The following is a 72089-nucleotide window of genomic DNA, read 5'->3' on the forward strand; positions in this document are numbered from 1 at the left end:
ACTTAAATTAAAACAATTTTATCTGTATATCAGTAAGATAGAGGTTACATGGATGACAGGAATAAATTAAAAAGGGAAATAATCAACAAATCAAGTGTAAAAGCATTTTCCATTTTCTCTCCATTTGAAATACCATTGACATTACATGAAATAGTTGCCTTTGTCCTGCCACAGAGGCAGAAGATATGAACTTTGGAGTGGGGACTTTACTTTTTGAAGCTGCCATCTCTCCTCCCATTCCTGCAGGACCTGCCTTAATATATAAAGCCATTAATAGCAGTAATACATCAGATCACATCTGCGTACGCAAGGGTCTGAAGGAAAGAGCTTAACTGAACCCATTATGGGGGACACTAAGCTCTGCCTTTTGCTGCTTCTAAGTGGAATAGTCTTGACAAGTAAGTTATACTAAAGATTTAATAGAAACATTTGTGACTGTTGTTGGTTTTATATTAAAATATATGGATGTATGTGTATATTTTTATATTTTTTAATTATTTTATTTTCATGTTTCAGTTCTAGTAGTAGGTCACTTGTTTTAAAAAGTTTAAAATATTTTATTTTTTATAAAATATCTTTATTGTATTACATATTACTGGTAAACATACATTAAAAATATAAAATGTAAAATTTGATCAAATTAAGTGAAATCGTCTGTTGTCAATGTTGTCATCATGTATTAATTAGTTATGTTTTGGTATTATATTTTAATTTCATCAATTGTTTTTTTAAGAATAACATTAAATTTTAATGTTTGATATTGTCTGTATAATACTCCTTGTTGTTTTTTCATCTTAGATGCTCAAGATGAGGAATTACCATGCCTTTGTAAGTGCTAAGTATAATTTTATAATTTCTATTATAATTCTATATATTTTTCAAGAAAATCCATATGGTATTTATTAAAAATAAATAATATAAAAATAAAAAATCCATATGGTATTTATTATATAATGATATTTATCAAGAAAAAGAAAACATATAAGAAAGCATCCTTCTTTAAGTTGTGTTACAGTAATAGTAAAATTTGTTAATTTTTATAATTTATCTCTTCAGAAAAGCAATCTAAAGCTGTAGAAAAGTCATGTATGAGTGTCCTTGATATTTAATGTGATTTTTGCACCCCTAGTGGCCAAAAGGTACAAGAGCTTCCACAAGTATGAATACACCTACGAAACAGAGTCCCTAAATGTCCTGAATGAAGCAACCAATGGACCCAAAGCAAGATGCAAGGTATAGATGTCGACTGCAAATATATTTTGATTTTTTTTCTTCCTAAAACTGGAAATATAATTCATATTCTTTTTTAAACAGGTTGAAATTGAGGTCCCACATACATGCAGCTACATCGTACGCACAACGGAGTGCGAATTGAGTGAGGTGACTGATGTTGACGCAGAAGGAAAGCCTATCTTTGGGCCATCTGCTGGTGCAGACGATTTCAAGGCTGCCATGGAGAAGTATGTTTCTCAAGGCATTCTACACCAAACAATACACATATATACACACAACAGAATGATATAGCAGAGTTATTTTGAGCAGATAAGAACAAAACCTATTAAACACCAACCCTGATTTTAATTCTCAGGAACCCACTGAAGTTCACCGCTGAGGGAGACGATGACATCAAGTTGTTTCCTGAGGATGATGAACCAGTCAATATTTTGAACATCAAGAGAGGTCTAATCTCTGCCCTTGCTGTGCCTGTGCTGGAGGAGGACAGAAACAGGAGAATGGTCAGTCATTATCTCTAAACCGTCACAAAAAGTTTACATTTGTTAAAAGGTTGATATGTATTGACTAATCCATCATGAATTCTTTTCCAAATCCAGCCCACTATCTACGGTATGTGTAAGACAGGCTACACCGTGAATGCCAGAGAGAACATTGCCACCGATGTCACCCTCAACAGAGACCTGTCTAAATGTGACAATTTCAGGCCGGTCAGGGACCACACCAGTCCCCTGGCCCTTATCACAGGCTTGGTAAGTCGACCTGTCTTTGAATAAGACAACAAATAACTGTCTGCTGGATGTCTGATGGCTTCAATAATGTGTGAACTTGCTTGTCTTTTCGTCACACAGCACTACCCACTTGCTCAGCTCATCACAAGCAACCAAACCTGCAACTACAAGTTTGATAATGCACAGAAACATATGACCTCTGCTTCCTGCACTGAAAACCACATGCTTGTGCCTTTTTCTTACAAGTGAGTTCATTGACAGCTACATGGGTTTTTACTTTAGACTGACCGTTTCATTAATTGATCTGCTTATTCATTTTGATTATAAACAGAGGACAGTATGGAGTTACTAATGTAGGAAAACAAGTCTTGACTCTGGTGGGAGTGTCTGTGCACAATGACAGAATCTTTGGGCATGGTAAGCAATCATTCAGACACTTAAATTAACATGCGTTTGCAGTAACTGCGTTTTAATTAATGTGGTTTTCTTGTTTACCCACCTCTAGCTGTAGCCAACATGAAGACCCTGCACCTTGATAGAAGCATTGACTCAGTCCATCCAATTAAGGATAAAGAGGTCATGCTGTCTGTTCTACGGGAACTGGCTGGCCTTTCTGAGACCAACAATGGACACAACAGAGCCCACCTAGCTCACAAGCTCATCGCTACAATCCGCAAAATGAATTCTGAAAGCCTGAGCGCTGCTCTACCGGAGGCCCTGGAGATTTCTCGCTCCCTGGTGTACCAGGCATTGTTCCAGTGTGGCACGCCAGAATGCACTAGCTCCATCTTGCAGGTTCTCAGGACCTTTGACCGTTCCTCTTTAGAGATTGATGCTGCAGTGTATGCCATGGGAATGGTTCCCAACCCATCCAGAGACCTTGTTGAGGAAATGCTGAAGATGGCCAAGTACAAGGACAGCAAACCCATCTACTATGCTCTCAGCAATGCTGTCAGGAGGTGAGAAAAGCAGCACAACTCAACTGTAATGGTGGTATTTGATCTATAGGTGAATTTGAATGTTTATTCACCTGTCTTATCCAAGGCTCTATGAAGCTGAAGGAAGTGTCACCCCTGAGATTCAGGCAGTCGCTGAGTACGCCCTTGAACAGATTGGTGACTGCACAGGCGACCAGGAACATGTGTACCTGTCCCTGAGGGTATGTTCAACCTATTCCATTACTCATGCTTCACCAAGTTAAAAATAACAGCTGATATGTGTATACTGAAATCTGTATATGAAATCTCTAAGGTCATTGGAAACATGGCTGCTGCCGTCGGAACCGCAAGCCCTGCTCTGAAATCAGCGATTATTCAATGTGTAAACCAACCTGCTGCATCCCCAGAGGTCCAGCAAGCTGCTATTCAAGCTTTTAGACTCACTTCTGTCCCTGATGAGGTAAACAAGATATATTACCTAATTGAAAGAATAAAATATTTACAATAATTGTATGTTTGGCTAACATAAACTTGCTATTTCTAACAGGGAAGAGAGGTGTTAATGAAGGTCATTTTTGACGGAGCCGCTCCCATACAGAAGCGCATTGCTGCGTATCTCATTGTGATGAAGGACCCTCAGCCCTCTGAACTGGCTCAGCTGGTTGCTGCTCTGCCTAAAACTGAAAACTGTCAGGCTATGAGCTTTATTAACTCGCATATCAGCAACATCCTGAGATCCACAGCATCTGAGACTAAGCAGTTAGTAGAAATCTTCATTCATACATTTTAACATCTTAAGTTAAAAACTGTATCTAATTTCTCTTCTGCTTCTCAGACTTAGAGAGAAGATTCTCAATGCCCTCCAAGGCAATGAGATCAGAACTTCCACAGATCCAACAAAGTACTCGCGCAATTACAAGATTGGCTCTCTAGAGGGAAATGTGATCTTCGAGTCTGAAGACCTTCTGCCCAATGAAGTCATCCTGGAGATGACCCTGAATGCTTTTGGATATGACGTAGACATGTTTGAGGTACAAGAGTAGTCTACATTTTTAAATCTTCTCCTTTTGATTTTCTTTAGTTTTATATTGATATTTCATTATTTTTTGTTCTTACAGATCGGGTTGAATGGCAAGGGACTGGAACCCACTGTTGATGCTTTAATCGGTATTGATGGATTCTTCCGTGACACCATGCAGAAGACAATTAACTACGCAGCTGATAAAGTGCCCAGGGGCAATGACTTTATGCAGAGCATGTTCCCAACCCTATGGGATAAAATAAAAATGCAACAGGTCTTTTACATTTTAAAATTTTGCAACATTTATAGCATTTTCTTTGGTTTGGTTTATCATCACTCACATACCTTTCTCTCTCTAGGCTCCTCAAAGCATTGTCAAGGAAATAATGGATAATGTTAACAAGCTCATCCAGAAACTGAAGGTTCAGGATAACCCAGAGGCTATGATCTACCTGAGACTTCTGGGTGCTGAAATGGGCTATCTCAAAACCAAGGATATGGAAGGCATGGCCAACTCTGCTGCTTTGCTGACTAATAGACTCTTAAATATGTTCCCTGTTGATGTAAGCGAACTGCTTTAAAATACATATTAGTGCTTAGCAAATCTGCTTAACAAATAAAACACCATAATAATGAAAAATGATCATGGTCGAAATAAATTTACAGTTTCCTCTTAAGTTGAAATGTACTGAGTGAATGATTTAAACAAATTAATGATTTGTTTTACAGTTCATAAGGAACCTTTACTCAAGTGTCAACAACAACCTTTTCCTTCACTACACCTTCATGGACAATGAGTTTTATCTACCCACTGGTACTGGAGTTCCATTAAGAGTTGCCCTGTCTGGTACTTTTGCTCCAGGAGTGAAAGGAGGACTGAAAATTGCCCCTGATATGGTATGGGTCCAGCCTTTTTCTCATTGTGATCAGTAACCATGGTTTTACTGAACTATACCAGATTATTTAAACTATTTCTTTGTCTTTTCACACAGAGCGAAATGGCTTTCATGCCATCTGTTGGAGTAGAGTTTGTGACTGAGTTTGGAGCTCTCTTACCGGACTATGTTGAGTCTGGCCTGGAGATGCATACTAACATCTACCATGAGAGCGGTCTTAAAGTAAAGGTTTCTGTAACCAAAAAGCAGCTCAAACTGACCTTTCCCACACCCCAAGCTCCAACAAAACTCATTAGTGTGACGTAAGATGCTACTGTTAACACAAAATGCAATAATGATGAACAAACAAAAAATGTAATACTGCTCTACAAATCCATTTTATTTTCTCTGCACAGTAACTCCTTGTTCTCAGTGACTGGTACTGAAACAAAGACTATCCCTCCGCTGATGGAACATGTCAAAGCACAGAAATGCACTCCTTTCTTCCCTGGTTTTAAGTACTGCAGTGCCCTGCAATATTCAAATGCCTTTTCCAGTGATGCCTCTCCCTACTTCCCCTTGACTGGTGACAGCAAGTAAGGAAAACACTGGTTTATTAATTTGTTTGTTTTCTTGCTTTTTTAAGTCTCAAAATTTGAACACAGAGCTGTGTCTTTAGATTTGCCATTGAGATCCACCCCACTGGTGAGGTTTCTGCATACACAGCTACTGTCGACCATGTTTATGAAGACAAAGTTGACACGGTGACTTTTGGTCTGAAGGCAGAAGGTAAAGCATTGCTTCACAAAAGAATCCCTTATGATCTCGACACATTTTCATCTATTAACTGGCAACTGAAATGTTGCTCTTTTTCCATATAATAGGAGCATCATTTGAGGGCACAGCAAAACTGATGTTCGACAGACAGAAATACAGTGTCTCAGCTGATCTCCAAATTCCTGATTATGACCTTGAAGCTGGAATTCGGGTTCATTCTGTTGAACGCAGCACTCAGAGCAGGGCCACACATTCCATTCAGCTTGACTTCATTAACAAGAATATACCTGAGGCATCTCTTGTTGCCCTTGCTAAGTATGCACATGTCTATATTAAATATGTTGTAACAATAGTAATGTCTTTTTAATAATTACACATTGTACAAATAAACTCATGGGTTTAGTATTCCCTTCCTTCTTTAGGACAGAGTCAATGAAGGATGCCATGCTGCAGGTTCAGCTGCTCATTCCTCATTTTCAGACTGATGCTAAAGTGACTGCGCAACTGAAACACGCTGAGGGTCTTACAGTAGAGCTTGAAAGTGACCTTAGGCTGCCGGAGACAACTTCCTCTATTCAGAAAGTCATTCTGAAATATGGTACATTTTAACTGTACTTCCTTAAATTCAACTTCAACGTCCTCTGCTATATTAATACATTTTCATGTTCTTTTTAGATGCTGAGAAGATTGAGGCTGAGGTCACTTCTGATGTCAGCACTGAGATTCACAACCTTATTCCTATGGATGCCATCAAAGCCACAGTCAGTGACCTGCTTGATCAGAAGATTGGTACATCTGATATGAAGATCCGTGATGTCTTGATCCAGTCAGTTGAGGTAAATTCAAAATAAACCATTGATTCCCAAATAAATTCATACAAGTAAGCTAAACATAAAAATACAGTTAATATATATATATATTATATATATAGAATATAACACATATTCAATAATCATCTAGACCTCAAATAACTACCTGGAACAATTAGCCGCTGACATCCCATATGTCCAGGGCTTTAGGATTCCTGCCCTCCCAGAATTCACTGTCCCTGAGAAGCTTTTCCTGAATGCGTGAGTGAATTAAAAATATAACAATACATTTTAAAATGCAGAAATAGATCTATAATGTTACACATACTAATGAATGTTAAGTACATTCATGCTGAATTTTATCTTTTTTTTTAACAGTGAGGGTTCTGCTAAATACGAGTTTGGCCAGAATTATTATACCATCTCTATTCCCATTCCTCTTGGTGGGAAATCTTCTGGAGATTTCAACTTCCCTGCTGCCCTGACCACACCAAAACTGGTAGTACCTCAGCTTGGCCTGGAAGTTGCTTCCATTAGCATTCCTCTTCCAGAGGTCTTTGTTCCTGAGAGTCTGTCTGTGTCAGTGCCTCACACGATAAAGGCAGAGATGTCCAGCAAGCTAAGCAGCAACTTCTACAACATGGAGGCAACAGCTTCTGCTGGCAGGGAACTTGGTGACAAACCAAGCTATTCTGCCAAGATTGAAGCCACTGGAACTAGCCCAGTGGATCTCCTCTCCTTCAAAGTGGAAGGTATTTGTATATTTGTTTGCAACTATATTCTTAACACATAACACATTTTTGTAATCTGTAATTAAATACTTATTACTTAAATGTTATTATGTTTATATTTAGGATCTGCTTTAGTGGAAGAAACACCTGGGGAATCTCTGAGGGCTGAGATGAAATCCTCTTTTGATCACAAGCTAATTGAAGCCAGTGTTAATCATGTTGAGGAAGTGACAACTGCTGAAAAAATCAAATTTAAGTCAAGCAGCAAGATTGAGGCGAACAGTCCCTTGGGTCTGAAGATTTCACTGGAACACACAGGCCAGGTTGGAGTCAATGAGTATGAGATCTCTGGAGATGGAAACCTGATGGGCTCCATCAAGGCTGGTCCTCTGAATGGTGAAGTTGCTCTCAGTCAGTCACTTATCGTACTCCCATTTAAGCCAGAAGCGAAAATCAATTCCGCTCTGAAAGTAGACTCAGACCTTTTCCAAGCAGAGAATACAATCGAAGTGGCGCTTGCCAATGGAGAGTTCTCTGTTATATCAAAAACAACTGCATTTAAGAACAATCTGATACATGATGCTGAAATTACCTATAAAGGGTCTCTACTTGCTCTGAAGTCAGATACAAGGGCAAAGGTTCTCAGTTTAAACATCCAAAATGTAGCTGAGGCAAGTGCCAGTCCTGATTTGGTCAACATTAAGATTGACACTAATGCTGACACTTCTGCTGGGGATGAAAATCGTGTCCTTTCCCAGTTTATAGCAACACTGGATGCCAATGGGCTGGATGTAAAAGGTGATGCCTCCGCAAATCTGATTGCACACACAGCTTCCCACAAGTGCAGCCTATCCCTGACCAAGGATGGCCTAGCCATGAGTGGCACAACCTCACTGGAAAGCCCTCTCATTCCTTTGACACTTGAGAACAAATTCAACGGAGACCTTGACACATCAAAGCTTTCCTTGTCAGCTGAGACGAAGGGTAAATTTATTGAAATGCTAATTAAAAATACAAATTCTCTGTCTGCATCCCTGTCCTCGGTAGCTTTCAACTCCATAACGGATCTTGATGGCGACGATGTAAATTATAATCATGACATCTCCATTCAGATTGAACCATATAGTATTTCAGTGGCAATCAAAAATAATCTGGATGTTCTGGATATCACTTTGGTTAATGATGCCAAGTTTAAGGCGCTTCCATACACAGCTGACCTGAGTGGCTTTTGGAAGCTTTCCTCTGGTGCAGATGAGCTGAAGCACACATATGATATCAGATACGAAGATCTGGCTGTCACTGCCAAGTGTGGTACTACTGGAAAACTCATGGGATCTCACATGAGCCACAACACAGAAATTGAGGTTGCTGGACTTTCAGTCACATTCGGCAGTGATGCACTTTTAAACTCACAATACCTACGCTTCAATGGTAACTTTCATGCCACTGCTGTTCCCTTCAGATTCAATGTTGACGCCATAGCCAATACAGACGGTGATTTGTATCTGTATGGAAAACAAAGCGCACAAGTTTACACTAAACTTCTTTTGAAGGCAGAACCACTTGCTTTTGCACACTCACACGAATGTAGAGTCTCAACAACTCACAATTTGGACAACGGTCAATCAATTGAAATCAACCTTGACAATAAGATTGATACTGTGCTGACACCATCTGAGCAGCAGGCCACAGTGAGAGTAAAATCTAAGGTTAACAACCATTTGTTCAACCAAGATGTGAGTGCTTACAACAACCCTGAAAGACTTGGAGTAGAACTGTCTGGATCCATCATCACAAACCTCTTCAATAGAGTCGACTCTGATAACCAAGACCACTTTTTCTCAGCCTTCCTAAAATACGATAAAAACACTAACAGCCATGTCTTTAGCCTGCCATTTATTCAGCATTTTCCTTTGGATCTGCAACACATCAAACTTACAATTTTAAGGATTGCTGAGGCCGTGCAGTATTATATCAACCGAGAAGACATTATTGCTGAGATTCAGAACCTGGCTAAGTACATTAGTGATTCTGTGAATGAGCTAAATCTGGAGGGGAAAATCAAAAAGATGAGCGAAGACCTGATTGCTGTTTATGAGAAGTATGGATTTACTCTGGATGACCTGGAGGCTGCTCTGATGAATCTAAAGCCTGTTTTGTTGAAGCTAGTCAGTGAACTGGACACTCGTGTAGAAGAGATAGAAAGAATTGTGAGAGAAATGATTGCAAGTGGCACACTATCTGACACTGCAATACAGAGACTAACAGAAGAACTGAATGCATTCAATGATAAATATGACATCAGAGCCATAGTTCTTGCTGTCATTGAAGCTACTGAAAATTTAATTGAGCAGATTGATGTAACGAGACTGAAGGGCAGCGGCAGTGCACTCTTGCGAGATCTTGAGGAACAATATGCTATTAAATCCACACTGGAGAAGATTTTGAGTGAACTGAAGCAGTTTGTTGCAAACTTTGACCAAGGAAAGTTCATTGAGGATGTGAAGAACTTCGTTACCTCTGCCAACTTCAAAGACTATGCAGACAATTTGGTGGCTCAAATCCCTACAGAGGAAATCCGCAAGACTGCTGAAAAAGCAAAACAAGTGCTTACTGTACTGGGAGGGAAGCTAAATGCCATCTACAGCAATGTGAGAGAAATCCTGATGAAATTTGGGGTTGACAAGAAGATTGAAGCAATTCTGAAAGAGGTTGTTGAACTTATTAAGAAGTTCAATATTGAAGAAACTGTTAAGGTTCTTGCTGGCAATTTGAAATCTGTTCTGACCCCCATCACAGAGCTGCTGGATAAGGCCATGACCTACTTGAAAACAACAGAGGTAAAGGAAATCATTGAGCATTTAAACAACTGCCTAAACCAATGCATCAGATATGTTAGATCATTTGACTACAATGCATTTGTGGATGAAGCCAACCAGAAAGTCAAGGAGTTGATAAATGACCTTTACACCATGAGTTTGTCACTTGAGATCCGGCAAAAGCTCGATGCAATCAGAGAATTTTTCAATTATGCTCTGTCATCTCTTACTGCTTGCCTTGAGGAGCTGAAAACAATCAAAGTTGCAGATGTGGTCAAAAACCTCAAGGACATTGTTGATAGTGCAGTCTACATTGACACTGGGGCACTTATAGAGAACATCAGGAAGAGAATTACAGACATGGATATCAGAGAAGAAATCATGCGGCAATTGAGTGGTATCTACACGAAGGTAGAGGCCATTGCAACAGATGCATGCAGTGCCATTATGGAAATAATCCAAACCATCCTTAAAGATCAGGAAATTGTCAATGAGATGAAGCAATTCTGTGATGGAGTCAAGACAGCACTGAAAACAGCTGAATTTGAGATCCCATCTTTCACTTTCCCACTCACAAACCTTGTTGTACCTTCCATAAAAATAACTTTAGAAAAGCTTCAGGAATTCAGCCTCCCTTCTACACTGATTGACCTTCCAGAGTTTACCATTCTGCAATATTACACCATGCCTCCAGTCAGAATAGAGTATGATGATATCAGGCAGGGACTACTAGACCTATTAGACTTTATTGCCAATTATGAAATGCCACCTGTTGATGCCTTCTTTGGCGACCTAAGAATTATCTATCTGCCAGAAATCTCTGCCATCACACTGCCAGAGATCAGTTTTCCAGAGATCTCCCTCCCTGAAATTCCTAAATACTTTCCGGATCACAAATTCCCAGACCTGAAGATCCCAGAATTCACTCTCCCTGCAGTCCCTAGTGAGGTCATGATGCCATGCTTCGGAAAGCTGTATGGTGAGGTTAGGGTTACCATTCCAATTTTCAACATGAGAACTACCATGGAATTCTTAAACTCTACTGAAAGTGCAGAAACACCTCAATTCACTGGGCACATTACCTCACATGGATCATCTGAATATGACATTCTTAAATACAGCTTGGATTCCACAGCTCGGATTGCCATCCCTAAGATGAGTCGTGTGATTGTTTCTGAAACCCTGAAGATCACTCACAGTGTCCTAGCTGTTGAACATCAATCCTCAGTGTCACTCTATGGCTTCTCAGCCCAGGCTGTGTCCAAGAGCAATGTGAAGATAACTATCAACTCCCTTAGTGCTAACATTGATAACATGGCCTTCTTTGCACTGGAGGATGGAATGTCTGCAAATATTAAAACACAATATACCGACAAGGTAAGACTTCCTACTCTCTCATGGAACAGTGACAATTCCTACATTAATGAGATCACTCTTAAGCAGGATGGCTTAAAAATCCTTCTGACCATGACAGAAGAAGCCAAGGGCCAAATATATGTAAAAGACGAGTCTGATGATATCACCATCAAGAGTATCTCAACTATAATTATAACTCCAACAACAGCCACGTTAACCATGTCTGCAAATGCTGATAGTGGATCTTTAAAGGTTGAACAGGAAATAAAGGCTGAATGTGTTGCTCTGAACTATATCGACTTTAATGCCCGTTTTGACGGAAATTATGATACAGGAGAAAAGTACTTGCTGAATGCTTCCGGAAAGGTTGATCTCAGAGAAATGAAGGTAGTGATGAAGGCAACCTATGACACAAAATTTGTTGGATTGCTCAGTGGTACGTTTTCCAGTGCCTTCAACATATTAGTGCATCCCTTTGAGGTGGTCCTTGATTTCCAAAATAAGGCTAATACTAAACTTAGCTTCAAAGACCCTCTGACTGCCAAGATTGATCTCCAGAATGATTATGCTGTTATCCTAACCACTGACATGCAGAAGTTGAGCACTGTGGCACTTGCTCGTTTCAACCAGTACAAATACAATCACAACTTTACAGTTGCCAACAATGGAGATGAGGCTGGCATTTACGCTGCAGTAAATGGAGAGGCCAATTTGGAATTCCTGACTGTCCCATTCAGTATCCCACCCATTCAGTTCGGAGCATTAATTATGAATGTTGACACTCCAGAAATCAGCAACATCAACCTATATGAACATACTGGCCTTAAGCATTTGTTGACCAACTTTGACCAGGCTATTGATGTAGATGCAAAGATTGTCTACCAGAAGAGCAAAGCTGCACCCATTTTAGATCTTGGTCTCATTAACATCCATCCTCTGGGTGATTTAATCTCAGAGGTGTCATTCAAGTCCTCTATATTCAGCCTTAATGCTAATGCTGGTATCTATGGGAAAGATAACCCTGTAATTCGATTTGAAGCAATTACTGCCTCTGAGTTTGAGGGACTGAAGGCCAAGCTTGAAGGAACCAGCAGTCTGAGCACCAAAAGTGGATTCAAATTAGCCAATTCTGTGGTCCTGGAAAATCGCCACATTGATGGAACCCATGAAAGCACTGTAACTATAAACCCAGATGACTTTGAAGTTGCACTGTCTGTGACCACATCTGCAAACATTAACCTACCGATTCTTACAGCTAAAGCCAACCACCAATTTACTGCTGACAATAAGGCCCATCCAAATGCTGATTCAACTTTTAAGACAGAGTACACATTTGACATTCCCATTATTAAGTTTGTTGGTAAGGGAAATGCAGAAAACATCTTAAAAGGTGAAGGAACTCTTACATTTATCTCTGCTGAGACTCTCATAAAGGGTACCATTGATGGAACATTCCTTGATAGTGGTATTGTAAAGGGAGCTCTGAATTATGACGAATCCATCTATCTGAATGGCAACAGTTTGCGATATGCTCTTAAGACTTTTGCCGATGGCAACCTGAATTATGGAGATCTCAAGGTAGCATTTGATGTGGATGAAAACCTGTCTGTGGAAACAGCTATGGAACATGTTTATGCTATGTTGAAGTTTTCTTCCAAGAATGAAGCAAATATCGGAGGTTTTAACACAAAGGGAGATCATACTGGCCAGGCTACAGTTGATCTGGAGCTTCTAAAGTCACTGGTGGCTGATATGAAAATGGACTTGTCTCAACCAAGCACCTTTGGTGACCTTAAGATCTCTGAGATGGTGTTGGTGGAGCTTAGTGTACCCAAGCAGAAAATTGACTACACCTCAAAGATCGTCTCTCCAGTATACACCACAGATGTTGTTGGAAAACTAGATGGTAGTGTCCCAGTTTACAAGACTGTTCTCAAGGCTACAGCAACTTCACCAGTTGTGCTCCTGGAGTACAATCTTGACAGTAAGTATCTGCAAAGACAAAAATACAAATACATATAGATCATTAATGATACTAATGTTTACTAAGAGTAAATTACAATATTTGCTCTCAGTGTGATTAACTGTTTTGTGCTTTCACACTAAACAGGCTCCATGAGTACTACAATGGAGAATGGTGCCCTTGTTGTAGGAGCAAATGCTGTACTTACACATGCTGACTTCACAATGGACATCAGCAATGTTATTCGTATGGGGTAAAAAAAAACACTTCTGATTTTTAATTGAGTTATAAGTAAAAGTGGTTTAGAGTATAACCAATTCTGTGTGTAAATCGTGATTGCTAAGCTCGCTTATGAATTTTTGTTTAGCGATCCTAGCCATACCCTGAATGTGGACATCACCAGCCCAACATTCACCGATGTAAACTTACGCTATGCTGCTCGAAGCGATGGCGTAAGTGCCTCAGTTTCCACACCAACAACTGGCCACCTTGGCTTCCAGCTTCAAGGAAAGATTCCATCTGAAATGAATGCAAGGATCTACAGCCGTTATGCTGTAAGTGGCATTTCTTACATTACTCCTCCAAACTGAGCTATTAAATCTATGCTAACAACTTTTGTTTCTATATCGAATTGAATTTTCTGCAGTCTGCACCAGGAGATGATGTTGAAATTCTGAACATCAGAGCTATACCAAAGGGAGATGAAAAAGTACTGTTGGTCAGCTACAATATACCAGCCACACAGATTTGGCCAAAGGCTTTATGGAGAGGCTACCAGTTATCTCAAACCACATTGAAGGATTTGCTGAAAAATATGGCATCACTGACGCACTAAAAAGACTGTTTAAGATTCTTACTGAAGTTGAAAATGTTTTAAGAGATGCCCGCTTTTCTGCTTCCAATCAGCTTAGTGAGCTGTCTATACTTTTCAGAAATGTAGTTGTTATGTACCAAAAGACCATCCAGGTCCTGCTCGATGCTGCCATCAACTTCCTGAGAGAGACCACATACAAACTGCCTGGAATGGATGAGGCAACACTGCCTGAAATCTACACAAAAATCAGATTTATGATTGCGGAAATGCTGGAGAAACTCGCTAACAATCTGGAGATGTATTTCTCTCCCATCTTGGAGAACTTCAGCAGAGTTGAAATGACAGTTCCCTCCGGAAAGGTCATGACTTTAGCCGAGGTGCAAGAAAATGTGAGAAGTACCCTGAGAAGCCACCTAGCTATGATAGTAGATGTGATGAAGCAAACAAAAGGCCTTGATGTGTTTCTTGAGAAACTAGGACAGACCCTACAAGAGGTGGTTGATAAAGCACAAGAATTTGTAGACAGCATTAAATCCGACATCTTAGAAGTTGTTGCTGCTCCCCTTAACACTTTCTTCAAAAAGCTGCCGGAGGCCTTCAATGAATTGGGTTCAATGTTTGTCTTCTTAGTTTTGTTTCCTTTAGGTGAATTATACAGCATCATTTTGACCAACTGGGAGGAATTTATTAATGCATACGATGGAATACAGCAAATTGAGCTTCCTTTGCCTTTTTTCCAGTAATCTGGTCATTTTGAAAAAAACATTGAATGAAATAAACACTACCATCTTTTGGAAAGAGCATTCTTAAATGGACATTCAAGTCAATGGACACTTAACTGAAGTGTAATACCAACATGTATATAAAGCAATCACTGATGCCATAAATGTCTCATTATTATGCTGTTGTATTGTTCTATTTGTATAAATGATTACTCAAAAACTAACCTTGGTACAAAAATGTCAATTGTGACATATAGTTTCATCCTTGTTCTGTATCTGATATTAATGGCATGATGGATGAGGCTAAATAAAGAACTTTTATTATGCAATATCATGCATCTTTTTATTTTGTTCCTCCAAAGATGATAACCTGTTGATCTGGACAGTTTAGCAATATACTTGAATATGAGCAGAAACACACATTTCTTTCTCAGCAACATATATTGCACAATATTGAATGTTACGTGCCAACTGTCAAAACATTTCTCATACTAGTAAGTATGGATCAGTTATATAATATATTGTATAATGGTGGATTTAATAATACCACGAAACCTGCATTTCAAAATACTACCTCTCTCAGTGCAGGAGCAGGAAGTCATTTAGATATTCCAGAACACTTATTTCGCTAAAAATGTGCAAAATTTACATAAAGAAGGTTTACCTAAAGGTTTGTTAATTGTCAAAGCATTTTTACTTTCACATTTTTGTCTAAAGCATAAATTATACAAAGTCATACCTCAGATGTAAGTTTTAAATTTGGTCATATTTTGAACATCCACCTTTCATTTCATATTTGACTTTGTTCTACACATTAACTTCAATGCAGTATTTGAGATTAGGAATTTTTTCTTTATTTATACAGAAAAGACCCATCTCCAGTATACAGTAGTTTTACTCTGCTCCCTTGTGGTGAACACATTGAATTGTTTACACAGTGAACAAATACCCATATACAAATACAGAGGATATGAAATAAGTATATGCAATTATAATACTGGCTGTATAAACCTACCAATCACAATTTAAACACTGTTGATACTCATGTTTGTGTATTCTTGTTTTTAATCACATTTAGTGCACAACTTAGTGGTTGTGGATGTTGGGATGGTTCATTTTATTTATAAATGTTCAATAAATCATCTGAAAAAAATCCTTCTGGAGCTTTCTGTTCTAAAAACATTTGGCCAATTTCTGTCTTACCTTTCATTTAAAAGGTTTTGGAGAAAATTGTGCTGGATCAACTTCAATGTTTTCTGATAAGTAATCGTATTTATGAGTTTTTCAATCTGGTTTTAAGTCTGCTCACAGCAGACTGCCCTCTGCCCTCTTGAGAGTGTTAAATGATATTTATCTTTCTACTGATTCTGGAGACTCTGTGGTTCTTATACATTTAGATTTACCACTCCAGACTATTATCTAGATTAGAGTCTTGGATAGGTCTAAAAGAAACTGTTCTCAAATGGTTTCCATCATACCTGTCTTACAGAAAGTTTTTAGTGAAACTGGGTAATTTTACCTCTTCCCCTGCACCTCTGACCTGTGGCCTTCCACAAGGCTCTATTTTAGCTCCCTCTCTTTTTTCTCTCTACATGCTACCTCTATGTTCTATTCTAAGGAAACATGGTGTGTCTTTTCATTTCTATGCAGACAATACTCAAATCTATCTACCAATCAAAAGAAACAATTCCGCAGCGATTACTTCTCTTCTGCATTTTTTAGAGGAGGTTAAATCATGGATAGCCCAAAATGTTCTCTTCCTAAAATGAAGACAAGACTGAAGTAATTGTTTTCAGTCCAAATGAGAACTCTCAGTGTATAAGCCCTGATTTGGACAGTTTATCCATTTTTAGATCCTCACGGGTGCGGAAACTAGGTGTTCTTGTCGACCAGCATTTAAAATTTGATAAACATATCTCCTCCATTATCAGATCTGGTTTTTATCAGCTTCGTCTACTGTCTAAAATCTGTTCTGCCTGTTCTGTTCTGCATGTCCGTTCATGCATTTGTCACATCTCGGCTAGATTACTGCAATTCTTTATATTGCAGTATATCCAAATCTCAAATTGTGCGCCTTCAGCTATAGGTCAAAACGCTGCGGCCAGACTTCTTCTAAAGTGTCGCAAACATGAACACATCACTCCAATTCGCAGATCTCTACACTGGTTGCCGGTTCGTATAGACTTAAAAATTCTACTGTTCGTATATAAATCTCTACATAATCTAGCTCCTGTCTACCTCTCTGAACTCCTTCATCTATACATTCTAGAAGCCTAAGATCCTGCGACCAGGCTTTGTTGGTAGTCACATGTTAGGCTTAAGCGTAGGGAGCGTGCATTTGCAGTAGCAGGGCCACGACTTTGAAATACCCTGCCTTCAGAGATTAGAATGGCCCCTTTTCTGTCTGTTTTTTAGTCCCTGCTAAAGACCTACTTCTTTTCCTTCATGTACTGATTACTGTTATACGGTAATGTTTAAATGGGTTGTTCTTATTTTTTTGTCTGGGTTGTTTACTGTGTATATTTTATCTTGCTCTTCTGTAAAGCACTTTGATTAACCCTGGTGGCTGTTGTAAATGTGCTATACAAATAAAATGAACTTGAACTTAAACTTGAAAAAAAAAAAATCCTACTTTTTACTGATTCATAACAGACAAAATGTGAAAGATAAACCCATATAGCCTAATAATTTCAAAATAACAAAAGAAATTAACTCAACCACTTTTATGTGCCAGTTAGAATTTTAAAAATTCATAAAGATTTATAAATGTATTTTTTGAGTACAATGATACAATTTTCAGGAATCATCTTATAAACCAACTAAATAATATGTTTGTTTGTTTTTTTCTTACGCATTTTCCTTATTTTGGCTTTGCTCCCTCAGTTTGTAACCAATGCTTTGAAGTGTGAACACACCAGATGTTGAATGTTCAAGTGAAGGTTCCTCTGATGTATCTACTATATGTGTGACTGTATGAGTACCTAACCACACTTTGGGGACAAATTTGTACCTCTTATCTAAAAACAGTATTAAAGGTTTATATAGATGTAGAAAGATGCCTTATGGCTTGTCAAAAGGTACAATGTATTTGATGCTTATGAATTAATTTCCTATTTCAGCGATCTAGCTATTTTAGTGATGAGTTGTCTGTGATGTCTGTATATGATTTATGTAGAACATGAAATGTCAAATGTACACTCTACTGTGACCATGTGTTTAAAAGGTTAAAATTAGGAGTGAAAAGAGCTTAGAAGTCCTCACATTCAAAGACTTCAAAGACACATTCAAAGAATTAGAGTCATGATAAATCAAACGACAGTGTGTCTGTAACAATAAAGAGTCATTACATTCGACTAATTCATTACATCAAGGTTCACATAGGCTGTATATGACTTTCCTAGAGTCATTCAGAGTAGATCCAAAACATTTTACATTTACAACTGACAGTTTCTGTCATTTCTCCTTCAAAAAATTGATTAAAAAAAAAAAAAATTCTCTGTACAATTTCTCTAAACAGTCACCAAACACATTGTCACAATAAATGATGTAGTAGTGGTTCTAGTTCATCATAACAGCTATTACAAAATCATGATGAAACTTGATGAAAATTCACAAAGCTATACTAATCTACACTTAAAAACCAAAATACAATAGCCTAAAAAACAGTGAAAACACATAGAATTACGCTTGACTCAAAACCAAATACTGAGATAAAAACATTGTCATATCATAGATTTCACATGTGATCTAGCCTTGATCTTCTATATGATTGACTAACAAAGGATGATAGACTGATTGATTGCTTTATAGAGAACGCACTCATTGATTGAATTAACACAGGCCTATTAGCTATAATGGTCAATTAGATTAACCTAATTTAACCTACTAAAGAAAATAGATTTAAAAAAATATATAATAATAATAAAATCTTAGGCTAAAATTTATTATAGGCTACTTAAATCTCAGAAAACTAGACAACAGATTTCGTGATTAAGCCTAAATGATTTATTAATACCCATCTCACGTCACGAGGATATTTCCAGGGGGCTCCACGAAGTGTCTTGTCAACTATTTAGTCTGGATAACCTGACCAGAGTTACACGATGGAAGCAAAACCAAACGGGCACACTTTAGGCATAGATGAAGCAGTATGATCTAATTTCAGCTGTTCAGGGCACTAGGGGCTCTTGATTCTTCGGGGTGTCGCATTACCAAACGTTACCCGAACTTTTTGGTTTTAATCGTTGCTTGCCTTGGAGTGGAAAGTTCCCAACCGAAACCGCCCCTCCTACTACTAAGATCCATGATAGCAAACATGTACAAATTGACAAGAGTCAACTAAGAGTCCTTCAAACTCTTCAGGATCCTGCACGAGCTGAAAATGACCACCGGCGTGGAGCGACTATTTGACCAACTTGGACACTTTAAAAGGTACCCATTTGTTCCTGAAAAGTGTTTTATGGCGATCACATCAAAACTGTAAATATTTACTTCGTGTCATCCTTATCGCATGAATGATGCAGATTTCTCATTATTTTGGTGGCCTTTGATAAATACGCGTAGCTCGCATGCGCTCTTGATGTTAATTTATTAGAAACCTGACGTAACAGAATAGCCTATCCAATCCTGTACAATGTAAAAATGTTCGTAATGTTAAGTTAACAAAAAAACTGAAGGTTACCTTGCTATATCGGATATATTATTTTAAAAGATTACCAAGTTTAAAAAAAAAAAAAAAAAAAGTTTTAGAAGTAAAAAGAAAAAAAAGATTATGCATTGTCTTACGGAGAAGCTAACATATATATTTTTATGAAAAATATTGCACAATATGTTATCAGGATATCACAACTGTAAATATTCTGGAAGACTGTACAATTCACTGACACTACAATGTAAAAATGTAAACAGACTTCAATTGCCTGCATGCCAATATTTGCAAAATATTAGTCCTTCTTTCAATTATTATTTGCTTTCTTGTCAATTTAACTTCCATTTGATTCTTCTTTTCCTTCAGGTTTCAGGCATGTCTTTACTTTGCTGCTATTTTCCAGGCAATCTCTTGTGGAATACATTACCTGGCCTCGGTTTTCTTAGTTGAAACACCTAAATTTCTTTGTGACGCTCCTTCAAATATCACAGATGTTCTATATAGGAATTACTCATCGACGTCGCTGGCAGATATATGGACTCACTACAAGCCAGGTGATGGACCAGTGGTTGTACGGACAGCTGGAGGAGACCAGTGGGAACTTAGTCCTTGTTTAAAAGCACTGCGGCTTGATGCCATCAATTTTCAATACAAGTTTTTTGGGAACAAGACTGTGGAGTCATGTGGTGGCTTTGTCTATGATCACAGCGAGGTTGAGCAAAGCATCGTAACAGACTGGGACCTGGTGTGTGAGAAGGAATGGCTGGCCAAGCTTGCACAGCCAACTTTTATGCTGGGAGTTTTGATTGGAGCATTGGTGTTTGGGGACGTCGCAGACAGGTAAATTGTCTGTGTTGCATTTGTTTCCACAAAACCCCTTCATTGCATATAAAACACATCTCAAATGTATTCAGAGAAATCGATGAACAAAAAGAACAGATACTTTCATCAGTGAAAATGTAATAGTTTAATATGGTATAAATTCAGTGAATAAAAATTAGCCAAATAGGCTTGCAAGAACATAGAATGGTCAGCACAAACAGGATTGAACAGTTAATTAGGACAAAAAAGCATTAGGCCTATTTGTTATACAACAGTATGGTTAGGCAACTAATTAAGGGGATTTTCCAGTTGTTCAGTCCAAAAATGGATTGTCAAGGTATTATTACACAGTAGTTGTTGACAGATCAATGCACATAAATCATGATTATGGAGTGTAACAAGACAAGTGAACTCTATATGTGGCCACATTATATCATTATACCTGAACCTTTAATATGGCAAGATGGTTTACAATTAGCAAATATTTGATTCTGCAACAAGATAACTAAGAGCTCTGAGATAACTGTACAGGATGTGAGAAATGCAGACACTGCATGGCTGCACATAAACAGGATATCACAGGTTCACATTCCATGAAGACAGAATGACTGTTCATTTCCATTCTAGACGGGAGAGAACTGGAGCTACTGCTGTGTATTTTTGTACATGTTTATCATCAGATTGGTCATGGTTGTACAACAGTAGAAGAGTATTATTTTGTTCTGGGAGTGTTTATCCATATTACTGATTTAGCAATTAAATTAATTCATAGGAATGGAATCAAATAGAATGGTCAAAGGTGAAGTCATGCTGGTGTACATAAGTGAGCCATTTGCATGCAAAAAAAACAGTCCATTGGATTGCTTTGATAATACAGTTACCCTGTTTGTCCTTAAACAGCTGTTCACACATAAATGTCAACTTGTAAATAGTGACTCTTTCTACCATGAACTGGCAATTGACTGAATGATACAACCAGTCTCTTTTCATGCTTCAGTTGAAATTAACAAAGTTTATAAACAAAAAGTTTATATAAAGCTATTTGTCTATGGCTACACACATGTTTCTGTAGGTAATTGAACACAATTATAATGTGTACGTTTCTGCTTTTACTTTTTCCAGAATTGGCAGGCGTCCCATTTTGATGGCTACCAGCTTATGCCAGTTTATTTTTGGGGTCGCTGTTGCATTCACAGGGAACTACTACCTCTTTGTGTTGATGCGATTCCTTCTTGCAATGGTAAGTGGATTGGTCTATATTCTGAATATTTTAGAGCGGCCAAATGAATTAATCACGATTATTTGCATCCAAAATAAAAGCTTGTGTTTACATGATATGTGCATTTATATGTATATGTAAATACACAAACATACATGTATATATTTAAGAAATATTTACATATATATTTCTTCATATTTATATATGATTTATATTATATGTAAATATTCATTGCATATATTCTTCTTAAAGCTGCAGTCCATAACTTTTTTGGTTAAAAATTATCGATTTTTGAGCAAGTACATGACCAGCCAATGTTCAAAACTATCTTCTTACCTTAGTCTGATTCACAACGGTAATGTTTTCTAATTTGAGTGGTACTGGTAAATTTTTGCTGGAAATTCGAGCATGCCACGGTTCTTCTTTGTGTTATTACGTCATGTCTGTATATGTTTATGTAAACATAAAGGAGGAGTCTCGGCAAGTAGGCTATATCGCATGTGAGGATGCTGCAGGTGGTGGATGATTTATAGCCTTTTCACACAGCAGCTGTAATAATTAAGATGATCATTTTGTTTGGCGGATTGTAATCCAGAAAGGATTATGTTTTAATGAAACTAGATTATACTCCAGTTTTAAATGTGCATCTGATTACAGTTACTTGGGATTACACAAGATTTGTATTTCAAAGAGATTTGTATTTCTAAAGAACATTAATTTGCTTTTTGGGTTAAAAGAACAATTTCTTCTTATGAAATTCAAATGGTATGGCAATTAGAGATTAGACTGTACAGAAATGAAAATCTACAGGAAACACTAATACACACTATAATACTCATAGTCGTGCAACGCTGATGTTGTTAACATTAACAATTTGAGAACAAAGTATTAACAATAATAATGATTTGCTCAGTTTGATGTGATATGAGCTAAGCGATCGTTAGATTTAATTACCATTGGTAGCGCAATTTATTGTAATGCATTTTTTCCCCCTCAGTTGGTCAGAACAAAAGTGGCAGACATATCCAGTGAAACTTCTTGGGTCATACTTCCAAGACATAGAATCTTTGATTCCTAAGTACAGTATCCACACTGGTGTGGTGACTGACAGCAACACATTCTCCTAAAAACATTAGATTAATCTATGCTGAGGAGCCATGCCAATGCACAACCCACTTAAAGATGATAATTCCGCAAATAACAGGAATTGCAGGTTTCAAACAGAGACGGCGATAAAGAGGCAAAACTTACAGACTGCAGCTTTAAATGTATACATGTATGTGTGTGTGTTTATGTATACATACATATTACACACATATATCATGTAAACACAAACTTTTATTTTGAATGCGATTTATTGATTTGACATCCCTAGACCATTCACATTCATGCACATACTTAATTAGGCTGTATGTGTCTCAAGTGAATACTTTGCAGTTAGTTACAGTCTGAGGGCTGGTGATGTAGCTATTTAAAGCTGTTTGATTAAACATTCCTGTCTAAAAATTAAAATTAAATTGAAATACAACAAAGCAATTTAACACTTCTAAATCATTTCCCATTATAACTGAAAATTGTAGTTAAATGTCAGAAAAGATCATAAACAACAACTTCTACAAAGTAAAAAAAAATCATCAGTTTACTTAGTTACTCATATATCATTCTAAGGTATCAACCGCATGGGGAAAAAGGTTTCTAATATATTGATAAAGATGTCCGATTACTGATTAGCTGTGCCTGATTACGATTGCCAAAGGTGGGTAGATTGCTTATGCATTTCACCACAATGTTTGATAAAATAACTTTGATAAAGAACTTCCCAGGGGGGAAAAGTGAAAGGAAAGAGAAAAAAATGTCAGGAAAGCAAATCATTCATTGCCATCCTCGCTGCTTCCATCTGACTCACTCTGCTCATTTATTATAATCATTGTTTATTTCTAATAACCCCTTTCTCTCTCTCTCTCTGTGTGTGTGTGTGTGTGTGTGTTGGCAGGTGTCGAGTGGGTACCTGGTAGTAGTCTTTGTGTATGTGACAGAGTTTACAGGAATTAAGGTGCGCACATGGACCTCTATGCATGTGCATGCAGCCTTTGCTGTGGGCATCATGGTGGTGGCTCTAGTGGGGTACCTTGTTCGCGTCTGGTGGATCTACCAGATCGTCCTCACCCTCAGTACTTCTCCGTTCTTGCTCTACTGTTGGAAGTTTCCAGAAACACCCTTCTACCTAATGGCTAAAGGCCGGTACAAGGAGGCCCAGGAGCTGCTGGACACTATGGCTTACTTCAATGGCCTGCCACCCACCCTTAAGGTAGACTCACACTGACAATACATGGAATTCTGTTCCTGCCATGAATTATACCCTTTTCAGAATATGCTTTCTTACCGTGACCTTAGATTATGAGACACTAGTAGTTCCATACTTGGACTGATGAAACAGCTTTACTAAACACATAAATAAGGGAAATGGAAAGAAAAGTGACATGCAAAATAAAGAGGTAACATAAATTGAAATGCAAATTAAAAGATGTTGTCAAAACTAAAAAAAAAAAAATTGTAACAAAGCAACTGCTGTCAAAAATCTGTCGCAAACATTTGCAAGGACATATTTTTCACACAGAGAAATTACAAAACTTGGATCAGTATGAAATGCTGTGAGACACTGTAAACATCATATTATAATATTCTAACTAAGTGCTTATTTGAAAGATAAGAAGAACAGTTTTGGAAAGTCATGGATTTGGGAAAAAGTGGTATTGTTAACAGCTTGTGTATTCTCTAAATTTATCACTGACCTTAGGTGTCAGAGCTAAAGGATGACTGTGATCAGGAAGACGGAAGAGCAATGCAAGTCGAGAAGAGGCTAAGCATCCTGGACATGTTTGGAAGCTTGAAAATGACCGGTCGCAGCGCCACCTGCTGGGCTATCTGGTTCATCGGAAGCTTGGGATACTATGTTTTCAGCCTGGGGTCTGTCCACCTTGGAGGAAACCAGTATATCAATCTCTTCCTGGCTGGTAATGGACTGATGTGTGTATGTTTGCATGTGCTAGCATTTATTCACAAGAAGGTTTTGGTGCTTTAAATGAAACCGGTCACCTCCTCTCCCCCAAAAATCTGTCATTGTTCATTCATGTTGTTCCAAAACGGAATGACTTCTTTTTTCCATTACATAAAAGATGACAAATTCAGAATAATGAACATGCATTTACAATGAATGGAGAAAGTAGCTTTTAATCATGATGGAAACGCATCATAAAAGTATAAGAGTGGCTTGTGCACTTGTCTTTAAAAAACTGAAAGCTTTAAATGTAAAAATAATTTGAAAAAAAAATGGGGTGAACTATTTCCAAAAGCAAAAATAAGTGGCTAATCCAAGAGATGCAAAAACCTGCAAACACATCTAGTATGATACCTTATGTATTGCATTGCTGGAATTTGGGCATGTCTGCTAAACCACATGCAGTTTAGTTTCAGTAGTTTTGAAGTTGACGGCACTTGACCTGTTAACTGTCACTGGCTCACCGGTGGGCCTACTTGCCATTACATGTTTTAAACTGTAATATCTTAGTCTGAACCTAAAGCAATCCTGACAAACTATATATTGTTTGAAAGCTTAAAGACTCTAGTTTTCATATTTGGTGACTGATTTCTGAAATATTTTACAGAGCAACTGTAATTTATTAGTTTGTAAGAAGATTACTCATAGGAGTCAGAGAGCGAGTTCTGACCTTTACTTTGAAATAGTGATACATATATAAAATCTGTAAAAATCTCCATTCATGTTCATATGTCAAGTGTTCAAAAGATAACATTCATTATATTTTTGTGGTCTAAAAAAAACGGTCTAAAAGTGTTTCGAATATAAAGAAAAAAACAATAGGTTCTCAATTTTTGATGCAGCGTGAACTATAACAAACGTCCAGGGTTCTTGTCGCATGTCTTTTATGTGTTTTTTAGAGGTTAAATTTAAATCAAATACTGCCATACTACCCTTAATACTTCTGAATGTGATGTCTACGTCATAAATATTGAAAAAAAGTATGGAAAAACTCAAACCATATATGGAAATGGAGGCGCCCTTATATGGTTACTAATGGGGTTTGATGGTCATCTAGTGGAAAAGCTTGTTACTACGCCGAAACAAAATTTCACTGAAAGCTCATTTTTGGAGATATCAACCTCAAATTTGGAACATAACTTCTTCTGATTTTTGGTTTTGATTTTCTAGCAGTTTTAGAGTGAAACATGTTTTGTAAAATATATATTTTATATAAAATATAAATATTTGTATATTTTCATTAGTGGTGGGCCGTTATCGGCGTTAACCTGCTGCTTTAACGTGAGACTCTTATCGGGCGAAAAATATCGCCGTTAACCTATTCTCAAAGTTGGGTTGGGAGCTGGGTCTATACTACGCAAGCTATGATGACTTTCACCTCGATATTTTAGCGCGGATGTATACCTAGCCGAATTGCACTGTAGGGGGCGAGAACGAGTCTTCGAACCTGTGTGTATGCGTGCTAACATGGATGCAGCTATGAAGCCGCCGGGTTTGCGTCAGGGAAAATGTATTTTTAAGAAGCTTCCCAATGGAAATCGGCAAGTCATTTCTATCTCTACGTTACATGGTCGCGCTCTCTGTATCGCGCGCACAGCGGAGTTCCGCCCCGGTGCGCACGCACAACCTGATATTGCCAAGTGCAACGTGTTCCTGGGTCAACATCTTTGTTGACCCTGGAACAACATTGTGATTAACCAATCAGATTTCAAGAACCAGTTTATAATTTTTGTGAAGTTTAGGATTATAATCAGTGTTTGGTGCTTGTACATCAGTGTAATTCATTAGTTCCTCAGATTTTAGGGATTACTCATGGGTAAGGTTAGGTTTAGGTGTAGGAATATGGTTAAGATTATATTTTTGGATTAAAATGTTGTTCCAGGATCAACAAAATATGTTGACCCAGGAACACGTTGCACTTGGCAATATCAGGTTTGGCGGTGCGGCACACACACAAACGTAAGCGCACACACAAGTGAGCACACTCCCACTCCTATTTGTAAATATTAAGCATAAAACGTCTATTTAAATATGACTTCTGTGTGTCTCTGTGTTAATGTATGGCACAGACGCGGGTTTGTTCACTACTCATACAGAAGACCGCGTGACGCTTGCGGCGATATTAACGTCTGTCGTCTCACTAAATGAGGACATAAATACATGAACAACATCTCCAGAATTGCTCTGAGAGTCACTTCATGAGCATTCGAGCGTTTCATTTGAGAAAAACTATCCTCACGGCAACCCGTCAAAATAAAAGTTCGGTTTCACTTGAAGACATTGGGCAGAATGTAATAGGCTACTACTACTAAAACTATTAAAACCTTATCTTTAAGGAATAATCATACAATGTCTTCAATGTTATTATCAATATTAAATTCTTGATGACTGCTAGTTGTTTACTACTAGTAGTGAACTTATTCTGATCTACTTGGCAGAATTCAAATGAGCCATTTTAATCTAGATTAATTCCAAGATTACAGTGAGATTAATCTAGATTAAAAAAATTAATCTATGCCCACCACTAATTTTCATATACTTAAACTTCCATAACTTTTTTTTTTGTAATATAATTTGTATTCCTTTTTTTCACCTCTGCAATAATCTGCCAAGTATTTTCTTTAAAAAGAGACCAACCTTAACCTCTGCTCCAAAGCATTCACTCAAAAAGTGGAACCGACAGTTAACAGGTTAAGCTAACTATCCGTTATTTGACTGTTATTAGGTGCAGTTGAGGTTCCGTCATACTTGATTGGCTGCATTGCAATGGATCGGGTCGGCAGGAAGAAGACATGTGCCCCGGCTCTGCTGCTTGGTGGAGTAGCTTGCATGCTCATTATTGTTGTGCCTCAGGTATGAGATCATGTCTGTGTGAATCCATGTGATATACTATATACACACTGCGATATAGCATTACACCGTTAAAATGACAATGAAATGGAAGTAGCGTTCAATCTTTTCTTCCATATTATGACGTAAATCCGAGTGTAATGGATTATGGAAAAAAGTAGAACAGGGTCTTGGTTCTATTCATCATCGGTTGTTGATTGGATATTTAGATGTGGGTGTTGTACTCAACATTGAAAGCAGGTGAATGTGAGCTTTAGGCAGAGTTTAGGCAGACTAAATGATTGGAGAAGTCCTGCAAACATCACCACAGACAAGTAATTTTTTACTAAAGGGCCAGTTATAACATTTTAATTAAATATCACATTAAAAAAATTAAATGGATGAATTTATCAAAATAATACCTACTGTATAACATGTTTTTACAAAACAATTAATTTAAATTTTATGCCAACTTTAAAGATAGTTGAAGTTTTTAAGACACACACACACACACACACACACACACACACACATAGTAACACTGTTAAATATGTTTGCTATTTAGAAATCGAAACAAACCTAATTCTGAGCCTCTTATACATAGGGAAGAAACAAGGAAGCAAAAAAGGGGCATTGTATTTAGTTATCATGGCAAAACCACAAAATTTAAAAACTAGCCTTTCAAAATTGTAACAAATTGTGGAAAATATTAATCTGGGCAAACTTGTAAATTCAAGTTGGTTTGACAGGTGTAGAATCAAATTGCTTCATTATCATTACCTCTGGAAGGAGCTAAGTGATTACTAAAATGAATGATCTTGGCAAGAGTGGATATGTGTTTGTGTACATTGCTTTTCACATGGTAACTGGGGCAGCTGTTTGCATCAGAACCTCACGTTCTGTTTTTGATAAACAGATAAAAGCACTTTTGATAAAAGCACTTCCGTAGTGCTTTTAACAGCAGTAATACATTTACTAAATTTTATGCAATCCAGATTCATCTTCTTGATTAAGTTTTTAAATTTTGAAGACACACAAGTATGTATGTGAAATGATTGGTCACGGCATAAACATCCCACCTCATACCAAAAAAAGTGCCCATGTAATTATTGCAACAAATTACCGGCAGCTGTGTTGGTATAGCAACAAGGTTTTAAAAGCACCATCTCTTCTATTTAGAGGATGGGAATGCAGTGAAAAAGCTTGTGTAGATGATATACCTGTTCTTTAGAAAGAAAATTTTCTAAAGAAAATTTGATTTATTTTAATTCCTACTGTTTGGTCCCTAGACACACTCACAAGTGACATGATAAAGTTGAACCTCATGTGACTCCCTAGTAGGACCTGTGATATTACAATACTTTACTAAGAACTCAGGCTACTTAGGACATACAGTTCTGCCAAAAACAATATTATTGTTGTTCCATTTCTTGATTGGCCAGAAAATTCACAGTGGTGCAGGTCTCAACAAGCCCCAAACCTTACTATGTTCGTCAAACCGACTGTCCAGGTGGTCTTGCCTGAGTTTAATAATTAATAACAAGCTGTATGTTACAGATTGCTTCAGTGCAGATATCCATATGGTGTTATTGCTGGTGTCACAAGATCTGTGTTCAACCATCTGGGAATGTGAATTATTTTTTACATGCAAAATCTTTTGAATATGTGAGGCATGGTAGTCATGTCAGTATGTTTTTCACTCTGTATGATGTAGTTGGTGTTAGGTGTCAACTAGACCACTTTCCCTCATGGTCAGTGCCAAATTTCAGTTTAACTTAAAATAAATGCCAGTTTCCTCAGTGTCAAGGCAGCCTCTTGAATTATAGATCTGCAGGTGTCTCCTTGGCTTCTTGAGACTAATACATGTATGCACAAGCCCAGTATGTCAGTTTAGCATGGTTGTTAAATTGCTATTGGATGAAAGGTTAAAAAGGTGAAAGTGTTTCAGATGCTTCTTTACTAAATGCTATGCTTACACTTAACTGAATCAGAATCAATACATTTAACTGCTTTTAGCCATTATTATTGCAAGAACTTGCAATAAATGTGTATGAAAAGATGAACTTCTTAACAAAATGTTGCAGGCGACGGCAAGTGAGCAAGTCATTGAACCCCCCAACCATTTTGTTACAAACACTGGCTGCATCTGAATTCCCATACTGGCAGAGTAGGTACTTGTTTTGAATAAGTAATTACTTTGCAACCAGAAAAAAAGTATTCTATAGAATCCCTTATGTCATTCACAAACCATGAAGCCATGGGAGAGGAAGTCCAAAGAAGTAGGTAATCTGGGTACTTTTCGACTACTATATGTAGGAAAGTATGCATATTCAGATACAGCCACTGATTCATTCAGAAAAAACAAGTTTATGAGTTTATGAATCAAATCGTCACTACTGTATGTTGCTTAGAGATCTGCAAACATTAATTCTAAAATGACTTCAAGTTACTCAGTATTACTCTATTGTTCACTGAATTGTCTAAAATAATCGAAATTGTGCTGTTGGTCTGAATATCAACATGCTGTATTAGGAGCAACAGCCCTCTTAATACACTGATTAAAAATACAGGTCATCAAAGGGAGCAGTATGAAGGACTTCAAAGAAATGTAGGAATGTCATTTATGAAATAAATGCAGCACATTTCTTAGCCTCCAAACTACAGTGGCCTAGTAGTGCACAACACAATGAAATCTCCACAACACAACTAAATCACCACAACATACCGCATAGCACTAATTGCATTGTGCTGTGCTAATTTTATTGTGTTGCGGCTTGTTTCCATTGTATTGTGCAAATTTCATTGAGTTGCAGCTTGTTTCCCTTGTGTTGTGGAGATTTCGTTGTGTTGTGCACTACTGGGCCAACGTACCAAACAGCCTTGGTCACCAGCAGGTCACAGAAAGCACAGGGCAAGACGAATGTTAGTGGGTTGATATTCCATAAGGATCACCTCACTCCTCATTACTAATAGCTGCACTGCTGACACACTGAAATGGCCGAGTGTGGTGTGAGTACAGCCATCGTTGTTCCAAAAATCTATAAATAGACCTGTCATCTAAGTGACTGTTTATGCATATGGCAGCTGGCGGCTTCTGAGAGGGGGGTCAAAGGGGACATGTCTTGGGGACGTTTAGACTTGTGTCTGATCCCGAATTTAAAGAAGCCCTACTATGGCCTGCTACTGGCAAACTCTCCAAACAGCTGATGGCTGAAACATTGTTGCTGATAAATATAGTTTCACTCTGTGTTTTTCTCTCTTTGTTTCAGGACATTGAGATATTGGCTATAGTCCTGAGTATGACAGGGAAATTCGCTATCGCCATTGCATTTGGTCTGATTTACTTGTACACCTGTGAGCTTTACCCAACAATCATCAGGTATGTCTTATTCTAATACTCTATATGTAGCCATCCACACTAAAGACTGGAATACACTACACGCATTTTTAATGTCTTTAACTACACACTTGCTAACTTTGTGAATGCACACAGAGAAAAACTGTGCATCATACACTAAATGACTGAGGATCATATAATACCAGATGTTCAAGTCTGAACACAACAAACGCATGCAGAAACACATCTTTTTCTAGGAAATACATTATAAAGATAACAATATGTGTTCTAAAATTGGCTCAAATACATCTGATATTAGTCTGAAGCTAAAATAAAATCAGAGTCTGTGGCGACTGCAACACAATATCATAACTGGACTTGATTAAACTGCACCAAAGCAAGTTACTCATTTTCTATCTCCCTGCTGTGGTCTGCTTCACTTTTATCCAGTACCGCTAAATTTCTTTGACAATATTTATAACATTCCAATACATATAAATCTAGAAACAGCCTATTTCATCAATTTCTTTCCTGGACATATCTGAAGTTGACTGGAAGAACATTGCATACATGCATGTTATCTAGTGATTTAATAACAGACACTATATCTGGTCCAACAGGTCTCTGGCTGTCGGCAGTGGTAGTATGATGTGTCGGGTGGGAAGTGTGGTGGCTCCCTTCTGTGTTTACCTTGCTGACGTCTGGATCTATCTGCCTCAGGTTTGTAACAGCACTCAGTCAATCTAGTACAGTGTGGTCTAGAACTGAAGCATGATACAACACAATATATATTTGCTGGACAGAACAGTGCTTCGGTAGCTTATGCTCTCTATTGTTCTGTAGCTCATTGTGGGAATTCTGGCCTTCATCATCGGGATCCTGACCATGTTTCTGCCGGAAACTCTGGGACAACCCCTTACCTCAACATTAGAAGAAGCTGAAGCTCTGGGCTCCAAGCCCAACACGAAGAACGCTGCTGTGGATGCGCTAGAGATGAACCAAACCATCAAAGCCTAAATCCATATTAACCTAAGTGCCTCTACTAACTAAGAACACTACATGATCCAATATACAAGTCTGAAAAGAGACATCAGGTGTTTTTGACAAGTGTGATACTAGATTTTTGTTGTTGTTGTGGGCATTTGTGGGTAGATTGTAGGCCGTGTTCTGCGTGTGTGAGTTTGTGAGTGATGTTTGGATAATTATTAAAAAAATTGGTATATTTGATTGTGAATATTTTAGGGATGTAACGGTATGAAAATTTCTTATCACGATTATAGTGACCAAAATGATCACGGTTATCAGTATTATCACGGTATTATTAAAATGTGCTGGAGATGTTCAAAAAGTTCAGACACATAAATCCCTTCACCAAGTTTTATATTTAAAAATCAACAAACAACAAATAAAATGACTTTTTGTTTGCATAATCACTAAAACAACATTACCAATGATGTTCGGATTTTAAATGACAACTTGACTGACAACAGTTTAATAGCATGTTCAAATATCTAATGTAAATGTTCAAATAAAGCTTTGAAAAAGTTTCATATAAAGGTAAACCTCACATTTCAGCCTTTAAATAAAGAAAAGGGTTAAGTCAAAATGATAATTGATTAATAAATGGTTATATGTATTTTATCTGCTCCATAAATAATTCTAGATAACTTATCTGAATTGTTTAAATGTGTAGAATCCACATAAGCTTGTTTTTCCTCAACCGGTCAAAATTTACAGCAAAATTTACATCGGTCCGTTTTGGCCAGACAGAAGGTGCACACAGGCTGAATGTAAATATAAGTCTCTGTAAATCCACTCTCTGACAGCAGGTGGCGCTTTATATGGAAAAGCTGAATAACAACTGTTTCCCGTAAACTCCGTGGACAAAGCAGTATTGCGATTAACACATAGGTATTACATGGAGCGAAGATGAAAACAAAATGCCATCGAATCGTTTCTGAAGACAGTAATAACCTTCAGAGGTACATTCATATAATTAATTCATTCATATTGATTTGTATAATTCCCTCAGCACTCTTTTAACCTAGTTTTTCAGCCGTGTTTTCACTCAAAACGAAACTAAGTTACTCTGCTGCTGTGCGCACGTGAGACTGTTACTGAAAACTGCTTTATGCTGGACAGTATTTATTTATCGTGAGATGTTCAAATCGCGGTAATCGAATACGGTTTTAACGATAATTAAAAAATTAAACGGTAATACTAACCGTGGTGAATTTTATCATGATTTATCGTCAAACCAGTAATCGTTACATCCCTAGAATATTTTAATATCTTGTAATTATTCTGAAAATCTTAATTTTAACTAGTGGTGGGCCGTTATCGGCGTTAACGTGCTGCGTTAACGTGAGACTCTTATCGTTAATCTATTCTCAAAGTTGGGTTGGGAGCTGGGTCTATACTACGCAAGCTATGATGACTTTCACCTCGATATTTTAGCGGATGTATACCTAGCCGAATTGCACTGTAGGGGCGAGAACGAGTCTTGAACCTGTGTGTATGCGTGCTAACATGGATGCAGCTATGAAGCCGCCGGGTTTGCTTCAGGGAAAATTTATTTTTAAGAAGCTTCCCAATGGAAATCGGCAAATCTCTACGTTACATGGTCGCGCTCTCTGTATCGCGCGCACAGCGGAGTTCCGCCCCGGTGCGCACGCACAACCTGATATTGCCAAGTGCAACGTGTTCCTGGGTCAACATCTTTGTTGACCCTGGAACAACATTGTGATTAACCAATCAGATTTCAAGAACCAGTTTATAATTTTTGTGAAGTTTAGGATTATAATCAGTGTTTGGTGCTTGTACATCAGTGTAATTCATCTATTAGTTCCTCAGATTTTAGGGATTACTCATGGGTAAGGTTAGGTTTAGGTGTAGGAATATGGTTAAGATTATATTTTTGGATTAAAATGTTGTTCCAGGGTCAACAAAATATGTTGACCCAGGAACACGTTGCACTTGGCAATATCAGGTTTGGCGGTGCGGCACACACACAAACGTAAGCGCACACACAAGTGAGCACACTCCCACTCCTATTTGTAAATATTAAGCCGCAAAACGTATATTTAAATATGACTTCTGTGTGTCTCTGTGTTAATGTATGGCACAGACGCGCGGGTTTGTTCACTACTCATACAGAAGACCGCGTGACGCTTGCGGCGATATTAACGTCTGTCGTCTCACTAAATGAGGACATAAATACATGAACAACATCTCCAGAACTGCTCTGAGTCACTTCATGAGCATTCGAGCGTTTCATTTGAGAAAAACTATCCTCACGGCAACCCGTCAAAATAAAAGTTCGGTTTCACTTGAAGACATTGGGCAGAATGTAATAGGCTACTACTACTAAAACTATTAAAACCTTATCTTTAAGGAATAATCATACAATGTCTTCAATGTTATTATCAATATTAAATTCTTGATGACTGCTAGTTGTTTACTACTAGTAGTGAACTTATTCTGATCTACTTGGCAGAATTCAAATGAGCCATTTTAATCTAGATTAATTCCAAGATTACAGTGAGATTAATCTAGATTAAAAAAATTAATCTATGCCCACCACTAATTTTAACAAAGAGTTTACAAGGCAGGACCTCATTTATCTAAAACCACTAAGTATTACATTTTTGCATTTCAGCCAAAACCACTTATGCACAGACTCTTAAGGTGCAGTCACACTGGTGAAATTTCAGCAAAAATTTGGGTGCAAAAAGTTCCATTGTCTATCGTCAATAGTGTAGCAATGTATGAACCACAGTTAACACATAAGTCACTTTCAAACCAAGAATCTGTGACCAAATTGAAACCGCTGTGAAATCTGTGTGAATTTCTATTGAAATGACTGAAAAAATTCGCATAAGAAGAGTAAATGTGACCCTGTACCACAAAACCTGTCATAAGTAGCACAGGTATATTTGTAGCAAAAGCCAATAATACATTGTGTGGGTCAAAATGATCGATTTTTATTTTATGCCAAAAATCATTAGGATATTAAAGCTGCAGTCCATAAATTGTGCCTCTTTGTCGCCGTCTCTGTTTGAAAACCTGGAATTGCAGCTCTGTGCGGAATTATCTTCCGTGCGTGGGGTTGTGCTCCGGCAAGGCTCCAGTGCAGATCAATCTAATGTTTTGAGGAGTATGTGTGTCAGTCTGTCAGTCACCGCACCGGTGTGGATACTGTACTTAGGAATCACAGATTCTAGCCTACGTCTTGGAATATATGACCCAAATAAGAATTTATTGCCATCTGAACAAGTAAGTAACAAGTCTGCCACGTTTGTTCTGACCAACTGAGGAAAAAACATTACAATAAATCGCGCTACCAATGGTAATTAAATCTAACGATCGGTTAGCTCATATCACATCTAACCGTGCAAATTATTATTATTATACTTTATTCTCAAATTATTAATGTTAACAAAATCAGCATCGCGTGACAATGAGTATAGTGTGTATTAGCATGTAGATTTCAATTTCTGTACAGTCTAATCTCTAATTGTCATACCATTCGAATTTCATATTAAGAAATTCTTTGAACCCAAAAAGCAAATTATGCTCCCTTCGAACTGGTTGTCTTTAAAATACAAATCTTGTGTAATCCCAGGCTATCTGTTATCAGAAGCACATTTAAAACTGGAATATAATTTAATTTCATTCACATGTGTTTCATAAACACATAATCCTTTCTGGATTACAATCCGCCATCAAAATGATAAAATTAATTATTCTAGCTGCGGTGAGAAAAGGCTATAAACGATCCACCACCTGCAGGATCCTCACATGAGATAGCCTAGTAGCCAGGACGACTTCTTTATGTTTACAGATGTGACGTAATGATGCAGCAGCATGCTCGAATTTCCCGTGAAAACCTACCTGTACCACTCAAATTAGAATAGTGATAGTTTTGAACACTGGCCGGTTGTGTACTTGCTCAAATATTGATTTCAGATCATTTTTAACCCCAAAAAAGTTACGGACTGCAGCTTTAAGTAAAGATCATGTTCCATTACAATATTTTGTAAATGTCCCACCGTAAAAATATCAAAATTTAATTTTTGATTAGTAATATGCATTGCTAAGAACTTCATTTGGACAACTTTAAAGGCGATTTTCTCAATATTTTGATTTTTTTTGCACCCTCAGATTCCAGATTTTCAAATAGCTGCATCTCGGTCAAATATTGTCCTCCTATCCTAACAATGATGTATAAATCTCAATTGACCCTTAAAAATTGACCCTCATGACTGGTTTTGTGGTCCAGGGTCACAAATGTGAGCGCACCTTTAGTTTGCTCACTTTACTGTTTTTAATATATTTATGTTGGATTTAAAAATTGAACAAATTTATTTGTGTTTCCTAAATAGGTTTTACAATTTGCTAATTTTAGCAACAGTTTTTGCAAATAAATTTCATATAGCAATGTGAACACAGTAAAATGCTGATATATGAACATTTCGGTGCACTAATGTGTAACCTTAAACACCATTTACCTACTTTACCTGACAGTATTAGCAAGAACATTGCCTTCAACTACACTGGAAAAAGGAAACACTTGTTCATTATCAGTTAATGGTGTGATAAGTTTGTATGCATGATTCATTGAAAAACAGACCTTGTTAGTTGAATCTGTTTTTTATACAACTGCATCTCATGCATGGTTTAGATCAGTATTGTTCATAGTAAACTGTGACTGTTCTTTACATTACTTCAGAACTTGTTTATTCTGGGTGCTTTTGTATTATTTTGTTATTTAATATTTTCATTATTTTTATCTTATTGTCCTGTATTTTCCCTCAGTTTGCATGACATGATGAATGTAATGCAGAAGAGTTCAAAATAGTATTATCTACTAAAAGTTCTTGTAAAGTCTTGTTTTTTTTTTGTAATACAGCTATTTTTCTCTTCATAGACTTTATAATCAGTGCATTTACAATTTTCCTCAAGCTTACGAATTTATGATGTGTTTTTGGACCAAAGAAGCAGAGATAGTAGATTATTGCTGTAGTCATGTGCAGTTGTCATAGCAACATGTTTGTCTAAAGAATGTCATATATTAATAAATATGACATCATGTCTAAATTAGACCCGTTTCATTACAGTAATTACAGTGGCTATAAATATTGGTGATTTAAGTAGGTACTAAGTGTCCTTTTCCTGTGCTGTTCACCTTTCATTCTCTAATGAGAAGAATCTACTCATGGAAAAGGTGGGAAATATTTTCCAGGTTAGTGGGTGTAAGGCAGGCGTCTCTCATTCGCTGTGACAGAGGGGAGGAGGCTCAGGACAAGCTGTGCACTGCCAGCTCTTACTTAAAAAAAAAAAAAAGGCAAATAAATAAATTGCCTAACACTCTATTGTTGCAGTCAGAGGTTCTCATTGTACAAAAAGGTAATTTTGTGTGTTATTCATTTACTTTTGGCCCCTACTGAACATATTCGCATTAACACCTTTTTGTTTTTGTGTATATTGGAGTACTATTGTCAGCACAAGCATATTTCACAAATTAATCTCCATTGTGATTAGAACAGTCCAAGCAGGCCTACTTTACACATCCTACACAACAAATTCACCCACTCATTTATTATGGTACAGGCATTTTGCATTTCCCTCTTCTGCGCACTGTACCTAACAACGTTTTTTTACAGGAGTAAAAGCTACTGAAAAACTGTTTTAAAAACTGCCAGGGGGACATGTTGTACCCTACTTGTGCAAGTGAGGTTTGGGTTATCAGTGCTGGCACAAATAGAACACAAATAGAAATGGTCCCTTCCCTTGTGGACAGGGCCAGCTGGACACTGCACTTTGACCCTGCTTTGATACCCAGCTAAGCACAAATACACATGCCCACACTGACACAAACACAAACACAGACATCTATTTCAGAACAAATAAATCTGAATGGTACCATAAACACACACCAAGACTAAAGCATGTGAGAAGTGAGATTAAGAAAGTTAATATTGTGCGTGGTGTGTACTTATTAGTACTTGAATTTTATAAACAAGGCAATAACTGAATGTAACAGAAAATACAACAACTGAAACTTTGCAGCAAAACCATTTTGTTTACATGCCTTGCAGTATAAATGCCATGGAAATGATCATGCAGCTAAACTATTTCTATTGTTAAGATGATTTCTTTTACAAGTGCTCAGCAAAGCCCTATCCAAATCATTACAGCTGGGGGTTTCCTGAAGCAAGGGCTCCCACTTCTGTTGAACTTGGGGAAATACACCTTGGTTTACTACAGTACATCCATGCAAACAGTGTCTCTAGAGCTTTTTAGAGCATTTTTCTTATCTTTTGCATATAGCTGATTGACAAATAAAAGGTTGTTTATGACAAATGTCAATTAACTTTCCATTAACATTCAACATAAAAAAAATGATTCTTTGTATGTAAATACTTCTGTGGTATCAGGCCATTAAAAACTGCATGTATGACATACAGAAATTAAAATGATGAAAATGGTTTGAAAGAGTATTAGATGAAGTATACTGTAGCATGTCACAATACTGACAAGGCTGAAATGTTATGTCAAGTACAAAGATGTCAAGTACCACCATCACCACATCTCAACCCAAAGGACAATATGGCCAGAGCACTCTTCTTGATAAAAAAAATATGCTACAGGCATTTTATGTAATAGCGCACAGAAAATAATATCCCTAATACCGTACAGATATCACTGAAATAGATGTCTTAAAACTTGTCACACACAGCACTGAAATCTGTAAACAGCAAAACAACATCCACAACAGCGTGAACTACGCCTTTAAGAAATGTTTGTAGCTGTGTGTAGCACATTGGTCTCAAACTCAATTCCTGGAGGGCCACAGCTCTGCACAGTTTAGCTCCAACCCTAATCAAACATACCTGATCCAGATAATCAAAGCAGGTGAGATTTGGAGCTGGTTGGAGCTAAACTCTGCAGAGCTGTGGCCCTCCAGGAATTGAGTTTGAGGCAGCAGTGTTTAAAGCAGGGTGGAGTAGCAGCTTCTTTCTTATTTACTCCTTATGTCATATTATTTCTCTCTCTCGTGTGTCAATGGATCATATAGTATCTGGGGGAAAGTCAAGTGATATCTTCTACCTCTCTGTCATTTTGAGCGCTACAGGTGTGTTTATTACTGGCAGGGATTTTGATTCATCTTAGTGACTCGCCAGTAGGTGGTGACAAGTAAACACATTATGAGTGAATCGTTGATTCATTATTCACTCACTCACTCACTCACTCAATCAATCAAAGCATCAAAAAGTACATAACTTTTTAATTTTGTCAGGCGCTTGCATGTGACATTTATTATCTCGCTCGCTCATTCCGTGACGTCCCGAAATGTTTGTATAAATCTGATCAATCAATTACTGAATAGTAACCGGGGTGTGTTTGTTAAGTAGTTTCAATCACACACAGCCAACCTATGCTATTTGCTCACGCTACTGTCAGTCTTTTGGAGGCGGGAAAACAGTCACGCACTTCAAGCTTCAGTGAATGAAATATTGTAGTGTAAATGAATAGGCTCAAATAAATGAACCAGGATTCCATGGATGTTCTTATTGTGCTTTGAATGGGCTCACGAACGAAACGCCTCGTTTGAAATCCGTAGTAAACAACATTATAATCGATATATAAAATAACAAATATTAATATTGGGGTTTTAAACGTTTTAAAATAATTTAGTTACCATAAAATAAGACAAAACAATTTGTAACCACTATATATGTATTTAGTATAATAAATACATAATAAGAAAATATAGACTAAGAAATATTTCCATATAGCACATATAAAAAGGTTCTTCAAACAACAACAACTGCTGTTAAAATGCTTTTATTTTGAGAGCTTTCCCAGTAAAGGTGCAGTTAATTCTTAATGTTAGCCATTTCATTCAGTTTTGGTATCCAAAAGAGTCACTCCAGCTGTCCTTAAGTAACATTTAAGTATCATATGCTTTAATATTTGCCAGCTGTTAGATGTCAAAAAACAAAAATATATCTGCTCTTTTTTTCCTGAGATTCGTACATGGAATGCAATCATCAAAAGTAATACTGTACAATAAATTAAACAATATAAAAATCCACATTGAACACAAGTACAAGTACATACACCTATATACTTAACTGGCAAGTTTAAATGGGAAGTGTTAAATTCTGTGAGAGCTTGTAGCTATAGCATCTATTTAGTCATGAATTAATCATTCATTTCACTTTACCAGCATAGTTCAACAAAAATGTCCCATCAAGATGACCTGTAAAGAATGTAAGTGGACCGTTCTTCAATTAAAACACACTACAGGAACCTTATGGATAGATGCTGATCTGTGGAGCAGCATGTTGATGATTTCGAAAAATTATATATTGTGTGTGTGTGTGTATATAAATTGGGTTTAAATGCAATGTACAGACTCATGTTTTCACATTCAAGAATATTTTTTTGTCCTGTTGTCAGATTTGTTTTTCCATGTGTTTTTCCTTGTTTTTCAATATGTGTGACAGTTTTAACGATCATGAGTATATTCATTTTACCTCCAAAATAATTAATTTAGTTTAATATTACTGTCTGCTTGTTTTAGCTTGATCCTGCCCAAAATATTAGGCATTGACAGATGAATATGGTATAAAACATTGTAACAGTCAACCACCAGTGAACTTTGAATAGCTTAGCTCTAACTAGCCAGGTATTGTTTGATAACCCAGTAGTTTTATATTATACACTGTTAGGCAATCCAGGATGGGATAAAATTGTATTGCTGCTAACAAAAACATCATTACAATTTACATTTTCATGTGACCTATTACTTTTAAGTGTTCTTAGCACACTGTGTACCAAATCAGAACTTAAGGGCCCAGACTGAACACAACAGATGACACACTGACAAAGCGAGAAAATGTTTAACATCCAAATCAAACATCTTAGATGAACAGTGTGCTGCATTTGACATCTTCCAGGCATTCAAAAGTTTTCGATTCATCATACAGCACCTTACATGTACAAAGATCCTTTCAAAAAAGATTAGCACTGAAATTCTGGCACAGAGTTGCAGCAGGTTTCTAGAACCAGAGGAGGAAGCAAGTGATGATGAGATGATGAGATCTGATTGGTGTGTTTGAGTTGTTTATGGTGATTACAGCTACAGCTTCTAGGCTTAATGCAGTAATCCTTGGCAATTTGAAGGTTTGGCACTTTGTCGTGATCCTCACTCGCCTCCATAGCATAGTCTGAATGTGTTCATGTGTGTGTGTGATGAGTCTGAGATCACCCAGGTACCAAGTGTACAGAAGTAGTGCCTAAAATCAGACTTCCACAGCATCTCATTCTGCTATACCACAATTAGTTCATCCCTCCATTCTGACAATCCAGCAATATCCCTGTAATTCCAATCTTGAGTCATCTCACCAGGAAATGACCATAACCAACTCAATTTCAGAAACATGAACAAAATCATTTTGCCACAATTGTTGGTTCCTTAAATAATTATTCAGACCCTTCTGTGACCCCCCTTCTCCTCTTCAGAGTGTCTTGAAGGGCCGTCCCGTTAAAAATAGGTTACGCACCCAATTTTAACCTGGGACTTTTGACTCTACCTCCTGACTGGACATAGACATCAAGCTTATGAGATATCAGCCATGCCTACACCTCCATGGCTATTACTCAGGGCTGAACCAACCAGATGTTGGCATCTTCTTGCCCCATGTCCTCTTCTTCCTCCTCTTCCTCGTCCTCCTCCAAAGGCTCATGGGTCCTGAGGGCAAGCTCACGGAGAAAGTCCGGCTCATGAGCAGAGTTCTGGGAGGTGGACTTGAGACCGATCTTCTTCTTGGTGAGATGGAACTGGTCACGAATGAAGTTGTAAAAGTCATACTCATACTTCATCCTTTGGTAAAGCACCTGTAGGGCCTCTAGAGTGGGCATGTGCTTCTTCACTGTGCCTGTAAGGTTCCCCATCTTCCAGAATGCTGCAGAAAAATGTTCAGATTTACACAACTATGAGCCACAGTGTGCAATTCAAGACAGCTAAACATCATTTGGAACATTTTTCTATCTGTTCAAACATGCTCATTCCATTTGTGTTCATATTTACATTCACATTTCTTTATTTTTCTTTAATTTCCCACAAGATTTCAAAGTAATTGAATAAAACACACCTGGACTCTTGTAGATGGTTAGGACATCACTGAAGTAGTGAGGTAGGAGTCTCTCTAGCAGGAGCAACACATCCTCCAGCTCTTCCAGTATTCCCACAAGTAGGAAGTTCTCTATAACGTTTTGTTTGGCCCTCTCCACAGCCCAAACACCCGGCTCCCTGAGGCGGACCAAAAAAGCCAGACAATTATTTGACAAGAAAGGTTAGAAATACAAAGGGTTTCAGCTTGCTTAACTGAAGAGATTTTAAAAACATTTATTAGTGAAAAGAGCCCAAGATCTTAAAGGAATAGTCCAACCAAAAATGAAAATTCAACCACATAAGGATGAGTAAATGATGACATTTTACAATTCATGTTTATTTAAAATGGTAGTCAAAAGGAACCAAAACTGCTTGGTTATCAAAATTACTACAAAAGATCCTTTCAGCAACTTTTTTTGACTTCCATTTTACATTTTGAACAAAAGTCAATGGGAACCTAAATATTTTTCAAAATATATATTCAGACAAAGATATTTTGAAGAATGTTTAGAAGAATGAGAGTGAGTAAACAATGACAATTCAGATTTTTTTGGGGGAGAACTATCCCTTTAAGCCTGTGAAAGTGCAGAATTGGAAGAAAATCTGCATGATTACAAAACAGCTGTTTAACTCACAGATAACAATAAGCATGCATATATTTTAAATGAATTATAAAATACAAATAAGAATCTTACTCTCACAAGTTCATCGAATGCCATTAAAAAGAGTGATTGTTTTTGGTTTGAAAGCATTTCAGCCATCATCAACATTAATACCCAAAGAGCGATGGGTCATAATTACCTGCACTGAGGGTGTTGTCCACAAAAGTATGGCACAATGTAGAAGAGACGTGGGTTAGAGCACTCTGGGTAATTCTCCATGATGCACACATTAATGTCCTGCAGTGGAGAAAAGGGGAAATGAGTCAGACAGATCCTACAGCCAAAAAGAAAGCAGCACATTGAACAAAAAAATGTGAGTTTAAATCAAAATCATAGACACACTCATTTTCAGTGGATTATATGCTTTAATACTGTATACTCTGTCCACTGTACCACCAATCTCTTCTAGTGAACACAAGGGGGCACCACTTACACAAGAAACACAGTCTTTAGAAAGTCATAATGGTTATCTCTTATAAACACTTCCAAAATATGGACTAGGGACCCAGTGCATTAACAGAAACAATGTTTTATCACTTTATCTGATCCAAAAGCTTTCATTACACTGGGGAAGGTTAGATGGGAAAATATGCAAAGGCAATCCACCCACACTTAACACACACAACAGGGGAGGCCTAGGAAACCCAGTGTATTTTGTTTCCAATTTATGTAACAAAAAGAAACCAGACTAGTCAAAATAGGCAAGAGATCAAAACATAATTTCTCCCTCTCTCTTGTTTAATTACCAAGGCTACAATACATTAAGTCCTCAGAAAACAACATGGATAAGAATAAAAATATTATTTGGAAAAACAGAGGAGAAAGGAAAGATGTGAAAGAAGACAACGCAGCCAACAATGCTATAATGATAGTTGTTGAAAATTATAAGAACTGATGGTCAAGATAACACTTCTTGGAAAAGAGGGCGATTTGTCAAGTTAACAGCCTTGTCTTTAACTTGTGCTCAAGAGAGGTTAAGTAAAGACCACATAGCCACGAGGCTCCAGACTCCACGCACTCCTTCCCTTTCATGAGCCCCAGGTGGGTGCCTAAGAGCTGGGGCGGGAAATCACATGCAAGCTGTGGGTCTTGAAGAAAAGAGCCGTCATGCTGGCAGGTAGAAAAACCTACTCAGAGTTATTTCAGCATTAATCTTTCATAGTAGAATGCCCCTTACACATGACAAGTATGAGTTGATACGTGAACATTATTTCTCTGCCCTTTATTAAGCCCTAATTCAGGAAATGAAAAGTTGACACAAATTTGCTGCTTTTCAATACATCTTCTTGAAGAGTTTAGAAATCATCTTGGATTATATCCATATCCTGTCCATTAAAAGCATGAATGTTTTTCAATTATCAGTCAGTTTTGATTATTAATGTTTCTGATGGTTTCTCCAGGTTTGACTGACCTTTTGAGACTGACATGGTGGGTGATTTATACACTTAAACTGCAGCCCTGATCATATTGAGAATTTTGCTCATTTTAATCTGGTTTTCACTTTGAGATTTTTTGAACGTGAGACGAGTCAACTGGCATTTTTACTGCCCCCCTCCCAAATTCTGTAGTGTCCCTTTCCAAAATACTTTGCATTCCAAATGTTTGAGTGCTTTATTTTTCTTTTTAAATCCATTTAAACTGTGGGCTTAATGTGGTCACATATTGAAAGGCAATTTATAAAATATACGTCCAGGATACATTTCACCCCTAAAACAAAGAACCATTATGAAAAGGTTTTGGGCTTATGTTTAGTGTTCTTATATTTAAGAACACTAAACATAAGTTAGTTAACATAACTTTTAGTGTTAGTTATATTTTGCAATATGTTTTAATATTATAGTAATTTATTCTCTTATTTGTCAAACAATTCAAAACACAATTCAAAAATGTGTAAAGGACTTATTTAATTTCAATATTTAATATAACATTAAAATATATCTTTCTTATGATTTGGGGGGTAAATATGACCAGGACATGTTCTTGAAAAGAAAAAGAAAAAATTCTAAAAATAAGTATAGTAATTATTACAGTATGAAAACTTGCTTAAAAACATTTATTATCTGTAGATAGGACAGTATTCCAAGAAATTTACATTTCACATTAAATGCACAGCATTCTGGGGAATTCTCTATCCAACTTCATCTGATTTGCTGATTGCTTCACCAAACGTTAATTGTGGTTGTGAACTAGATCAAAGAGAGCAGATTGCTGTGTTTAACTTGCTTTCGCTGTACTATGAACGTGTTCATTTGTTGACAGTATCAAGCTAATGCATTGGCGATTCCTTCAAAGCAGTGGCGCTCCAGGAGGGCCAGTTCCTTTAACAATACTCACTCTGTGTGTATCTGAATAGAGCCGAAAAGCCAAGAGCACATCAATGTCCTTTCATCCGCATCCCCACTCCGCCCCAATGGAAACACATACAAACTCTGACGGATATGCACTTTGAACGCACACATATGCTATTGCTGAAACACAAACAGGTTATGTTCCATTTGGGCTTCTGTTGACTTTTTGGAATATAAAAAGGGAAAGGATTTAAGTACAGAAAGTCAGATGGCCAAAAGGGCAAATGTCTGCAGAGAACAAAAGGAACAGAAATGTCATCCTCTAACAGATCACCAATTACACAGCAACTTAGAGAACAACCTACTCAATCCCTGAAGAGATAATGATGCCTTAAAGCTGCACCAGACTTTTAAAACCAACAATTAAAAGCAAATTCAATGAGGAGGCAGATATTGTTTGGTGGAGGGGAGAAAAAGAAAGAGAGTCTGTTTGTATATATATGAAATTACTCATAAAGTTACAGCAAATGGCTAGTGTGCTCCTGGCAAACGTCCCGAGCAGTAAAAGCGGGCAGTCTTTCAAACACAGTCTCTTTCTCTCTCTAAGAGGACGCACTTCATCTCAGGTGACACACTTATTTGGCCTTGTGTTCTTGATTCAGTCCCAAGGTGGCCATTTCACTAAGCACCTAGGAACACAGCCATCGCAATTTACCCCTAAACTACCTCCAGATGGACGTCACCACGCAACATGCTCTTTGCCTGATGCGAAACAAAGCATTTTTGTGAATTCTGTCTAGAAAAAGCTACAAAAAGAAGAATGCAAATAATAAATAATGGGTATTGCATACATCATTTTTGACTGACCACTGTTTGAGCAAAGCAGAAGTGAGATGAGACATTTGGAGACATGATGAGACGATAGTATACGACAGGAGACAAGAAGTCAGTCTGCCACAGAACTGAGAACCTGGATGAGTTCCACTAATAGGGGCAATTTCCTGGCTATGCGCGTTCACACACACACACACACACACACGGTATGGCTTTAATGTTTTCAGTCATTTGTAAACATGGGCAGTACAGTCCCACAGCTTTGAAGGTCTGCCAGCATACCTCACACAAAAAGCGGGTGCAAGGACACATCAGACTGATCTAAAGTGACAGTAAAGACATTTATAATGTTACAAAATATTTCTATTTCATATAAATACTGATCTTTTGAACTTCTCCTGAACAAAATGTTTCCACTGTTTCTACAAAAATATTAGGCACCACAACTGTTTTCAACAATGATGATGATAAGAAATGTTTCTTGAGCACCAAATGAGAATATTAGAATGATTTTTGTGGGATCATATGACTGGAGTAATGGCTGCTGAAAATACATCTTTACCATCACAGGAATAAATTACATTTTAAAATACACAAGAACATTTATTTATTTATTTTTTTTAAATTCTAATAATATTTCACAAAATTGTTGTTTTACTGTATTTTTGATTAATTAAATGTAGCCTTGGTGAGCATTAAAGGCTTCTTTTGAACAATGTTCCTTTTCATTTTAAGCAGAAGACCTAAAATATAAAGGTTTTTAAGATCATGATATCAAATGTATTCACAAATGTGTCAAATCTCTCTCTCTGTATGTGTGTTTTTCACACCTAAGGGTTTTCTGAGACTGGGTCACTGACCCATCAACCAAGCAACACTTACACACAGAAACACACTTTAAGCATTGAAAGGAAATCAGCTTGTAAAATTTCAGGTCACAACAGTTGAGAAAGTCCCCTCCCCATATGCATGGACATTCTCTAATGCTCTAACTCACACTTTAGAAACTCCCTTCACATGCTTTAAATTAATAGGATGACTTCGCAATCTCTAGTTATTCAACAGCTTTGAGTATGTGTGGGTATGCACATCCATGAAGATTGTCAGGAATTCCTCAGTACTTCACGGATTATAATAATTAAATTAAATTCAAAAGGAAAGATCAAAAATGAATCTTCGGTAGCATATCTAAAGGCTCAGGTCTGACAAAGGGCCCAGCTATTACAGACACATAAATCAAGCAAACAGATATGTTTAGTGTGAGATAGATCACAAGCCACAGTAAATCCTAAACTATAGAAATCAGAGATGTGGTTAACCAGACCTCCAGGAGGAGAGGGGATCTTAAGAGGAGGTTGCGTTCTATATGGTGAAGGTCTGATTATAATTACTGTAGTCTCTCATTAACTAAGATAAGTTCAATTCCCATCGTAACAGAACTGCTACTGTGTGTTATTTTTGTCTGTGTCGTGTGTGTTCCTTTAAGATTACAAATCATAAAGAAATCATTAGAGTATATAAATAAATACTTAAAATCTATCTCTCTCTCTATATACTAATATATATATATATATATATATGTATATATACACACACACATATACATATATTATTATTGATTGGCCATCAATGGAGAAAGATGCTTAAGCAGATAACAAGATGCCGTAGTAACACCATCTGCCAGCAGGGATAACTAACCAAACCTTGACCCCTACTACAAATATTCATAAATCTCGCCTTCGTAAACAGAGCAAAGGATGAGTTAACAGAGAAAGTGGCCTGGACTGAATTAACTAGTAACCTGAAGAAAAAAGTCCCAGTTAATGTTCCAAATTAATATGTGTCTGGGAAACTGGCCATTTATGTTTTATGAATACCAGATATGAGCCATAATTCCGTCACAATCCTTAGTCGACTGATGTAATTCTTCCAGCTGTGCCAAGTTTTCATGTGATTGTCTTGACTTGACTGAATAAAAGGCAAGCATGACTAATCAATTCCTGATCATTCTGCTCACATTGTCTGAGCTAATTTTCAAACATAAAGCCAGACTCTTGCACTCTCTTTCACAAACACTCATTGTGCAATAAATTCATTCTCAACAGGAAATACAGTCTCCAAGTCAAGTCACTTAATGGTCACTCTGCTATTTGCTATATAAACTTGTATGCATATACATACAGCTCATATATGTTTGAATAGGTAAATTACTAGCCTTATGTAACTTGGTTGCAGCACACTGAACTACAGTCTGCATTCAAATGTTTATGTTTGGACATGTGCTGACTGAGGACTCACTACACTGAGAACTGCTGCATCTCTATGTGAATCCAACATTAAAACACAAGAAAAAATGTCAAAGAAAATAATAAAGAATTCAGGAAAAAAAGGGAGGGATTTAGAAACAGCCTCTGACCAGATATCTCTCGTCATCTTTCATCTGGGGTGTGCGGACCAAGTGATTCTGCTCTCCTCTCCAGTCCCCAAAACGACGAAAAAAGTAATTGGAGAGGAAACGGTTAATAGGATCCCTGATGATATTTATGTAGACAGGCTGTTCTATCCTAAATCTGAGAAAGAAAGAGACAAAGAGGATGAGCACTGAATTGTTCACCATTGTCTGGCTGCATTTTTATCTTGGATTAATCAGATACATTCAGATAAATAATTCCTGATTTGCTTACCTTGTGAAATTGAGAAAGTGAACATGTCTGGTGTACAGAAAAGGCTGTGGAATAGTGCTAATGTTTCTCATCAAATCCACCTGGCAAAAAAATCAACACAAATAAACAAATCAAAATGCATGTTACATAACCATTCATGACCATCTCTTTATCAAACAACACTGACAGTTTAAAAAATATAACAGCAATAGGGTTTGACAAGTTACAGTCGCAGAGCAGCAATTCAAATTTGAATTTGCATATTTGATAGTAATAATAAAATATTTTTTTACCAAAAAGAATTTAACCACCAGAAGCATGAAAAGCTACATGAAAAGTACTTACTATATACATTATTCCTGTCAAACCAATAAAATACTTGTAAACTGAGACATAACTAGACACAACTAATTAATACTACTGTCCAACAGTCTGTGTACAGCACCACATCACACGTGTGCTACACTTTCTTCAGTTGCTATAAAACAACAATCCTTCAGAAACAGCGGTGGATCCATTAAAAAAATTAAACCAGAAATGCAAAAACACTGCAAACAGACCTCATCTCTCCAAGTTTCAGAATCACACACACCAAGGAAACATTCCTCACTTGGATAGTGCGTGGTGCAGTGGAAAGTTATTAGGTCATCTGATGAGGCTGACTTCTCATTACCTTAATGTTTCCAAATGAGGGCCAGCTGGGGCCCCAGTCAGCTCTGATAGAGCCCATGTGTCCTTAAATGCATGTTACAGTCTCTAAAAACATTCACACACAGGCATAAGGAGACTTAACAATCCCTATAACCGATCGCCATATGAAGAACGGGATGGCGTAATGTTGGTCTGGTGTGCCAGGACGGTGTGTAGAGCGCAGCTTCCTGTAGCACTCAACAATAGGTTCCAGGAGTTTCCAATTTGGGAAAGACCACCCTCAGAATTCAGATTTCAAACCAAAACATAAACCTCTTCATGTTCCTTGACCCACATCGTTGTCAAACAGCAAACAACACTGTAACAAGTGCTTCAATCCTTTATCAAACGCTGCATCAAAGCCACACACACAAAGTCTGTAACAACCTGAGGTAGTGACATCATCTTAATGAGAAAATTTCCTGTTCCATAAATGGTTATATGGGCACACAGATGGCCATACACTGTACTAAGTAATGATAAAAGAGGTGTTGGCTGAACCACATCATAAGTAACACCTCAGGTTGGGTAAACAGTTAGTGGTTTGGTGCATTGAGGCTAATTAAAAATATCTTATTAGAATGACATAACGGAACGGAAGAGTCCGATGCTTTATTTTGCTTACTGTTACACAATTCAGGTCACTGTAGGAATTTATTTTAGACACACCCGCCTTACAATGACTGAAAGTAACATTGAAGACAAACATACAATATATTGCCAAAAGTATTGAGTCACCCCCTTCTAATGAACAGGTTTGACTACTTTAGTAATTTCCATGAGTACAAATCTTAATGTTTAAGCATATAATGATATTCTAGGGAATTGTGTGCTTCTAAATTTAAAGCAACAGTTTGGACAGGACCCTTTTCCATTCTAACATGACAATGCCTCTTTGTATAAGGCAAGGTTCAAAAAGAAATGATTGAGTCAGTCAGTGTGGAAGAACTTGACTGGTCTGCAGAAAGCCAAGTCCTAATCCAAGCTGATCACCTCTGGTGTGACTTTAAATGCAGATCTTGAGCCAAAAACTCTTTACCAAACACCAATGACTTGTACATATGGGTACAGTCATTTTAGACACTTCCAAAACTGTTGCAACAGAGATGGAAATACAATTTTTAAATACATGAATTATGTTTTCATCTTTGTTGCCACAGTTTTGGAAGTGCCTTTTTCTGTTCTAAAAAGGGGGTGTCCCAATACGTTTGTCCATATAGTGTATGTACAAGTCATTGGTGTTTGGTAAAGAGTTTTTGGCTCAAGATCTGCATTTAAAGTCACACCAGAGGTGTTCAGCTTGGATTAGGACTTGGCTTTCTGCAGACCAGTCAAGTTCTTCCACACTGACTAAATCAATCATTTCTTTTTGAACCTTGCCTTATACACAGAGGCATTGTCATGTTAAAATAGAAAAGGGTCCTGTCCAAACTTTTGCTTTAAAATTAGAAGCACACAGTTCCCTAGAATATCATTATATGCTTAAACATTAAGATTTGTACTCATGGAAATTACTAAAGTAGTCAAACCTGTTCATTAGAAGGGGGTGACCCAATACTTTTGCCAATATAGTGTACCTGGAAGAGTCGTATGGACCACTTTTATGATGGTCTCCATTTATTGTAACAACAGAATCTTCACAACTTTTCCATTTAAGTTTCATGGAGGAAAAGCCATACAGGTTGCAACAAAATGAGGGTGAGTAAATTATACTAATTGGCAGTTGACAGACTTTCATTTTTGTGTAATCTATCCACTTAATAGCAAAACCATGTTCTACACAATCACATAACAATGTGAAGATTATGAATGGAGAGGTGGTTCATTTGTTCTCTTCTTGTTGAAAGGTCAGTTAAAAACAGACTGAACATTCCTTCTATACACACAAATAAACTTTCTTCTCTAAATGAGAGTTTTATGACCCTTATCTTTGAGTGAAATTTGCATTTGTTTAGGAGACTGTGCAGATGCTCCAAGACCACAAATAGGTAATCAGTCACAATCACAGCTGTCAGCCAGAGAAAACAAGTACTGGAAAGGCACTTAATGCGCACAAGGAAAGTTATGCTAATCATGGACAAAGCCTATGGGATAATTTTCCAAGCATTGTCAATGGTTTATAAGATGATTAAACTTGACGTCTGCATCAATTATCCAAACAAAACAAAATGTTAAATACTTGTTTATTAAATAATTTAATCCGTTTATTTTAAAAAAACATCAGTCAAACGTTTTTACTGGATAAATTAATTACTGTATATAGATTGAGAACTCTATTTTAGCTGAAAGTTAAAACATTTCTTATTGATGGATTTGATTATTACAAACATGCATATTTTTTGCTTCGCAAGACATTAATTGATGGCCTGGAGTCTTGTGAATTACTTGTGGATTATTGTGATGCTTTTATCAGCTGTTTGGACTCTGACGGTCACGGCACCCATTCACTGCAGAGGATCCATTTTTCAAAATACCTTCATTAGTGTTCCACAGATAAGAGTAATACAGGTTTGGAATGACGGAGAAAATACAGTACTAAAAATACATCACACGGAAATGTACTTTCTTTGGCTGTTATCCACTCGCGCTCTATCTGTCACACACATCAGTTAGTTTTTCTGATGGCAATGAAGCCTGTATGTGTTCAGAGCTTACCACTGTAAACACACACATTTAATATTAGCTTTGAGTATTTACTGTACATCTAACCAGTTTACTCTCTAAAACCTATGAATAATGTATCACTCACAAAATCATTTTATTCAAAAAGGTCCCATAATATCTAGACAGAATTATGAGTGTACTCCGGGATATGAACATATTTCCAGTCAAAAAGTTCTTCATTTTCACGTTAGTCACTTGTTTCCCTCTCCCGCTCAACAAACGTATATGAGTGTTATTTAATCAGCTTATTTATTTTAACTTTTCATAAGTTGATTTTAGCGGTGTGGAGGTGTGACGGTTTGACTCGACCTAAACGGGATGACAGAATGTTTTCTTTTCCTCTCCACAAGGGAGGAAAGTGTGTATTTTTCTCCGCAATGAATGCCATTCGGATGTGTTTCATTGCAGCTGGCATTCAGTGAGCATTTCCCTTGGCAAACACCTTTATTTAATCACATCAGCTTTCATCATAGTATGCTTTTTATTTTGCTATACTTTTAGCTTGCTATACAATTTCTCAGAAGCATTAGTTGCCTCATACACACACACACACACTGACCTGCTCATGCTTTGTGAGTCTGGTTTTGTTATGGATGTCAGAGGACACCAGGTTAAACTGGTGCTTTTCTGCCAGAATCCTCAGCAGCAGGACGACTGTCCGACTTCCACACTTGCCAACCCTGTTGTAGATCACCTCACTTGGGAATGGCAGTTCCTAGACACACAGGCATTGAAATACATAGGTATTAGGAAGTACAAAAAAAGTAGAAGAAATCTAACAATATTGAAAGTCTGGCCAATTCTAACTGACAAACGTTTTATATTATGTTCAATTACTGTTAGTGCTGGATGATGGCAAAAGTTATCTAAATACATTAGTGGACACAATTAAAAAGAAAGAAAGAAAGAAAGGAAGGAAGAAAGGAAGGAAGGAGGGAAAGAAAGAAAGAGAATACTTTGGGAAGGTCTGTAACAAGTATTTTTTAAATATTTATTATGTAAAATTCCAACCCTGTATGAATTTCTTTCTTCTGCTGAACATAAAAATATATTTTAATTTAACAGTTGTTGGTCCCCATTCACTTCCATAGTATTTTTTTACACTATGGATATGGACTAGCCATTGTTTGGTTACCCACATTCAAAATATCTTCTTTTATGTTCAGCAGAAGAAAGAAATACATACAGGTTTGGAACAGGTTTGGTGATGAGTAAATGATGACAAGTCAAGTCTCTTTTATTATAAAGCACTTTATACAATACAGGTTGTATCAAAGCACTTTTACAAAGATAAACTAAACTATAAACTACAGGAAAACAGCAGAATCAATTATGAAAACCCAACTACGGAGACAGTTCATATTCTTCTGTAAAGCAGCATTAAAATACAATAGTGTCATTATTTAGATCAAGTCAGTTTAATGTTGGTTCAGTTCAGATAGGGCTGATTTTAACCATGATCACAATTTCTGCTTCTCTCATTTTAAGCATAATCATGCAATATTTGCCTGGTGGTTATTTCATCTGAAGACATACAGGACAGGAACAATCCCCCTGGAATAACCTGGGGTTAAAGGTATAGTTAACTCAAAAATGAAAATTCTGTCATTAATTAATCACCTTCATGTCGTTCCAAACCGGTAAGACCTTCGTTCATCTTTGGAACACAAATTAAGATGAAATCCGAGAGCTTTCTGACCCTGCATAGACAGCAAGGTTACTACCATTGTCAAGGCACAGAAACACAGTAAGGACATTGTTAAAATAGTCCATGTGATTATTTTGGGGAGTATCACGATGCATGCACGATGCTCTGCACATAAACAAAGCTCATGCGTGTTCTACATCGGCAGCACCACAAGCATAATGACTTGTCATTATTTTTGTTTTGTTTGCACACAAAATGTATTCTCGTAGCTTTGTAAAATTACGGTTAAACCACTGATGTCACATGGACTATTTTAACGGTGTCCTTACTACCTTTCTGGACCTTGATAGTGGTAGTACCCTTGCCGTCTATGGAGGGTCAGAATTTCATCTCTCAGATTTCATCAGAAACATCTTAATTTGTGTTCTGAAGATAAACAAAGGTCTTACGGGTTTGGAATGACATGAGGGTGAGTAATTAATGAATTTTCATTTTTGGGTGAACTGTCCCTTTAAGTATCCCACTCGATGACACAATGGTGATACTGGAGCTCAGGTGTGGGACTAAAAGCTTCCAGTTTCCAGCTCGCTCAGATCTTTATTCACTAATCCGCACCACCTTAAGAATAATTCTTTAAGAGAGAGTTGGAGGAAATTTGCAAATTCCTGGATGAACATCCAGTGTGGAAGGAGGAATGGAATTCCCTGTAGGCCAGCATCCTAGATGAAATTGGGGTTTGAAGAGCTTCTTTGTCCCCTGTGTCTGTCTGTGTCTGTCTGTCTGTGTCTGTGTGTGTGTGTGTGTGTGTGTGTGTGTGTGTGTGAGAGAGAAATGCTCCTGAGAGAAAACATTTGTGTCAAAAGCAGTGTGTCAGGATGTTTTGTGTTTATGTTTGAATGTGTGACAAGGTTTTTAACTTGACTACAATAGTCACTCTTACTTTTATTCTGGTCTGAATAAAACAAGCTAAACAAGACACTAGCTAAACAAGACCCCCTCATGCCTTTCATTATTCATTCTCTCTCAGTATTGCACTCCATAGTGTGGAACAGCACTCTCCCAAAACAACAAATACGGTTCAAGTTCACAGAGAATGCTCTCTTTTCACCTCATGTGCACACACACATAAGAGGCCTTGTGTGAGCCCAGCTGCCTTGCTAATTCTCCTCCATCCCGTTTTCCTTCACTCAATCTCCATTTCCCTCCCTCTCTGGACATTTATTCCTTTCTCACTCTTCTTCTTCCCCTTAAGTAATATGAAGATAATCACACTTCTATATAACATGTCTTAGCTCATTATTACTCTGAGGAAATGTCCATCTGTATACACCTTCCTTCTCTTCTACTGCTAAATAAATGCATCCTCTGATTTGACATTGTTCTGTTACAGCAGATCTACACCATTCAGAATTTTGTGGTCAGTAGGATTTACATTTTTAAAACTATTATTCAGCAAGGATGCACTGAATTTCTCTTACATTGTTACAAAATAATAATAATAATAATAATAATAAATATATATTTAATATATAAAAATATATAAAATATATTCAATTATATAATATTATACATACACACACACACACACACATATATTAATGACTATATGAAATATGATAATATGAAATGTATTTTGAAATCAGGATATTTGGATGATTTCTGAAGGATCATTTGACACTGAAGCCTGGAGTAATGGCTGCTGAATATTCAGCTTTGCCATTATATAAATAAATTACATAAAAAACTGTTATTTTTAAAAGTAATAATATTTCAAATATTTCTGTTTTTGCTGTATTCATGATCAAACAAATGCAGCCTTGGTGAGCCAGAGTAAGAGAACATTTCAAAAACATTCAAAACTTTCAAATGACCTCAAACCTTTGAATGGTTGTGTCGTTTTATGGGTTTAGCAGAAGCATTAACCAAAACAATTCACAAGGCATTCAATTTTCTTTTTAACATAATCAGTACAGGCACACATATCGAAGTTACGACCTTGATGTTGCTTTGCATACTTTACTGATGCTGTTGGTGGCTACTTGATAAAACTGAAACCGCTGTTGCATTTTTGCAGCATGTTTGTGTGCACCCTCTGATAAGTATGTGGAGCTCTTGATAAATCTGTAAACATCTCTTCATAGTTTGTGTGCTTACAGACTCTAAGCTTGTTTTTCCACAGCTGTGAGATGTTAAAACTGGTTGACATCATTGCTGGTTTGGGGTCTTTTTGTAACTGCGGGGGTTTCAGCTACCAAAGACTTTACAGATCCACACTAGACATTATTACCTAGGAAAATAGTGAAGATTTATATAGACAGGTACATCTTTTTATAGTGAACAAAAGGGGGATGATTTATACACATGCACACATTGAACTGGACTTTGATTACATTACTTTCAAATTCAGGAAGTCATATTTTCCAAATGTTTTAGTCTTAGCTGTAAAATTTTATATATAAATTTTTTTATATATACATGTGGTTTCAACCACATTCTTGTGCACATCTGTCGCTAGGGTGAGACATGTTATTAAGTTATGTTATTAAGGTGATTCTGTCTAATATATATATATATATATATAAATAAACAAACTATATACTATATACACACACACTCTGCACACACACTCTCAAATCAATTGTTACTCCAAGTCTAGCTTGTTTAGGGAAGATCCTATAAAATATTATACTACAAATCTTTCCCTTTGACATTGCTAAATACTTTCTGAAACAATTTTCTATGATTGCCAGAAATTGTTTTAACAAACCAGATGGTGTATTTACAGCACTGCAAGGTTATTTTCGTAAACGAAAACTGAAACTAAGACTAAAACTATTGGTCAAAAACATTTTCGTAAACTGAAATAAAATGAAAATTTCTAAATAAATGAAAAACTAAAACTAAACGAAACTAACAACAGTAACGGAAAAACTAACGAAAATAAAATAATTAGCAAAAATAAATAATCGTTTTCGTGATTTAAAAAGCTCTCTGTGCCAGAAAATCGGACCTATGGTTGTTTAGGGAAATAGATGGCGCTTCATGCACGTGAGCTGCATCCTAAGCGGCTATTCACAGAGAATGCGTTTTTGCATTTAAAAACAAGATGAACGTTTAAAAGCGTGCTCGACGTGCGAGAACAACGTGAGAGTGAGTTAACAGACACAGAATTAAAAGTTTTGGATGAACTGACTTTAGTGAAGAGTCATTCTGTCACGCTTTGCGATTACTATGATAACGTCCGCCTCGAGTCCATGACACGAGCACCGCCTTGACATCATTTAAATCACCATATCGCATTTATTTTTGAGTAGTATGAGTTTTCAAACCATTTTAGATTGTTTCTTCTTATTGTGTACGTTCATTGAGGGAGACGGGAGTGTGCACTGGCTCGTATGTGCAAAAAAATTTAACAAATTAATGCATTGAAAACACAGATGGACAAAAATAAAGTTTACAGAGTTTCAATGACGATTTCAAAGAACAACATGCCTGCGTCCCAATGTGCACACTGTCCATGCTAAATTCTATCTGATATTAGTCATGTTTAATACTATTTAGGGCAGATAGAGTGGATAGTATGCACATTGGGAGGCAGGACATGTTTCCTCGAATCCAGCACTGGAGGGCCATTGTCCTGCAGAATTTAGCTCCAAACTCAACTGCCTGATGCTGTCTAGTAACTCTGAAGACCTTGATTAGCTTGTTGTTCGTAAACTATTGACATATTAAACAAGATTGCATCTTTAATATGAATGAATATGAACATGAATATGAATTAATAAATTGTATACATATAAGTAGCATATTTTTGGTTTTTGTTTAATTGTAAAGAATTATTTTATTTTCATTATTAAGAGGTTTGCACAAGAGTTAACTGTAAACTGCAAACATTCAACTTTGCTAAAATTAAATGTCTTGGTTTGGTCTACACTGGAAGTGTTCCATTAACTCTGTTAAACTATAATTACTAAAACTAAAATATATCAAAACTAAATAGAAATGTGTTCACAAAATAAAAACTAAACTAAAACTAACAAAACCATTAATGAAACTAACTAAAACTAAACTGAAATTATAGGAAATTTGAAAACGATATTAAAATAAAAACTAATTTAAAAATTAAAAACTATAATATCCTTGCAGCACTGCTCACGTGAGGCAGGAGATTACAAAAATTGTAAATAAAAATTTATTTTACAGTGGCATTGAGGTCTCTCGAGTGTATATTCAATACAGGAAATGTCAGAGTTGACCTTTAGTTAGAAACAATAAACATTGTTTGTACAGTTTACATTTGTACAGAGCTATAGCTGAAATTCACAAGAGTATTTTTATGGGTGGACCCTCCTCTCCAGCTCTCTTCTGTCATATGCGAGTGCACTTGCACACAGTTCTCAATAGTCAATGAATCATTCCAGCATTCCAGAGTCTCTGAATCATTTGAACTCATTTCATAGAAAAGACACAAAAAACAAAGAGATGGAAAATAGCACATGTAGTGCAGAGAAGATATTCTCCTGAGATATTTTTAACCACAAAACACTGATTATAACACTGATTACAATCACAGTGATAAATAATTTTGAATCTACAAGGAATTTAAACCAAGTGAATTTAGTTTCGCACATGTAACAAGTGCTTCAAGACTCTCATCTTAAAACAATGGTGTCCCATAACACATCTAATGACTCGTTTTTCAACAAGTCTCTATAAAAACCATAGACAAACCACAGCGATGGCTTCAACCCTACTATTAAGAAGCAGTTTCATCATTCATCCTCTGAGTAAACCCAGCTGAAACTTTCACTGGGTTTAACCTCTTTTGCAGAATGCGTGTAATGACACGCCTCTTAAATCAAGTTTGTTCTTTCCACTCATGCTATTTCACTCTTTCTCTCTCTAATCTGTGAATCAGCAAACAGAGCTGTCGTTCCTCTGTAGGAAGTGCTGATAAGATGAGCCGTCACGAGTGTGTGTTGAGTTAACCCTTTGTTGACCCTGACAATTTTAAACATAAAAAACAAAACGTACATTTCGAAGTATTTTGGGGCTTTTAGCCCATGTCTGTTATATGCTAGCATACTACAAATGTTGATAAAATATAATAAAATATATATATATATATATATATATATATATATATATATATATATATATATATATATATATATATATAAACTGAAGTCTACTGGCTATTAATAAAACTCTCTAAAATTTGTACCACTTAAACTTCCTTTTTCATTAGAAAACACATCAACACAGGAAATAAAACTGCATTCATCAAACCATTTCATCAGATTGTTAAATGTGAATGTGTTACTCTCTCTGTGTGTGTGTGTGTGTGTGTGACCTTCCATTTCTCTCAAATCTGAGGAAATGAGTCTACAATAAACACCAAGTCTTGAAATGATTTCCTCTAGTGTGAAAAGGACAAAATAACAGGACAATTAAAGACAGTGATATTTTGTGCAGTACATTTGGAATTGGAGGAAAACAAGAGACAGAAAACAAGTTCGATATTGCAAAAAACAACTTACCCTCGGTGTAGGAGGCCCGTGGTCGTCAACAAAAGTGGATTCTCCTGTAAAGAAAATTGAGTGTCAGAGTGAGCTGCTTACATAAAACATCTGTTATTTAGGAAATCACAAGTTTAGAGAGCAATGTAGACAAAACAAAATGTTTTAGCGCATTTGGTGAAAAACTGTATTTTGAAATAGAGCAGATTCAGCAGCTGAGATGCATCAGGACTGGAAATCCGCATGGGAGCCAGATGACATCCACTACAAGGAAACGGAAGAAGTGTGTTTCTGTGGGTGTTTTGAGAGAGAAACGGTCTCTTAATGCAACTCCTTCTGTGGTACAGTAGTGGCTAAAAAGGAGGAGACATTCTTTCATCTCAAACAAGGGTCTTCTTTTTAACCTCCACTCCAGATGGCACGCTGAAATCAGTGCTGTGCTTCCTGTGTTAAATGGATAGTTCACCAAGAAATTAAAATTCTGTCATCATTTACTCACTCTCATGTTGTTCCAAACCGGTATGGGTTTCCTTCTTCTATCGAACATAAAAAGATATTTTGAAGAATGTGGGCAACCAAATATTTGTTGGTCCCCATTGACTTCAATAGTGTGAAAAATGGGGACCAGAAACTGTTTGGTTACCCAGCTTCTTCAAAATATATATTTTTTATGTTCAGCAGAAGAAAGAAATTCCTACAGGTTTGGAACAACTTGAGGGTGAATAAATAATGACAGAATTTTGAACATTTAAAAGGAAAGTTCATCCAAAACATGATAATTCATCATTTACTCACCCTTGTGGCTTTTAAAACCTGTATGACTTACTTTCTTCAAGGAACATGAAATCAAATATTTTTTAGCAGAATGTGAAAGCTGCTCTGTTCCATGCAATGAAAGTGAATAGTGACCACAGCTGTCAAGCTAGATTTTTTGTGAATTAACTACATTCCGGTCTGTTTCTCACACAAACTATCATATAGCTTTCAAAGACTTAAATAATATAGTGCATAAGTCACATGGACTTGGCTTTTATGGTGCATTTATGCCTTTTTGGAGCTGGTCCCCATTCCCTTTTATTGTTGAATAGAACAACTCCGAAAGCTACACATTTCCTTTCGCGTTTCATGCAAAAAAAGGCAGTCGTGGAATGATATGAGGGTGAGTAAATTATGACGGTATTTTCATTTGCACATTAAGGTGCACTGCTCCTTTAATGCTATCTGTTGTGCACTGGCTGTGTCTGTCTGCTGAATAAATAACTTACCCAGCAACACAGAGCTGCTATACTTCTCAGCCTATCTTCAACTTTCTCGGTATGAGGGTGAGTAAAAGAATGAGATATTCATGGACAAAGATCGATGCGTTCTCATCCTCTGAGCAAGAAGTCATAAATCGTGAATAGTTTCGGCACAGATAAATCACAACCGAACGGAAGGTGACATGCAGAGCACGAACTACTGTACAACATAGAGTTCCAGACTGATGGTGTCCGCAATGTAACATCTTTCAATATATGCCACACTATTTGCATGTACAAGTAAAAATGCTCTCCTAGAGCATAATTCTTGTGTTTACTAAATTATATAAACTACCATTCAAAGTTTGGGGTCGGTAAGTTTCTTAAACGTTTTTGAAAGAAGTCTACAGTAAAAACATTGTGAAATATTATTATCTAAAATAATTTTTAATGTAATTTTCAGCAGCCATTACTGTCACATGATCCTTCAGAAATCATTGTAATATGTTGACTTGGTGCTCAAGTAACACTTCTTTGTATTATCAATGTTAAAAACAGCTGAGCTGCTCAATATTTTTGTAGAAACCATGATTTATTTTAATTTTTTTCAGGATTCTTTGATTAGATCAAAAAAAAAAAAAACATTTATTTGAATTAGAAAGTTTGCAACATGACAAAATGTCTTTATTGTTTGATACCTAAACTTTGACCCCAAATCGAGGTCAAGGGGATCTAAATAATTCTCATATCAATTATCTCAGTTTCTCTGTAATCCATTCATAAGACCTCATGTTCCTGTTTTAGTGGCTGCTGTCAGCACTGAGATCTTGTTAACGGGGCCATATGTCTTCTTAAACATGCACACTATGTACACTATTCTCATGTGGACTCGCATGCTGCTGAGTGACACACAAAGTTGATTCAGTCCGCTCATCCAGTCAGTGCATTTTTAAAGAGTTTTTATGGTAAGTTCCTTTCAAATGGTTTGAAACAAAACATCTGAAACCAAAAGAAAATAAAAAAATGTGGTGAGTTTACAATCTTGTACCATTTTCCGGATTAAGTTAAGGATTAGTTGACAGTAACAAAATATAAAAACAAAAGTGTTACATTTTCAGCATTTCAATGTTCAACTGAAGTCCATCCTATACTGCTGTTAAAATTTCCCATTTAGGCCTCAGTATGACCTTGTCCTAAAATGTACTTGTCAGGACCGTCAGGATTACACAGTTTGTGGGGGGCTTGCTCAATTATCCACAGAAAGCCCCACTGCCCTGCTAACCCCCCACAACGGCACCCTCTGTCTGGGCTTTGGTCTGCATCTCACTTCATCTGATACGGGACCTTCATAACCCCTCAGAGCCAATTAGCACCTCCACTAACTACCCGTCCCGGCTGTAGTCCTCTGGGGTCAGATTCCCAGACTCCAGGAGAGTCATTCAGGTCGCCAGGCTTGGAAATAATTGGAGACTAAAACAGTAGAAATGCAAAAATGTAAACAGAGGACTTCTGCAATGATTAGAGCAGGCCAGTTGCATGAAACAGAGAGTGGGCGAAGGCTGGAAAGAACTCAAACAGCAGTGCATTTCTGTCAACTTTATTCATGGGTTGTGTTATAGCCGATTCAAAGTTTGCTTTGGTTATGAGAGGATCATTAATAACCTATAATTAAGACACTAAAAGTCATAATGACACTGATGGAAAAAGCCACTAACTTGGCATAGTCCCCAGCAGGAACATTTGAAAATAAAATCAATCGTTTCACGTAAAAGTAGCCTTTTTTGGCTTTCATAAAGCAAAACATTCTCTGAAATGGAATTTTCTCTACACATCTGGCTTGGCTTAGGAATGCTGTTGTTTGTGTCGGAATGCCATAAGCAAATGCTTTCAGCATGTAATGTTTAATTTGAGTTATGAAATTGGTGGCTCTGTAAAGTATGGTTTAGAGATGAGGAGAGCCAGAAATACTCCAGAGACGAAAGCAGGAAGCCGCACAGGGTCGACGTCTCTGTTGTGAGGTACTGTGAAACACAAAAGCCGCTGGCTATTTTCATCCAGTCTCATTTTCAGATCACATCCTTTAATAATCTGTGACCACAGGTAGAACATTCTTGAGACGTTTGAGCACTGAAGGACATGCTGAACATGAAGATTAAAGCAAAAAACATCTGGCTCTGGCTCAACATTCTTGTGAACTCAAAAGCTGATTTGATCTGATTTTAGGGAACAAGCAAGCCAACCATCCAATGCAAACAATGTCAGTGTGAACCTGTTGTCGATTGATGGCCCTCAATGAGATAAATGTATCTTCCATAAAATAGACGTAATATATATTTTCTTCACTCAGATGTGCATGCAACAAAATTTCACAATCATATTGTCATACTAATGGATTGCCCTCACAACTGTATGGAAATTGGGCAAAAAAATACTAAAATTTGATTGTATAAAGTACTCTGACGTTCATATGAAAACACTGAAAAGGCGCGATAATAGTATTTCGTAATTCACAAAGTAATACCTACACAACCTCTCTCACAACATACCTGCATTAAAATTAATAAATAATAAATGCAAAAGATAATACAAAACACACCTGCAGTCTGTAAGCGACAGCAAAATTGTATTGCTGTATTTAGTTTATTTTGGGTCGTCTTTAAGTTAGACGCCATTATAATCAGAATTTCCTATACTTTTTGCTTGCAATTAAATGGAATTTAAAGTACTTTCATTTCAACGTTACACAAATTTTAGTTTTTCAATAAAAAGTTACTTAAATCACTCTTGAACTCATCAAAATTTTAATACAGCTGATGTATGCGAGCTTTAACAAGCTTGAAAAATGTAGGTCATTAAAAATAGCTACTTAATATAAACAATAGTCATCATAGTGATTTGATTATTAACAGAATTTAACTGTTTCCATCCCAAATTAGCTCCGGGTGAGTGGTTTACTTGCTTCAGTCCATAACTGCCAGAACACGTCCTTATAAAAGTCTCAATTGATCTCATTGTCTTACACGGTTACACCTGCACCGTACTCAATGAAGTAAGTGCTTTAGTGAGTGTGTGACAGACAGGCTGACAGCACACTTATGTACTCTCACACTTCTGCTGGTGTGTAGGCAGCACTAACACCACTGAGACAAGAACATATGGCTGAGGGTTGGAGGGTCCTGAAATAATGACATCAGTCTGGTTAAACACACCCTGTTTAAATAACATCAGAGACTTATTATTTATTTTATTTCAGACACCATCATATTCCACTCCCCCCCACGGCATAAAGCAGCGTGCATGTTTCTCATTCTGTGTGGCGACACGAGTGCTTCTAGCCATATGTGGTCGGACTTCACTCAACCCTTTGATTTAGCATGTAGGAGTGGCCCGACATTAGGCCCATCAGTCTAATGACAGTGGGGGGTTTACGAGTCTCCACCCAGGAATGTTATTCTATAGGTCTGACCCTGTTACTACCTGCCAAATGTGGTAGACATGATGGACATCTGCTTTCCTTTTTTATATATAATTGCTATGTTTTGTTGTTTTAGGAACCATCAGTGAGGTCTAAGTCCTTGAAGGAGTCTAGAAAGCTGTGTCAGGATTTATAAGGTGGCTTGCATCTAATGTTAGCATGGGCATGACTGATTCGACCTCTTATGATTCATTTGTGAGGCTTTGATTTAAAAGTACACCACATTTATGCCACACATAACATCATATAATAGTGTTCAGTGCTCCCCACACACTAACCAGGAGATCTTTGCAGTTCATTGCACTTGTCACGCTGATTAGGCATTTGAGCAGCTGTTCAGCATTTTTTAAACATACTGTATAAAGTTAACAGAAATCTGTTGTAACAATGTGAATGTCTTTGCTGTCATTTTATACGGTCACCTTTAATAAGTAGCACAACTGATTTTAACATTAATAATATCAAGATTTTTTCTTAAGCACCAAATTTGCATATTAGAATGATTTCTGAAGGACCACGTGACACTGAAAACTGGAGTAATGGCTGCTGAAAAAATACATTTATTACATTTTAAAATACATTAAAATAAAATAAAAAGCATTCATTTTGTATTGATATATAATATATAATATAATATATAATATTAAAAATTCCTGCAAGTTTCCAGTTATATATCAATTAATAAATTTAGTCTAAGTGGAAACTCTAGTGGTATATAATAAGTTAAATGTGAATGTAAGTGGAAATTTTAAAATAATGACCATTGAAAATAAAATAAACATGATTTGAATCATTTATAATATGCATGCGTCTTTTCTGTAACCAATGGTCATGATAAATGTCAAACAACTGCATCTCATATAAGAGGAGGTAAAACAAAGTCACAAACATTTTCTAGATCTAAACCACCGCTAATCAGAATCAGAACTAGTTCAAAAGGAAATGTTGTATAACAAAGAGTAAGATCTTATTCAAGCTCATGATGTTAAATTTACTCTGTTTGCTTTAACGGAAAACACAAAACCCAAACATATTGACAAAAGCCATATGTACAACATAAGAAAAATTCATCCAGTGAGGGTAACAGAAAGGGTCAGGAACAATTCAGGAGCATCTGGTTTTCATGTGCGTTATTTCCTGTGAACTGGCTATATACACTGTACATACCTCTGCTCACCTGCTCTGGCCCTGGCCTTGCCTTACAGGACATGTGCAGCGCTATGGCCACATAAACTGACCTGTCCTCTTTCCCATGCTTGCCTACAAAAGAAGCCACATGAAACCATTTACAACTAGACCACTAATCAGGGACTTTAGGATTTGCTTAAGTGCAATCCAGGAATATCAAAAACTCTGGATTTTATGACTTTTATCCACTAATGCTGGACATATTGTATTTGCAAGTAGCTAAAATCTTAAATGACAGATCATCGATTCATACATTCCCTGGCAATGCGAATGTATGAACTGATGAAACAGAAATGCTAAATGCATGAAATGAAACTGCAAACGTAAAACTGTACTAAATTCTGTATTGTGACAAACCTACGCTTTTGCTTGTGTCGCTCCTGAAATCAACTGAAGTTTTAAATCGGACTTCCTCTTCACAGTCATCCCCAAAGGTGCCATTCAAAAGAAAAACTGTGGCGGACCCCTGTGAATACAGCATTGAATTGTAGCTTGAAACTCTTTCGTCTGCTCCTAATGACAGGAAATATGCTAAATAAACTATCCGAAGGGAGATCCCATTCAGAGTTTTTCTGCAGATTTCCTCTAAAGCAGACGTTTTTGGTTTTTATGACTTTGCAAAATAGCAACATTTGTAGCAAGTCATCGAATCCAAACACTGTCATATGTTTTTCTCATCATTGGCGCCCACACAGAACTCTTTTCTGGGGTTGGCCAAGTGCATCTGAGCAGCACCTGGGATAAACAGGAAGAGCCTGTTAGAAATGGCCTACTCAAATTTGACCTTTGACCTCTAATGCACATACATCTACAACTAACATATTGGCAGAAAACAAAAATAAAATAAATCATTTAATCAAGTAAGACAGCATTTCATAAGCACAGGTGCAACTCAAGGTTACTACCAAAAACCAGAGTGTATGAAACCTTAATACACTCTGACAAGAGCCCCAATGACATTAACACAAATGGCCGACACACATGCTAGTGCACTTATGCACATGCACGTGGCTTACTAAGTAAAACCCAAAGGAAATGACCATGGGATTTGAGTAAGCACTGGAGTATACCGAGTGCCAACAGTTGTAAGTTTCCTCAACTGTGAATGAAATGGATCCATCCCCATAGACTCACAGTCACTTTTACCAGGGTTGCTCCGGTCTTCAGTGCATTGTACAGCCGGACATATGTATAAAACAAGCTCGTGATATCCATAAACCACAAGGTTAAGAGAGCATCAGTAGCCAGGCGAAAACATAACACATGATGGCAGAAGAAGCTGGAGGGTCTTTACTTTCCTAAGCAACAACAAGACACACACAGAAACCCAGTTGGCTTCTTAACTCTGAGGTATTTTCATTTCAGCAAGTATACTGACTGTAAAAGGGAGGGTGTGGCATTTATGCCATTAAATGTGTCTTTAAATACATCTCCCTATAGCCAATGTAGCCACAACTTAATTTGTAACATTTGGTCACAATAGTGAACTAGTCGTCTAATAGTAAGCTAAATTATTTCTTAAGATGCAAGAACATCTTCTATAAACATCTCTTCAGAAATACACCCATTCGTGTTCAGGTGCACATCCCTAGTTTACCCTTCACTGTTTCCCACAGTGCTGGGAGGCATGGCAGACTCATATGGAATTGGCCATTCATGTGCTGGAATCTGTGTATATCAAACAGAGCCATCAGCAGATTAAAAAAACTCACTGGAGTCCTGACAAAAACACGAAAAGGCCATTCATACATCAAGTAAACCTGTCAGCACTAGAAATTGTGATGTGATCCTGCAGGTCAACTGGGGTAGTTGTTTGTACTTTGTGTAATGCATATTTTCAGCCTAGTATTAAACCCGACATTGAGTTTGGATGGCTTTACTTGCAAAATAACCTCTGATTACTTGGAAAATGTAATGGTACTGGGATTCATAAGACAGCAGCAATGGCTTCAATCTCAATTTCCTGGTACTCAACACATGATGCAGTTCCAAGTCTAGCTTGGAGTTTCAAGATCCTGAAGACGGAGAGAGAGGGACACCGCAGCTCTGCCTCATTGTCATGACGAATGAGTCTTCGCTCATGAAGCCAGGACACATGTGGTGGTGATCTGAATCTCTGTCACGTAAAAATCTCTGTCACTCTGTAAAATTGTAACCATGGAGCCATCAGCTACAGTATCGCATCAGATAGTTCACTATAGATCCCCTGAGGAACAATTCCACTCATTCTCTACTGTAGGAGAGGAAGAATTGTTATAAACTTGTTAAATCATCTAAACCAACAACATGTATGTTAGACCCTATTCCATCTAAACTACTAAAAGAGGTGCTTCCAGAAGTCATAGATCCTCTTTTGGCTATTATTAATTCGTCATTGTCATTAGGATATGTCCCCAAAACCTTCAAATGGGCTGTTATTAAGTCTCTCATTAAAAAAAAAAACACAACTTGACCCCAAAGATCTAGTTAATTACAGACCGATCTCGAATCTCCCTTTTCTGTCAAAGATACTAGAAAAGGTAGTATCCTCACAATTATATTCCTTAGAGAAAAATGGCATCTGTGAGGATTTCCAGTCAGGATTTAGACCGTTTCATAGTACTGAGACCGCTTTCATTAGAGTTACAAATGACCTGCTCTTATCATCTGATCGTGGTTGTATATCACTATTAGTGCTACTGGATCTTAGCGCTGTGTTCGACACTATCGACCACAACATTCTTTTGAATAGACTAGAAAACTTTGTTGGCATTAGTGGAAGTGCATTAGCATGGTACTTATCTGACCGCCATTAATTTGTAGCAGTGAATGAAGAGGTATGATATCGATCACAAGTGCAGTATGGAGTACCTCAAGGCTCAGTACTAGGGCCGTTACTTTTCACGCTTTACATGTTACCCTTAGGAAATATCATCAGGAAACACGGTTATGCTGTTTCACTGTTATGCTGATGGCACTCAGCTCTATATTTCTTCGCAGCCCGGCGAAACACACCAAATTGAGAAACGGAATGCATAGTCGATATTAAAAAAAAAAAAAAAAAATCTATGACGAGTCATTTCTAACTGCTAAATTCTGAAAAATCAGAGGTGTTAATTATCGGACCTAAAACCCCCACATGTAATAACTTAGAACACTCTCTAACACTTAATGACTGCTCTGTAAATTCTTCGTCATCAGTTAGGAACCTAGGTGTGCTATCTTAAAAATATATCTAAATTGAGACCTATGCTCTCAAAGTCAAATGCAGAAATGTTAATTCATGCATTTATGACCTCAAGGTTAGATTATTGTAATGCTTTATTGGGTGGTTGTTCTGCACACTTAATAAACAAACTCCAGATGGTCCAAAATGCAGCAGCTAGAGTTCTTACTAGAACCAGGAAGTATGACCACATTAGCCCGGTTCTGTCAACACTGCACTGGCTCCCTGTTAAACATCGTATAGATTTTAAAATCTTGTTAATTACTTATAAAGCCCTGAATGGTTTAGCACCTCAGTACTTGAGTGAGCTCTTATCGCATTATAGTCCTCCATGTCCACTGTGTTCTCAAATCTCTGGCAATTTGATAATACCTAGAATATCAAAATCAACTGCGGGCGGCAGATCCTTTTCCTATTTAGCGCCCAAACTCTGGAACAATCTACCTAACACTGTTCGGGAGGCAGACACACTCTGATAGTTTAAATCTAAATTAAAGACCCATCTCTTTAACCTGACGTACACATCACACACTAATACGCTTCTAATATTCAAATCCTTTAAAGGCCGTTAGGCTGCATTAATTATGTCAGCCAGAACCAGGAACGCTTCCCATAACATCAGATATCGTCAAATTGATTGCACAGATACAATTTAAACTGAACTGAGCTGGACGATGACATCATTGAATTCAATAATGAAATGCCTTTAACTGAAAATTGAGTGTTTAATCTTGTCATTTTACATTATTGACACACTATTTTCCTATTTTGATATTGGAAAGTTGCTTTGACACAATCTGTATTGTTAAAAGCGCTATATAAATAAAGGTGACTTGACTAGCCCAAAATCTCCCTTAGTAAGTGCTTTAACTCTGAGCTCTGAAAAATGAATTTTCTTTATCTTAATTATGTCCTGTTGTCATTAACATAATGCATAATTAGGGTTGCACGATATATTGCATGCGACTGTCATGCACATCTGGTCAGTAAAGCCGGTTCTGTGATTAGTAATAAATCTCCATCACCTGTTTTCAAATGGAAGAAATCGCTCAGAATCGCAGATGAATCGCCTGCGATATTGAACGTGATATTATGTAGCTTGTCAGCGAACTACGGCTCTGTGTATTAAATGCCGCTCCATTTAAAAACAGGTGATGGAGCTTCATTACTAATCACAGAACCGGCTTTATACTGACGAGATGCGCATGACAATCGCATGTGATATATATCGTGCAGCCCTATGCATAATTATGAGATGTTTAACGGCAACATTTATTGAGCTACTGCTACATATGAAACATCTGTATCGGTTTATGGGGAAAATTTTGTGTTTGTTGTCTATGGAGCAGATCGAAATAGTGTTAAACATGGGTTTTGCTACTATAGGGAATGTTCTACCCTGTAGCTGTAATGGCCTGTGGACAGACTGTAAATGATTCAAATCCTTTTACAATATGGCCAGTTGCGGTTCAGAGGATGTGAGGTGTACCATGGGATACATATATTTAGCACATATGAATTGTTGCCTACATTTTGAATTACGGTTGTCCTCTGTAACGTATTGTGCACAGGATGTGATATGATGTTACACAGGGTTTAGTTGAAGTCCCTGATCTCTTTGACATTTTTTGCAAATACTTCTGAAAAAGCAATTTGTGCTTATAAATACCATGTTCAGCTCTTAAAATGACAGCTCAGTATGCGTTACTGCAGCTGGTGAGCTTGTGTTTGCATTACAATGTTTGGTTGCAGAACGAAACTGTAAAAAATATATTAACAATGATTAAGGTTTTTAGATATATTAAATTTAGAGCAAAAAAAATAATATTGCATATAAACTGCATATTTTTGATATATAATGGTGAAATAGAGACTCCTCATCCACATTGAAGGTATGTGGCTTAGGAAAGGGCAAAAAATCTCCAGAAACAGTTTTACATGTTCATTTACAACCCTAGGATTTCCCCCTAGAATGAAACGGTCTGTTATTGGCTTATTGGAAGGGTCATGAATAATAATGTTGAGCTCTGCTTTGATTGGCTGTTTCACAGTGCGGATCATTTCAGTAGCTTACAGGAAGAAAACACAAGGAAAATATATTTCAATACTTTCTTGCGCAGTTATATCATCGGGTAATTATACTGTAAATAAAATGTGGGCATCAGGGAGCCGCTATTATATGCTGGGCATTGAAACTGCTTTCAAATACATGATGGCTTATAGTTTCACTCTCACTTTAGAGATTCACAATCGCACAAACTCTGTTTATACTATGGAGCGGCAGTACTTACCACACATTTTACAAGATCCGATGCTTGTCAGTGGTGCTCAGGATCTGTAAATCATTCGCCAACATCCTCAGGCATCTCTCCTTATTCTGTTTATGTGGTAAGTGAAATCTTATGTACTGTAATGTAACAGGCTACCGCTAACAAGGAGCTAACCATGTCCCTTTAGTAGCTTGCGTTATTTTATTAGAACGCGTTATTTGCTTTCCGTGCCTTTCTGAATACAGACACCAACCCATCCCTGCACTTCACATCCCCTGCACAGCCTGGAGCATAACATTTATTTCCATGATCTGCCATTTTCACTGTTGTCAATGTCCTCGCTTGTTTCTTCACAATACCTGCAGAATACCTGTTGGGGGCGTAACTATTAGTTATCCCGACTGTTACGTCACAGTCGGTGTTATGTTCTGATTCGCCTGTTTTTCAGTGGTCTTTTTTATTCACGAGATTTACATAAGAAGGAGGAAACAATGGTGTTTGAGGCTCACGGTATGTCATTTCCATGTACAGAACTGTTATGTTACTATGCCAAGGTAAATACAGTTTTCCATTTTACGGCATCTTTAATTTAACAACATGAGATGTAATGTAACAAAATTAATATACAGTACATAACTGATAAGAAAAAACTGAGAAACTTACAATTAACAGTTTTTTACATTAGCATTTTTACCATTAATTAATAAAAATTAAAATCATTTTTTGCAGTGTGGTTATCAACCATAAAATGAATCTAATTATAAGCTTATTTATATCCGACAGATTTTTAATATTGGTGCATCCTTTAAAAAATAGTTTACAGTGCCTTCAAGACCCAAAGCAGAGAGTCAACGGTTCATTTAAGAAATGATGCTATCCTAGCAGAAGTATAAACCTATGCACCCTTCACCGAAATATACTGGTTAATGTGTGTACAGTATATAAACATCATAAAACAAACGTTTACGCATAATTACATGGTGCAATATGGCTTGGCTTTGACTTGTGTGTTTAAACCTCTCTAGTACGTAAATAACATTTAACAAAACTATGAGTTGTGCTGCAGAAAATGCACTCGTACATAACCAAACCCAGTGTCACTGCACTGTAGAGTGGCCTAAAAAACAGACGGGGTTTGATTGAAAGCCGCAGATACAGGCCAACAGGAGTAAACAGGAAATGCATGTGAGGAAGTCACCCGCTCTTGAGTATGTTTTCTCTCTCACTGTCTCCCTCTCATATAGACACACACTTTCACACAGACAGCCACACACACATCACTCCCTCCAGCTCTAAATAACATAGGCTGCACATGTGTATGTTTTCTTGCTCACTCTGCAATAGCAAATATCTTAGAATGAGTGAATATGATGAGGGCAACAACTAATGCAATTTTCCATAGTGGAGGGCAACCAGACCCTCAGATACTGTATATATTAGAAATGATTAAGACAAGTATTTACTTAAATCCTCTAAACTAAGAGTGTGAGCTCTAAACTAAACAAACCAAATCCATCTTAAATGTGTGGATGAGAACAGGAAATGTAAAAATTGGATGTACTTCCTGCTAAACGTTTTCCCATTACTCCCTCTTGGCCAAGCACTCAACTGCAAGGGTATACACAGTAACTGAGTAATTTAAATAGTACAATCAAGTTAAATATGTGAAGAACTTGAACTTTAATAAATGTTGTTGTTATTAAACATTAAAATATTGCAGTTATAAAACTCCATATAAAACTATTATTTTATGAAATAAGTCATGAAGCTTAATAACACGTGCAGTTCAAAAAAGTGGGTACATACATAAAGTTGTGATTAAGTATCGGTTTTATTTAAGTATAAACTTGCTCTCAGA

The 72089-nt window shown here is 37.1% G+C and overlaps 3 protein-coding genes across 3 annotated transcripts in view; 2 read left to right on the forward strand and 1 right to left on the reverse strand.

Annotated features, from left to right (window-relative positions):
* The first annotated feature begins 273 nt into the window (after positions 1-273).
* On the forward strand, positions 274-15118 carry apobb.1 (apolipoprotein Bb, tandem duplicate 1). Its single transcript, XM_058755744.1, is given in 29 exon segments — positions 274-398; positions 799-828; positions 1130-1233; positions 1315-1460; positions 1589-1736; positions 1833-1985; positions 2085-2209; positions 2296-2381; positions 2470-2923; positions 3009-3123; positions 3216-3362; positions 3450-3661; positions 3738-3933; positions 4021-4197; positions 4283-4486; positions 4653-4820; positions 4916-5121; positions 5215-5394; positions 5478-5587; positions 5683-5890; positions 5998-6173; positions 6251-6411; positions 6536-6645; positions 6763-7136; positions 7239-13274; positions 13401-13506; positions 13621-13807; positions 13900-13990; positions 13993-15118. Coding segments are annotated over 29 exon segments (11283 nt in total). The 5' UTR covers positions 274-343; the 3' UTR covers positions 14811-15118.
* Positions 15119-18744: 3626 nt separating this feature from the next.
* Positions 18745-33112, forward strand: slc22a16 (solute carrier family 22 member 16). The gene is made up of 9 exons (XM_058755756.1): positions 18745-19220; positions 19804-20277; positions 21382-21499; positions 23472-23786; positions 24276-24492; positions 27262-27389; positions 30635-30744; positions 31323-31422; positions 31546-33112. Exons 1-9 carry the CDS (start codon positions 19171-19173, stop codon positions 31717-31719), a joined length of 1686 nt encoding a protein of 561 aa, XP_058611739.1. The 5' UTR covers positions 18745-19170; the 3' UTR covers positions 31720-33112.
* Positions 33113-39536: 6424 nt separating this feature from the next.
* The window catches only part of usta (uronyl 2-sulfotransferase a), a 62254-nt gene continuing 29701 nt past the window's right edge, over positions 39537-72089 (reverse strand). The window contains exons 2-8 of the mRNA XM_058755757.1: positions 58877-58920; positions 52248-52403; positions 48356-48435; positions 48088-48241; positions 42689-42786; positions 41868-42025; positions 39537-41678 (exon numbers count right to left, since the gene is read on the reverse strand). Of these exons, the coding sequence (XP_058611740.1) occupies positions 41374-41678; positions 41868-42025; positions 42689-42786; positions 48088-48241; positions 48356-48435; positions 52248-52403; positions 58877-58920 (995 nt within the window). The 3' untranslated portion in view covers positions 39537-41373. The remainder of the gene's footprint in view (positions 41679-41867; positions 42026-42688; positions 42787-48087; positions 48242-48355; positions 48436-52247; positions 52404-58876; positions 58921-72089) is intronic.

Source organism: Onychostoma macrolepis, chromosome 20 (genome assembly GCF_012432095.1).
Source record: "Onychostoma macrolepis isolate SWU-2019 chromosome 20, ASM1243209v1, whole genome shotgun sequence".
Classification (NCBI taxonomy): domain Eukaryota; kingdom Metazoa; phylum Chordata; class Actinopteri; order Cypriniformes; family Cyprinidae; genus Onychostoma; species Onychostoma macrolepis.

What these genes read in the sequence shown, in the direction of transcription:
- slc22a16 (XM_058755756.1), top strand. Translation starts at nt 19,171, where the DNA reads ATGACCACCGGCGTGGAGCGACTATTTGACCAACTTGGACACTTTAAA. An exon ending in TTTGGGGACGTCGCAGACAG is followed by an intron (nt 20,278 to 21,381) that starts GTAAATTGTCTG and finishes TACTTTTTCCAG; the next exon opens with AATTGGCAGGCGTCCCATTT. An exon ending in TCATTATTGTTGTGCCTCAG is followed by an intron (nt 27,390 to 30,634) that starts GTATGAGATCAT and finishes TCTTTGTTTCAG; the next exon opens with GACATTGAGATATTGGCTAT.